This window comes from Bacillus rossius, chromosome 7, assembly GCF_032445375.1.
Source record: "Bacillus rossius redtenbacheri isolate Brsri chromosome 7, Brsri_v3, whole genome shotgun sequence".
Taxonomy (NCBI): Eukaryota; Metazoa; Arthropoda; class Insecta; order Phasmatodea; family Bacillidae; genus Bacillus; species Bacillus rossius.
In genome coordinates, this window is record NC_086335.1 from 36446159 (window position 1) to 36518247 (window position 72089).

The window sequence follows — 72089 nt, forward strand, 5'->3', positions numbered from 1 at the left end:
TTGCTCAAGAGACATATTCACCAATTGCACGAGAGCTCCAATGACGATAGTGTGTATACCCATATAATAACTAATTTAACTTCAATCTGTCGACGTTAGTCCGTTCCTGTGGTTCGGAGTCGCTGCCCAGCTGCTCCGGCAGAGAAGGTTCATGCCAGGTGGCAAGGGAACTAGCCTAACTCGGGTGAAATAAAAGAGTTTATGACGTTAGTTGTGTTTACTGAACATGTAACACACTGTACATGGGCTGTCACGGCCCCCATCTGTGACATTCCATCAGGGCGAGGCCCGGCTCCACGCACTTTGAGCGGACACAACACTAGCAGTGACCTGACTGGCGGTGACACGACAGTGATGCGACTGACAGTGGCATGAATGACGGGGACATGACAACGGTGACACGACTGACAGTGTCCGTTCGACTCTCACTCACAACTTCGCGACCGCACTCTATCATCCCACTCAGGCGACTAACTCGACCCACGCTCCGCGACATCTCAGCGGCCTCCCCCCTTGTCGCGCGCACATTAATCCTCCCTCTTCCCTTAGTGTACGAGTGCATGGAGCCCACATGGTCGCAGGCGGGGAGACGCGACTCAGTCGCCCGGAAAACACATCTACAGGTACACAACACAAATAGATATTTACACTCTCACATAATTACATAAACAAAACCCTTATGAAAGGCACATCACTGTTATGGTGGTGCCTCTGCAGGGCATTCTCCTCTCGGCCAAGCCCATTTGTTACACTTTTGCGCACGGGCGCCGGCGCACACGCAAGCATGAAGCAGCAACAGGCAATAATGGTCTCAGCAAGCCGGAGGAACACTTGGGTCAACGTCAAATCAATAACTTTAAATATGTTATTGAACTCTTACCACACAATAATATATTCGACCATTAAACTAATTGTATGATTAATTTGTCAATAATTGATCAGTGTTACAAATCAGGAACTCGACATTCTGATGTTTTTATTGAAAAGAGGCACTCTTATAGGCGATTCTCAGTGGATGGCCTGGTCACTTCGGAGTTGGAGCTCGACACAGCATGCTTAACTGGTCACACTGATGTGACCTCATAAAGTTATGTATGATATTAAGGCTACTAGCTCTCTAGCCTTCGTACAAAAACTATTTGGACAGGTGCGTTCAGCGCCCTGTGTCAAACAGAAAGTGAGCTTACACACGCATTATGCATCAACCCTAATCCTAAAACAGATGTAACAATTATTATGAACAATTATTATGAAGTACATTACAAGTTACACATAGCGACCACCCCCAATGGTCACGCTAACAACAAATACAACAACTCTAATACAACCACTGAAAACACTACAAGCCATCTGGCAGAGGGGGAAAGATTACATATTAAACTTGGCTACTTGGCATGCAGCCACGTGGGTGGGACTAGTTGCGGACCCTGAAAGTCCTCGGGCTCTATTAACTAAAAAAAAATAGTTCTTTGTTGTATTTCGACTAACCGGCAGCCCTGGGCGAAGTTGTGAATGTCTCGGCGACGGAATACTAATTATTGAAGACTATGTCGCAACCCGCGCCCAGACAAAATACAAAACGAAGTAGAATGCAAGAACTCCCTCACGAAGGCACTTATGTTTAAGTCAAGCAGTTAGTGAATTCAGGCCGGCCATACAGGCCATCTATGGGGCCAGATGATGCAGGATTTAGAATTTATGCTATTGCTGTGATGAATGCAGTGAAACAAAGTTTTATGAGCCCCGCGGAGCGATACGCGACTGCTCTGCTTCTCAAGGGTGATGACAAACTGCCGAAGCTGTGGACTCGGCGTGCTTCCCCAGGTCGGTTCCCGCGGAAATGTGCTGTGTAAAAGAGTAATGCAGACCATGCTCTTAGCCTAGTCGCGATGACAGATAGTCATAATTTATTAAATTACTGGTCTATTAATATTGTCTACTAGTCGCTTTACGAACAGTATTAAGGAAACGACAATAACAATAAATGCACTAATTGACTGTCACATGGGCGGCAATCGATATTTCGGGGCATCAGCAGCGCTGCACTTGCCCGCCCTACACTGCGCTGGGGCGCTTTCGGGCCGCACACGCTCTGGTGGGGCGGATTAAATACACTCAGTGAGCACTACATATTAAATGTCCTGGAGCCACGAAATACATTAAGGCGTTCGTCAAACCAGATGTTCTTTGGTCACACACATACTTAACGATGTACTTCCTTTTGTGTGATATTATGACTTTAAATACATAAATTCTTACGAGAATTAAGTACACTGGTACTCATACAGGTGCCCAACACATTGCACTTACTTAGTTGCGGACACAATCACTAACTTAACTCGTGCAGACGTGATGCGTGCTTTCCACAAGCGAGGACTGGTACTGGCAGGGTGAGAACCGGGCTTAACTATCATAGGAGGTAAAAGTCAATTATTAATAACTTTGGTATTTACATTCTCAACAATCCCTCCAGTAAGTTGTGATTAAGTGAAAGCCAAGAGTTTCATTTAAAGTATATTCTGTACAAGTTTAATTAGTTATTCAAATGGGAAAACTGCCTCTAACATTTGACGCCGCTGTCGGTGCTCCCTCTGAGAGCACAGGCCGTTATGTCCTCAACACCTGAAATAGGGCAAGTATAACGAACACGCCCGCGCGTGTGAAGTAGCGTAGGAAGTGTAGTGCATAGAACGGCTTGACGCTAGTCACGTCTGACAAAAAAAAATATATTGTATTATGCAAAGCGTCCGGCTAGATGTGGCAATGCGCAACTGAGACATAGGGTACATGAATTTCTAATTAAAAGAATTAACTAAAACTTCTCATGTATCTCGGGAAATCGCCCCCTCCTTGTCAGGGAGATTCGTTAGTAGCCTTCCAGCAGCTCCGCGCACGTGGAGCCCTCACCTCTCGCGCCAAAATCAGCATGTAGCTTCAATAGGTAATATTTTCAAATCCGTGTTCTTCCGCTCCACGGCCGGCCCTAAATCGACCGTATGACGTGTCGTACTGTTTTTACTAAATGTGTGAGACTCGTCCACGAGTTGTTTAGTGTAATACGTATATCTATTGTTTTTGGCAGCCCGCCGAGGTGCCAGGGCTTCAGCGAACATTGACTCTTAACGCATCAGTTCCTGGGACATTCCACGCCAGGTATCACCGCGCCCGTACCCAGCTTAAGTGGCCCCACGCCACCACGAGGCCGAACCCTCGATGTTAGTATTAGTTTCCGCCATCAGCCTGGCGTAGTGTATAAGTTCAGTGTTTTGTTTAAGCCATTTATTAAGTGACTAGTAAGCTATCCTTATATCTCACCGTCCGGACTACCATTCTCCTTAACAGCTAAATTCACCACGTGCCTTCGTCATCACTATCAATCTCGGGGTACCCCTCAGGAATTCCGCTAGACGTGAATCAGTACTGCCAATCGAGGGCCGTGTGTGTGGAGATGAGAAGGTAGACGGTGATACGGTCAGTTACGTGAAGATATACTGTACTAGGTAAAGTACTGTATCGTGTGACGTATCAATAAAACCAGTTACACTTACGTTTGCTTTTAATAATTACGGCATCCTGGGTGGCCTAAACAGCCCGGGGAGTCCTCGGTCGACGCGTCCCTGCCTACAGCCACGAGGCAAAGAACCGCGCCCTAGAGTCAAAATCCTTGTTCACGTAATTTAAATATAGTAATTTTAAGACAGGAAGCGGGCATGGCGTCACATTATCATAAGAATTCCTATTTACATTAGTTCCCCCCACCACCCCAACCCAAAAAATTAAAGTATTGTTAATTTAATGAGCATTCATTACATTTTCATTCGTATCACCACCCAAATATTTAATATTTTACCCAGTTTCAATGCAACATTTGTTCTTGAATTTCGTGCTGCCCTGAAAATAAAGGTAGGGAGGGGAGGACCCTCCGCAGCGCGCCACCGATGACGCACGAATCTACACAAAGCCTACAGCACACTCTCACAATACTCAATGCTACATAGTACAAATGCATTAATAAACAAACAAATACCCATATAAAATTACATACATTTAAATACTATAGTCTTTTGTCACCTTATCTTATTACAGACAACACATTTGGTGGTGATGCTACATGGAGGTCTCATGTGTCAGGGTGGCAACTACGTTGCACATCAATTTATACACGTGTAGTTTTTTTTTTATACCGTTATCTCAATTTGCTTGGAACATAAATTAAATGACCTGCACATATAAAGATCCAAAATCTCATGCAAGAAACACACATTACACACAAAAATTTTTGAGTCCCACACCCTTAGAAGAGGCTTTGATCGCCGATAGATGACAGTCTCTCGGGGTATAAAAATATTCAAAACTCCTCCGCCCCACCCTGGACGGGGGCAACCTCTACCTCTACCGATGTAACCTTTTTCCCATAAATAACACAAAAAAATTCAAAGTTCTAGACATAGGCATTAACACTTAACATGCAGATAAGTAAGGTGACTTAAAAAATAATTTTTAGGCAACACATTAAATATACATAGTCTATAATTTTGTTTGGAGTTACAATGAGAGCAGATGTGCCGAACTCATTGATGTGACTATCTGTTTAATCAAAAATGTGAGTCATGCAAACTCCAATGTGCTAAATTTCTCCCAGAAATTATTGAATACAGACATATCAGGAGTTCAAAAGCAGAAAGAAAATTACCAAAAAGAAAATACTAATGGTCAGACAAATTCTATTACTGGGTTTGCGTCAACTGTAGCAGATTAAAATAAAGAGGCAAATAATTTGCTCAAAATTACTCATTGATCTCACAATTCACAAGACCACCATTCCAAAATTTACTATACAGCCTCTAAAATTGCTCAACAAAGTTACGTCATTCAATATTGCTTATTTATTTCTGAATGTGTGTTGCATTGTGCATATTCTATATATTCCTTGTTTCTGTTTCTTAAGCAGATATCTTTCAATTTGCTTAGCAGAATAAAGAATTGCCCGAGATCAACAATGCATCAACAAATACTTACCTACAATGTACCTAGTGACATTATGCATTGAATCAAGACCACTGCAGATATTTTATTTTAACACCTCCGCAGATATTTAATTTTGAGTCTAATTTGAAAATATTCACCAATTTGAAAGCGTGAAAAACTAATTTTAAATGAATATTTATTTAACAGTTGCTCGGCATTCAGTTACATTTTAAGATGTTCAGTTATGTAAATTGTTAAGTTTTGAAATGAAATTTTTTTGTCATATCTCTTTGAAAATGTATAAAAGGATAAAAGTTATGTTCTATTGAGGGAAAAAATAAAGTTTCTTGAAGTGCTGTTAAAAATCAGTTGTCCTATTTACACAACATTATCTCACAAAGGTTTGCAGTTTTATTTAATTTTTATTTTTTAAGTGAAACTTCTTTTGGTGCAATGAGATTAAAATTTCAAGGCCAAATTTTAACGTTTTCATGAAACAGGATTGTGAAACGATTCTGACATGAAAAATACAGACACAGACAATAGGCACTTGGCCAAAGAGATATAGAGAGCAGTATTCTATATATGTTGCTGGGCTGGTTTTCGTTCTATTTGTGCGATGATTTGTTCACTGCCAAAAAAGAAAAGAACAGAGATATAGATAAACAAAAGAATAAGATTTTGTGTGTGTGTGTGTGTGGGGGGGGGGGGGGCACACACACGCCCATGTGCTTGTTTCATGAAATAGATATATGTATCCTATATCAGCTGTGCCTTGAATTTTATATTTGCTACCAGCACACCAACAGCATAGAGAGCGCTGTTGAGACAGTCACTGCATTTCCCACATAGTGCTACCTGCTATTAAGTTTCATATTCCATTCAGAGAATTGGCAAGTTCCAAATGGAAAAAATGTTTGAAAAAACAGTAACAGGCACAGTTTTCATTTATGGTGTATTTACATAGCGAGTAATATTTACTTAGAAAACTGTCTTCTCTTTAAGCTGTTTTACCCCTTATAGTATTCTTAGTTAAGGTTTCAATTGCCAATGTAGTGTCATTTCTACGACATGTAGGGGAGAGGGGGGCACATTTCAACAAATTTTATTGTATAATTTTTTAAATTTAAACATTTTATTTTTTATCTTGGTAATTAGCATCATTATTTTTAATAGTATGTTGAGCAGTTTGTTAATTTTTACTGCAGTCTCTAATCTCAACTATGAGGTTATATTTTATATTTTATGAACCGCTTACCTTTGTTGAATTGTACCCCTACCATGGGGCACATTTCAACAGGTGGTGGGGTACCTTTCAACAAATAAATAATATTTGTTTTTACTTTCAAATCAATAAAACATTTATTGGAATAAGTCAAATAAGCTAATATATGTATAACAATATACAAATGCAACAAAATAAAAAATATAAATAAAATTAATAGATATGGTTAAATCATCTTATTTACTTAAAGCATAACATTTTATGTTTTACATTATTTTCTTCTTAACTGAAGGTAAGTTTACAGCAAATGCCATAGAAGAAATTGTTCCAGATGTTCCTACACTCATGGTTGGCTGCGGGAGTTTCATCATAATTTCACTTCTGTCAACAATGTAATATCGTCTTTTTTGGGGAAATAGAATTTCTACGAGTTTTCATTCTTTTGCATGAGTCTAACTTTGTACTTGTTTTCTTCTTGGTCTTCTACTTGCCCTACAAATAGGACTTTGTACTTCTTTCCTGCAAAAGAAACTAGCACAAAATCATTTATTTGAATTACTGTATCATTATTTTCCAAATATACATTTTCTTCAAACTCTGATGTGGAAATCAAAATCTATATATCTTTACAATCAGACTCGTCTTGCAAAAGAATTTCATTAACTTCACTATCATAAGATTCATCATTGAAACATTTTCTTGCAGGCTTGTGTTTTCCAGTTTTGATTATTTTCTCTAATTACATTTTCTTCGTGCCTAATTTTACTTCTTTTCTATTCTTTTCATTGTTTCCTCTTAAACTCTGTTTTTTTCCAGTAAGTATTGATTACTTCTTTTTTTTTCTTCCTCCAATTTTTCTTCTTGGTTTTGGAAAAGGCCAAACATCTTCAAGTGTCAGAATTCCTTCAGGTCTACTTGTGTTTCTTTCACAGTGTTTTAATTTTTCTGGTGTGAAGTTTGAAACGGCAGAATCGTCATAAAACGAGACACTTGCCAAGTACATGTTGCTTTAAAAGCTGCTGTGATGTTTTAGGAGTAAATGAAGCATTATATGCTGTGTTCGTCAAAGCAGCTAGGTTATAAATGGTTACCGTTTTGCCAGGATTTGATAACCGCCAATTATTTTCTGCAATTTTCAGTTTTGATTTAGATGGTCAATTTAGTTATAATGTAAATACACAGTTAATCTATTATTGTTTAACCTTAATTTTGATATTTTATTATAATTTTGAGTTGAATACTGAGAAAACAAAAGGTATAAGTATTAACATTACATACACATGCCTAATATTTTAATGATAGTTAGCTTATTTTAGGCATAGCATTTGACTCAGCCATTTTATTATGGGCATAATCATATTGAACTCTACAAAAAGGCTGTAATAGTCCTATGTTATTGCTTAAATGAACCATATACATGTAAAGGGGTACATTTCAACAATGTTGAAATCTACCCACAGCAGTTTGTTGATATCTGCCCCATGAGCAATCATTGAAGTTATAGTAATGTTACTACTTTTAGAAACTGTTTTTAAAGATGTTCATAATATTTTTAGATGCAGAATTTCTTATTTAATTGGGTAAATAAATCCTACTTACATCCATCAAAGTAGTGACTGTAAAATGCAGTGCTGAAAACAATAATCACTTTTTACTTTGCAACACATAAAACAGTGTTTACTGAATCACAAAGCACTTATGAAAAGAAATGGAGGGAAATCCATTGCTAGCTGTTGTTCTGTAGTGGAACTTGATTAGTTTTCCATTAACCAATCAAAACAAGGCTCCATTGGTATAAATTTCAAGCTGTTGAAAGGTGCCCCATGTTGAAATGTGCCCCCCTCTCCCCTACAGAGTTACATGCAATTTTTTTTTTTTTAATTGAAGACTGTGTATTAAGTGAAAGGGAGTGGGCCGACAAAATTATATGCCCCTGGACACTTTACGATTCTCTAGATGGCCCAGCTTGAATGTTCTGAACGAGCAGCATACAGCTCTCCCCGAGGCTACAACATAAAACTGTAAATTTAAATAGTATTCTCATTACAATTAAACTGATTTATTGTGAACACAGCACCAAGAAAACACTGTCATTCCATTAGCATAATACCACATGCATACTTGTCTGTGCTAATCAGCAAAACAATTGTCCATTTACTGTTGACATGTAGGTACCGTACTTACCTGTAGCAAATTCTTCACCGTCTGAAACCACAATACACAAAATACTTTTTACAGTCTCAAATTTATCAATTGAGTTTTTATTCATAACTGAGAAAATAAAATAAATGTTACACAAGTTTCAGTTGTGACAGTTCTTATCCTAGCAATGATATTACTTCCCTTAAAAGTCAATATCATTAACAACAATGATAAGGACAATATCACAGCCATTTTTTTTTTGCGTTTGTATACAATGATTTGTGTTATGGTGGTATGACTGCCAGAAAAAACATGCAAGTTCTACATTATGACTCTCAATAAATGTTAAAACTAAGATTCAAATATTGTTTCTATAGCAAATAACAAACATTTCTTCATAAGTTATTGTTTTTTCACTTCAATTTTTACTTTGCACAGAAAGTCTTGAAAGTACAGATTACTTCATGAACTCTGATGATGAACAGCAAAATTATGAAGAATAAAGCTTCCTCTAACATGCCATTAACAAAATGATGAGTTACATAATAGTCCTGATGTTTAACAATATGCTCAAATATGTGGCCAGAATAATTTGAACAGATCAGCGAACTTGCATTACGAATTACAAATTAAACACTCTGTAGCTGAAAGCATAGATGCATTACAATACCATTTCATAGGCACAGCAAGCAGATTAGTGTTGGAACGTAAATAAATTGAAGAGGTTTCGTAACTACATATTACACAGAATTGACGTGGTTCCCTCGACCACAAATGTGCAACTACACCTAGATGCTAACCAGACCACCAATGTAAAAAATCACAAATTTTAAACGCATACCTAAAAACTAAAAGGAAGTTATATCATTTTGAATCAATATTCAACTGCTTGTGCAGAGCATTCACCACATCAGTGTTTCTCCATCTTTATTCTTGTAATTGCCTTCTGAAAATGAAGAAATTCAGGAAATATTTGAAGACAGTTTTGATAAGGCAGCATTAATAAAAAAAATTAAATTTCCACCCCCTCCTCTTTTTATTATAGTGTAACAACAGGATTTAGTTACCTACTACTGAAAAAAAAAAAAATTCATTAAGGCTTGCTACTTTCATTACAAAAAGGAACTAGCTTTGATATCAAACCATTTAACACAGTATTTTTTTTATAAAGTTAGCTGATTGATTCATCAAAAATTTCACATTTTTACCACAATTTTATTAGCTTCATCTATTATGTGCGAATGGACTATGTAATAAAATCTTTCCATGCAAATTTTACCCGTGTTTAGATGTCCAAATGTGTTAAAATTTTGTGTACATAATAAAGTACCTCTGACAATACACTATGTTGATAACTTAAGACCTTAGTGTTAAGGGGGAAAGTGGAGGTTCAGAGAGTTAAAAAAAACACTATTTGAGCTATGGGTAATAACCAGGCTTTTTGTATATCCACGAGGTCGGGCATGGTGGAAATTTGCCCCAGGGTTGACAGTTACCTTGAGGGGAGGAGAAAGGGGGGGGGAAAGACCCAAAATTTTAAAACTCAATGCTTTTTCGATTTGGAGTGTTTATGATCCAAAAGGTTGGATTATGGTGGAAAATGTGCCCAGGGTTCGTTAATGGCAACATGGGTACTAAATCTGAAATCATGGCCACTCTTCCGGCCTGATAAAGTGTATGATAAGGACATTCGATCAGTCCGTGTTGTTTCAGCACAGATAGTTTACATACAATTAAACCAATAGCCATTCGGTTTCCAGCGAAATACAGCTATGGTAATGCTAAAAGGCGAATGTTGCCATTAATACTGAGTTGGGGATCTACTGTGCATAAAATGCAAGGCTGCACTGTAAATTATGCAGTTATTTGGGATCACGTCTTTGCTGCCAGACAGGCTTATGTAGCACTTGCGTGAAGTCACTGGTTGGTCTTCAAGGAGAACTTGATTGCTCTATGATAACAAGAAAATTTCTATGTCATATTGACACATTAGCTGAAATGACTATATTAAGTGAACATTAATGACTAATTTTAAGTTAATTGTAACATATAAATACTTTCATTAATCATATTTAGTATTTTTAATTTGTTTCAATTACTCATATTCAGTATTTTTATTTTGAGACTAAAAAAATTAAATTAACTTATAGTTTAAAAAAAAAACTCAGCTGTTATCTTTGAATGAACTGAAAATTAAAAAATGAAATTTAAATTTAAAGTTTTTCATCCAACAGACAAATAATGCACCACAACTCTGTATTACTAAAAGTGTAGGGTGCTCTCTTCTATTTTCGTAATGACAACAGCCTAAAATTAGTAATATAAAATATATTAGATATTACAAATCATAGTGTTATTACTGATAGAAAATTCAAGACAAATATCAATCACTACATATTTTTAGTTAAAAAGAGTTGTGGTGCATTATTTGGCTGTTAGTCAAATAATGTTATTTTTTTTTAATTTTTAGTTCATTCAATCATAAAAACTTTTTTTTAAAAAAACTATAAGTTTATTAAATATTTGCACTTTATGCAAATGTCAGACAACATATGAGGGGCATTTATTATCCAAATGTCATTCAAATAAAAGCAAAAAAAAAAGAAGTATAAATCAGTAAGAATCCATATGTCCAGCCAATGTAAAGAATAACTTGGTATGAATTAACATAAAATAGAAATTACTGTCTTCAAATATTTAAATTATTTCTATCACAAAAATCAGTGAATTTTGCATATTTGTGCATACTCTATCATGAGAACTTCTGTATATAATTTTATTTGTAGAAAATTTTAAAAATTCTCACTATAACATTACTTAATAAATATGTAAACAATATTTTATCTTTAAATACAAACAAAAAAGAACTAGGTTTTCTAATGCAGAATATTTTTCCCAGATGCAGAATTTAATTAAAAAATAAATTTTTATTAAGCTCTGTCACACGAAAAAGCATCATTATTGGTGGGCAACAGTGTTATCAATAGAAAATGATTTGATTTACCCTACAATTACAATGTATGAGATGTTTAAACCTGTCAGTTGTCATTATATAATTTTTTTTTTCAAAACTATTCTTTTTAAATTTGAATTCTTATTTCTTCACTCCTAATTCTAGTTTCTCCCTCTAGCCGAGCTCAGAACTTTTAGCACAATCTAGTATTTATTTTAAGGGCATCACGTGTTAACCAAGCCCGTAAACAAGTTATTGTCAAGCGGCTGCTTTACCTGTGAGGGATTTTCTCATGAGAACACTAAAGGCGCTAGGGTATTTCTATTTTATTTTTTACAATGTACAGATGTGTTCTGGCTTATTTCAATGTTTTGTCTTTTTATTTAATTACTATGGATACTTTAACATCCTATCCTACTAATATTCAGTGTTCATAAATTGTGCAGCATAAATTTAACAGGTGGCAGAGAAGGCAAAAACGAAAAATTGTTACAGAACATACTTCCGAAAACACAACCCTGCAACAGGACCACACAAATTTCAATTTCGCACGAAACAATGCAACGGTCCACTGGCTAAGGATGCACAAGTGCAGATCAGTGATGTTTAAAAGCTCCGCGGTAAGCAGGCAACGAGCTAAGCGCAGTTGTTTAGAGTTAGCCATACGCAGTAGCGCCCGGCAGCCTGTGGGTCGAGCATGGTTCTTTTCCTCGCCACCGTCATAGCGACGACGCGTCGCCGGTATGACGGCGGAGTTATGACGGCCGCGTGAAAATGCGAGCACGGATCCCATCGTCATATCTCTTCCGTCATCGCTAAGGCGCCTTACCTACGACGGCTTGGCAATCGATAATATGCAGAGGTTGGCAGTGAATTCACAGAAAGGATGTGTTTTATTTGGCAGTTGGCGTATCTGCTAGCAATTTACAGCCAATAGAAAACTACCTACACGAAAACAAGATTGTGGACATTCGTAAAACTTAGGCATGATGTGTCTATCGAATTATATATTTTCCACAACTATATTCAATATTTATATCATTTTTCATTGTACGCCTGTTGGTTTTCCGTAAATATAAGTTTTACAGACTATTTTTTTCTCAGTAAAACACCCGTCACGTCTGTCTCAAAATATAATAAAATCATTTTACATAGCAAAGTCGTTTATGATTATTAAAAAGTATATAAGAAGGTTAAGGAGTGCATTATAAACTGTGAAAGTTTGTAGTTTTTAATATGAAATTATTATTTAGGGATCTTGTGAAACGTGTTGCCCGTTATTATTAATATTGTTTTCAATTGTCAGTTGTTATTACTTTAAATCATATGATGAAAAAATTTAAAAACACTTTTGTGACTCGACGTGAAACATTACAATACTAGACCTGATTTAATCATTATTTGGTAATTTTCGTCACCGTTAAAGTTAATTTGCCGATTTGAAGGTACCGAAACAACTCAATATGCTATACGTCCCACTGTTCAAAAAATACTACTGTTATATTTATTTATATTATCCTTAGACTTGTTTATAGCATATTTTCTAGTGCACTGCAAGTTTTATTCACACTATTTTGTACCGTAGCATATGTATTGGGTGAATACGCTGATATTATTTATTTAGCATCGTGCAAGCTTGAAACAATATAACACGAAGTCGGTGTTGTTAATTAAATGCCTGAATATAATTTATTAAGTAAACTGTAGTTGACAGAATTGTTTCTGCATTTTATAACTACCAGAAGAGTAGAGGAACTAAACATACCCTATAATGGAATTACTTTCTTTTCACATAAGCCGCTCCTCTCACAAATTACAATTTTCGTATGAACTATAAACACGAAACCTCTCAACTCTACGTGAAACACTATTATTCCTACATTGTTACAATTTTATCATACTGAAAGTATTTGAGCGAATCTTAGGTGAATAAAATACGTTTCAATATGCGATACAGCAGGAGCAAACCTAGCCACCAACGAGGGTGGGGAGTAGGCCTAACCTAAAAGTCACTAAATGTTTGGAGGAAATGCTTTGTGTTTAAAATGCGATAAAACGAAGGTTTAAAATAACCATCAGACTACTATGTATTTATCAGCAGCATTCTTGTGTATTTTCAACCTTAACAATGCATGTATTTTATTTTTAGAAGTGATTTTTTTTATTACACGTATGGAAGCTGAAGGGGAAATGAGTTGTTTTTAGAAGTTTAATAAGCCACACGCTTATAGGTGTTTTACACTTAACTTTTATACAGAATAATTAAATAATGTGATGTTATCTTCTATCTAGTTGAAATATTACGTTATTTTGTCCTGACCTTTATTTTTTTATTAAGTGAAATGACAAAAGTAGGCAGATCGGCAGTTTTCTTAGTATGATATATTTTGGTTAACTGAGTATTGTGCAGTTAAAAATAACGAGAAAAAAGAATCAATGTGTCTTATTCACACGAAACATAGAAACTAAGTATTTATTTATGCGGCGTGATTATTATCGGAAACAAGTTGTTTCGAAGTTTGTTCAGAGAAAAACATAACTTTTTTTTTTTTAGATACATCGTATATCTCACATATGTAATTTCTGAGTAAATAGAATTGAGGCAAAACTTTAAATATCACGAAAATATATTATTTAACTCATTTGAAAGAATTATTTCCCAGTATTAAATGAAAGTTACACACGTAGTCTGCTGTATGACAGGGTTATGACGGCTATGACGGGTCTACGACTGACCAGCCATTGCGCCTTACGTATGACGGGCATGTCGTAACTAAGGCGTCTTCCAGAAGGCAAAAAAGATCCATGCTCGCTTTTAGTAGCGAAGCGTCATACCGATGACGTGTCATCCCTATGACGGGCGAAAAAGAGAACCATGCTCGCCCGGCTGGTGTAAACCGCCAAGGATGATTGGCTGTGGTGCATTTAGATGTTTGCTTTTGGGCGATTAGCGCTGAGTTTACTGTTAGCGAGAACGGTGCTGCAATTACCAATTCAACAAACAGCAATAGCAAAGCAGCCTTTACATTCACGGACATGGCAAATGATGATAATGGTGTATGGCAAGGTGAAAGGAAAATTTATCAAGCGCCCTTTCACAACAGACGTATCTGCTGGTAATGTCTGCCACATTTTTCAATTGCAAAATATTTGGCAAGTGGTAAACGTGTCAGTAAATTGGTGTATTTTCTCCAAATACTCCAATTTTTTCAACCAATTAATTCCACCAATACTACAATCCCATCTAATCATCCTTCATTGTCTCTAATGACCCAATGTCAACGAGACATTCGGACCAAATTCAGTCACCTATCACAATAAATTAAAAATTTTAAAAAAAATTCTAAATATTACTGTTTCTTCAACCTAAAATAGATGTAGAGTAAACTCCCTATTATCCGCGCATGCTACGAAAAAATACAGCACATATATAAATATGTATTTTATTACAAGTGAGCAAATTTGAACTCTACTGACGAGTGTATTGTGTGCAGTATACAGTAAAACGCCACAGGCCTTCTCGGAACTCACACAGTAGGCTGGCATGCATTGCTATTTTTGTCTCTGCAGCGCTTTGTTTTTAGTCGTATGGTTGCTTTGACGAGCAGACAGTCAGCCAAGGTCACTCCCCTCCCCTTCCCCCTCCATCACCCTCTTGGCCTCTTCCTTTCTTTCTCTCTGGTCTATTGACACAGCCACCTTTTTCTCTCCGATCACCCTTTTCAGTTGACACTGAGCGTGATTGCTGACCAGTCGAAGTTTAGTTTTGCTTAGTTACGTCATGTTTTAGTGTTTAGTGTTTGTGTTTGCCTGGTTTGGTGTTTTTCGTTACGGATTTAAAATGGCAGAAAAGAGAAAAAAGGTCATGTTGACGATTACGCTAAGACTGGAAATGATCTCTAAAGTAGAAAATGGCACTTCAAGGAAGCAGATGTGTTTAGATTATAGAGTCGAGGAAACAAAAGTGCGTGACATTTTAAAGAAAAAAGACAAACTGGTGAACTTTGCATCAATGTAGGACAATGCTTCTGCGATGAAAAAACGAAAAACTATGAAGAGTTCTACCTTTGAAAATCTAGACTCGGCATTGGTGGAGTGGTTAGCTCAGGTGCGAAATGAGGGTACCCCTGTAAACAGTCCTATCATCGTGGCTAAGGCAAAAACATTTTTTGATCTGTTAGGGCTGCAAGGAAATTTTGATGCATCATCTGGCTGGTTAACTCGTTTTAAGCAGCGTCATGGAATTCGTGGACTTGACGGACAAAAACTTTGTGGCGACCAACAAGCAGATGTCGATTTTCAACATGAATTTGAAAAATTTGTTTTAAAAGAGAAGTTATCCTTTGAACAAATTTACAACGCAGATGAATCGGGACTCTTTTGGAAATGTCTTCCCACTCGCACTTTGGTATTTGAAAGTGAACGTCAAGCGGCGGGGCATAAAAGCAGCAAAGAAAGGATAACCATCATGTCGTGCAGTAACGCTATGGGTGGTCATAAGCTTAGACTTCTTGTCATTGGAAAGTCCAAAAAACCGAGATCATTCAAGGGTACAAGAGCAGAAAATTTGCCAGTTGATTATTATAACCAAAAGAAAGGATGGATGAACCAAAAAATATTTCAATAATGGTTCAAAATGATTTTTGTTCCTCAAGTGCGTAAACACCTTAAAGCAAAAAATTTGCCTAAAAAGGCTGTGCTGTTGATCGACAACACACCTTCTCATCCAGCTACAAGTGTATTGAAATCTTCTGAGGGGCAAATTTTTGCAAAGTTTCTCCCCCCCAAACATTACCTCGCTAGTGCAACCCATGGACCAAGGGGTTATTGCAAAAATGAAAAGAACGTACAGAGCCAAGCTGCTAATGTCCAAAATTGAAGAAGGTTGTGATCTAAAAGAGTTTTGGAAGCACTACATAATCCTTGACAGCATCTACGACATTGCATCTGCATGGGACTTAGTGAAACCATCAACTCTGTATAAGTCATGGAGAAAACTCTTGCCTAATGTCGAATCAAATGATAATCTAAACCCTTTGAGTTATGAAGAAGAGAATGAAGATTTTGTCATGCCAACAGCAACGCTGGCCGACTTGGTAAAATAAGTTCCGGGTGGTGAGAATGTCGACGTTGGGAACATAGCAGAGTTGTTGGAGTGTGACGCTAACGAGCCGGGGTTCGAGTGCTTGACAGATGAAAAAATCGCTAACAAAGCAAGGGGAGAGCGCGCAAAGGAAAAAGAGCAAAGTGAAAGTGAAGAAGACGAGCCCAGTGCGAAGGCGCGAATGACTCACGAAGCGGCTTTGCAACACATCGTCGGACTGCTTCACTATTTAGAGGAACATTCAATCAAGAATTAAGAAAAGCAAGAAACAAAAGCAAGTGACTGATTTTTTTTTCAAAAAGTTGTAAATTTAAAGAGTTGTGCTGTTTTAGTGTCTAATGAAGTCTCTGAGTACGTACAGTATGTACTGTATCCTTGTTACTAAGTACCGAGCACTTTTATGTTTACATTACTGAAATGTATTGTATGTTAATTATTCAGTAAAATACTAAAATTTTAGCATCTTTTAAAAATTTTTACTGTTAATTGTAACTTTTACTGTACATATATTTTTAGATTTCTAAGTTAAAATTAATGTTTCCTTTTTTTTTGTTTCCCATTTTCAGCTCTTTTGCGGATTTTCCGCAATTTTCACTATCCGCGGTGGCCCTGCCACTTAATTTCGTGGATTATCGGGAGTGTACTGTATTGCACTTATTTTCATTAGTTTAGTGAAAAATGCAGCAAATTATAGGGTTGTTTTAAAAGGAAAATTTAACCAAATGTGATTTTAAAATTGTATATTTGAAATATTTCAGAGATTGTTTATAAAATATGAGGGCCTCCTTATGAAAATAATTTTAAAATCAAAACTATATTATGGACAGCTAAAAATAAATTGTTCTGTAGACTAGTGAGATGCAACCTTTCGTGCCATCATATCCTGCTCTAAACTTTTATCTCTCCATCTGTTGCCTTTAGTTATTCGGTTTCCCCTAGATATTTATTGATTTACTATGGAAACTTGGTGTTTCATTAATAACCTAAAGTTTTACATAAACGATTCTGATTTAAGTCGTACAGCGACTGCCTGCAACTGGGAGTTTCTACCACGAAGGGTCACTGCGCTGTGGTCACGCATCCTCTCAACCAGAGAACTGCCGCAGGCAAAATTTAAACTTGCGTGCTCATGTTCGCGCCTTTAACTTCACAGAGTTGAGTTTCAGGAAATATCTTCCTTAACAAAAATTACTTATTTTGGCATTCCCTGCCACCCTATAAATGATGCCCAGCAATTTCTGAATATCTTGTAAATGTGTAATAAATAGTCTGGATGTTGGTTAGTCACTTCTATACAACTGAATAAATTTGGATAAAATTTATAACAGATAAAGCCTGTATACTGGATTGATTAAAAAAACTAGATTTTATTATGAAATTTCACCCCTAAAGGGGTAGTTTTGGTACCATCAAGAAAAATGTATAAAACAATCTAATAAAAAGAAATGAATGAAACTGAAAATGTATTAAATGCATTAAAAGTTGCACAGTGCATTGTAAATTTTTTTTTTTAAATTTGACAAGTGAAGAAATAAAATTAGGGTAGTTTTGGTTTTATGGTAAAATATATACGTCTGAATCTAATAAACTTTTGGATATATGTTACATAAAAAAAACACTGTGAGACAGAAAATTCAAGCACATCATTCTTTCCCATGGCCAACTATGGCTTGCTCGAGATTATCCAGTGCTCAAAGTTTACATGTGATCATTTAGCCTAACATGCATAGAGATTTGTTACTTTTAAGTCATCAACTCTGGGCAAAGCAGCGGCACTAAAGCTATCAGCTGTAATAATTTATATTATGCAAATAAAGTTACGAGCTAATGCAAGTAAACAATAATTGTAAAATTTGAACATTTCTTATTTATTACAACTCTTTTAGTGAGCTTCTTTGTTGTAACACTGAATCAACCTTATTGGGTCATATCTTGTAAAATATAAATATATAAATATAACATTCAGTGCACAAATAATCATTTTTACCATAATTTTGAATTTAAAAAAAAAGGAATCACAATAACCAGCTTTGAGAGAATTGTTTGCGAGTGACTGATCATGTTACTTCTACATTAGCGACCCCAGACTAATTAAAGAATTTACATGGACACAGAATACACTTTAAACACAGATATTGTCAAAATATGGGCTACTTTAATTGCTTATATTAGCCAAACTCTTCAAAAACATTTCCAGAATTTCTTTATTTTCTCCCGATCTGATGCCTTCCCTACACTAATTGAATGTCATATAGTTGCATCATATTACAATATCTTAAATGCTGCAAAAAATGGTTTACAATTGACATACTTCACCATTATCCAATGATTCCACACTAAAAATTAAATGGGATCGGTTGTTCACTGCACAATTCACACCATGTGAATAATGTGTGCATATAATTACATCTGACTGGTTCCCCTATCAGTTGGAGGATAGTTAGGGCCTTGTGGTGATTATGGTTTGATGAACGTGACTCCGGATGTCAAAATTCTATGCTGCCATCTCGGGTAAAAACAATACTGGAGTCAAATGCAAGGACATTTGTTCAATTATCAAATAATTAAAAACTTGCTACATAGGCCACTTCTGCATCGACAGCTATGGTAAATGTCTGTTAGCTGCTAACTACAAAAGTTTTATAAAAATACGTATTTCAGTAGACCAAGGAACAACTTTTAGGTGTACAATATGCACACAACAGACTATAACTTTCCAGAATATATAGTATTCTATATAATAATTTCAAATCCACCTCTATATTCCAGCAAAGCTAGGCGTAGCTGTCTTTTCAGTCTTGGCATACAAAATACTATATTTGCATGAGACGACTCACGAACAATGCTCTGACGTGGGTACAGTCCTTGAACATTTACATAACTGAATACGAAACAAACGGCAAATGAACTGCTTGTATGTACACTCCAGCACCCCTGGCACCAACACATCACAATACAAAGAATTGCAACACTACACCTTTACTTCAAACAACATGATGACAACCATCACTAAATATTAAAACATCTCAAATTATACACAAACCAATAAATTTTTTAAATGTACACTTCTCCAAATTAGTTTCAAATTAATAAAATATATTTCCATTTAGTTTCTCAATAAAACAAACATTGAATAATGTAAATATTTACAAACCAATATATAAATATAAAAAATATCATTCAAAAAGGCAGTCCTTAACTTGTTTCATAGCATAATTACTGAGCATATCAAACCACAGCTGGTTGTAACCTAAAAATATCCAACAAGAATAGCAGGGCCTATGTGGTACAGTCCTGTGGACTATATTTGTAATGTACTCCACTTTATTTCAATACTCATAGTAACAATATTTTGAGTAAATGTGCTGAAAACCAAAGCTGAAATATATGATTCAATGCGACAGTAACAGCATGCTTACCATGTCGTATATAAAACAGCAACTTGAGAAATAAACTCTACGCAGACTTATAACACAGAGACATGTTGAACAGATGAACAGCAAAGAATTGTTGACCAAATGTGCCCATTTAAACCATCAACCATTTTTCGCATAAAAAAAGGAGTACTATGTCACTGATTAACTCTTTAAATTTTCCCAAAAACTTTGTCTTTCAACAAACATAATCTCAACAACAATTTTAAAATGCTATATAAATATGGAATTTTTAACAGTCTACAAACAGTTAAAAAGTTTACGGGAATATGGATCACAAATCTTCACAAATAAGCAAGCTGCAGATATTCCACAAACCTTAGTTTTAAATAAACACTAATGTTAACATCTGGTTGCACTGCACAAACATAATATAATTACAGATAACATTTGTCTGCAGTCACAGAAACCGTTTCTATTATCACAAACATTGTAACTCAAGATCTCTGCTTACGTGAACAATACAAAAATTTTAAATGTATGAATACTGTAATTTTAGAAACTTATGTGGCCATTTTTAAAGTGAATAAAGACTACGCAATACTGCTAAAACAAGTAACTGCACAGTGCCATGACAGCATGGACTGTATTATTGCAATGTTTGTAACTGAGGATGAATGCCTTCAATCAAAGTTCTACGAAATTCAAAATAAAATTACCACCATAGGCAATTCCTCTTAAAATAATTTACATTAACATCCTTCACCTACATCATCAATTTTCATCATGATGTTTATTGTGAAATAAAGACAAGAGCTAATCAGTCATGGGAATGGCTCACAAAGGTCTATACTCATGTGCCGTGGTGGTCACACACTGAGAATACTGGTGATCTACAAGACATTAAACTATATAACACGTTCATATGCAGCATAATATATCCATAATACATTTTCAAATTAAGTTGCATTGTTTTTCAGACACCATTACCAATACAAGGCAGCTTGTACTCAGGGACAGGTAAACACCATGCATTTTGTATGCAAACTAAATAGTTAGTTTGGTACCAAAAATAGCAATGAAAAGTGGAAGCAATTAACAGAAGAAGTATTAGTAAGAGAGAATATGAAAGAACTTAACAAAAAAAAAATAAAGATATTTATTGCAAGCTACAAGAACTAAATCAACTTCACCTAAGAGAATATCTGTACCTACTACAAGCTACAGATCTTTCATAACTGGTATTTCTTACGCTGGTGTCTACCAACTGTACAAGCGATATTCTCGGATCGAGTCGGCGGATCGACAAGTAGACCCTCTCGTTCTGAAGTGTCGAGCGTCCGGGACGGGCACGCAGGGGCGGAGCTCAGCTGTGCCTCATGTCCAAGAGACCAGGTCCCGCGTGCTCTGCACCGTGCACGGTGTTAAAGGACAGGGCACCGACCAGTCCCGCGCCCGACACGGACGGCAGCTCCATCGTCTTGATGGGGCCCGGGGGCCCGCCCGGACCCGCCCTCTCCGCGGGCTCCCCCCCCTCCGCGCCCGTCCGGCCCAGCAGGTACTTGAACAGCTCGTACATGGACCAGCAGATGGCCGTGGACGGCATCTGGTACAGCACGCGCGCCTGCATGCCGCGGAAGTAGCCGGCGGGCCCGCCCAGCTTGTAAACCGTCCTTATGGCGTTGATGAGGCCGGTCTGGCCCACCTGGTGGGGCTGGGTGTTCAGCAGGGTCTTGCACACGTCCAGGGGCGTGGTGATGGCCGCCGCCGCTCCTCCGGCTATGGCCCCGGACACCATGTGCGCGGGGGGGTTGTACCTGTGCTCCGGGTTCGTCAGCCCCTGCACGAACTCGTACATCATGAAGTGGATGCTCTGGAACGGCACGTTCATGGTCAACTGGGTGGTGTAGGAGCGGTAGAATGCGCGTAGCCCTTCAGTCCGATAGATTTTGGCCACGCACTCCAAGCAAGACTTGTACGGGGAGTTGTACATCTGCAGCCGTTGCTTCACCACTACACCGAGAACAGGGACGCAAGGTTGTGTTTTACCGACGGTGGCGACAAAAAGGGAACGCTATTATAGCTGTACACGATACTTACCTTCAGCGGGGTTCATGACACCATCATGCAGCAGTGTTGCCACACATCCTGCAGCTCCTGTAACAGAACCACACTCAGAGATAACAACCTCTAACAGTAATAACTGTGTCACTACGACGCAGCAGGGGTCGTAGTGACTTTACAATAAGCCACAATATACACAAAAAATAATGCTTACACTTGTGTAGGTACTAACTGTAAACATTTACCAACAAAATGTTCTTTCAAGAATAACCATCTTGCGGTTTGGTTTTGGTTGTACAGAGAGTAATTGGGGAGGGGGGAACCTTGAAAGGCAAGTCAAATGGGAGTGAAATCACCTCTGTATCCCAGCCCGGAACTGCATGCAGATGGGCAACGACTGTAGCATCCACTGAGGAAATGTGAGGATTCTTCTCCAATACCTTTGTAATCCAACACCTGGGATTTATAGGCAAAGAAAAATATGTTCAGGCATATTAGGTGGGAACGTCATGTGTCGGGCCTCTTAAGTCCGGGCTTCATCCGAATCCAGGCCAACCCTGGGATAGACATCTACACATGATTTCCACAATTTTTGTAATGGTATGGTTTCAAAAAGAACTATATCATGGATTTTGAAGATCCTAGTCCAGCTACAGCTCTAGATTTTTTTATTTATTTATAATTAGATATAAGGAGATAACAATATTCAAAGTAGAATAGATTTCAGGTTATTCTGTAAATCACCTTAACAATCAAGTAGCTGTCTTGGCTGAGTTGAATTCTTTACTAGAATAGATTTCAGGTTATTCTGTAAATCACCTTAACAATCAAGTAGCTGTCTTGGCTGAGTTGAATTCTTTACTAAAGTCAATATGGCTGATACTCTATCTCGATAAACAAGGACACAGTAAGCGCATTTGTAATAGAAACATTTAAACGCCTGAGGCTCCGCGCGTAGCTTGGAGCGGGGGTAGCAGGGGGCAGAGAATGATGCGCAGGGTGGTGAAAGTAGGCTGCCACGTTGCCAGCGCCTTCCTGGAAGGTCATCCACCCCCTCGCGACCATTAGTGAGGGCAATGAACACAAGCTTGTGTCGACCTCTCAAGACCCTGCCACATTCACGCAGTTGCGTCTGTCTGATCTGTCTGACCATAATGGTCAGATCATGCTGTCTAATGTATATGGTTCACATGATAATACATAGAGGGCAGCATGGTAGATGTTATAGCCATTTATTTAGACAACTCAAGAACTTTATACAAAATAAAGATTAATGGGAATGTGTATTGAAGGAATTTTATTTGTAAAAATTCTATTAAGAGGATAATATATATATACATTCTTGGGCCAAACATAATTTAATGCCTACACAAATTTTTTCATTTTATTTACATTTTAGGGTACTTCGTTTACCATTTAAACGCAAAGTAATGTAAAAAAAATACAATAAAATTAAGCCTGAAACAAAATGGTAAAAACCTACAGTTAGAATGTTTGTTTGTAAATACATATTTTTGCACAATTTAAAAGTTTGTTTGTACTCATTATGTTTCTCAATGGTGTAAATTGTCCATTACGTCAGATGCAGATGGTATGAGTGACATGACTCACCTTGGAAGTTCAAGTTTACCAGCTCTGGTCAGACAGATCCACTCCACATGACTGAGAAAACCTTTCTGCTGGCAATGTCCACTACCATTTCCACATGCAAAATGTTTGGCAAGTAATAAAACATGTCCGTAAACTGACATATTTTCTTGAAATACTTAAATTTCTTCAACCTATTTATTTCACCAATGCAACATTCCCATTGGATCTTCCTTCACTATCTCTATAAGACCCAAATGTTTATGAGACATTGGGACCTAATTTGTTCACTGATTACACTAAATTAAGTATTACAAAAAAAACTCAAAATATTACTGCTCCTTCAACCTTATTTTCATTACAGTAGAATCTCGCTAATCCGAACTAAATGGGACCGAACCCTGTTCGGATTAGCGAAAATTCGGATTAGGCTGAATTTTGTCATATAATGACATATGTTGTCTTTTTGAAGCGTATTTAGTGTCTGATATGTCAAATATGTATGAAAGGTCAGACAAAAAATACACCTTTATTATTTAGCGTACATATTTAGTATTATATAATATTTTTAATTACTCAGATAGCTTAAACTGCAATTTCAAATATTCCGAGTTTAACAAATCCAACAGCCTACATTACATGACAACATTAGGTCGAAATGAAGGGCGGTTCGTGAGTGTATTAGCGGAAGGGCAGTGACCTTCAACAAGAGTAAACAAAGCCCCCATTCTCCTTCCCGCATAGGCTAACGCATTCCTCTCCTCTTCTGTTCCCAACTATGATGAGTCAGACAGTCAGTGTGTCACATGTCACTGCTGTGTCACCTGTTACTGCGCACTTGCCCTGTGTTTTGTGAGGTTTTTTTTTTACATTCTGTGCTTGTCCCTGCTGTTGGTCATCATGACAAGCAAGCGTAAACATAACTCGTGTACATTAAAAGAAAAACTGGAAGTGCTGAAAAGACTTGACAAAGGTGAAAGTGCCACTCTTCTATTGAAAGAATTCGGTGTCGGCAAAGCAACCATTTACGATTGGAAAAATAACAGAGGTAAAATTGAGCAGTTTTGTACTACCACAAATGAAAAAATTATTGAAAAACGTAGCAAAATGATAGTGTCTTACGAAAAATTGGACAAATCACTTTTTTTATGGTTTACCCACGAAAGACAAAAAGGAATCCCTATCACTGGCCCTCTAATTCAAGAAAAAGCGCTTCAATTGAACAAGCTTATGGATGGTGACGCATCATTTACAGCAAGTTGCGGTTTCTTAGACCGATGGAAGAAACGACATGAAATCAGGAAGCTAACAATAACTGGGGAGAAACTGTCAGCGAACAACGAAGCAGCTATTGAATACCTTGAGGAGTTCAAAGATATCATTTCTTCCTACTCGCCACAGCAAGTTTATAACGCGGATGAGACGGGACTTAACTTTAAAGCATTGCCTACCAAAAGTAATGCATCACAAGAGGAACAATCTGCACCAGGGTTTAAAATGGATAAACAACGCCTAAATGTGTTAGCCTGCTACAACGCTTCTGCCACAAATAAGCTTCCACTGATGGTTATCGGCAAATCGGCAAAACCACGCTGTTTTAAAAACATGAACATGAACACTCTCCCTGTATTTTACAGAAAACAAAAGAAAGCTTGGATGGATCGTGTCTTGTTCCAAGACTGGTTTGAAAAACAATTTGTGCCAAAAGTAAAGGCTTTTAACAAAGAAAATGGATTGCCTCCTAGTGCTTTGTTGCTCGTAGACAATGTTCCGTCACATCCTGAAGAAATGCAACTTGTTTGCGGTGATATCAAAGCCATTTTTCTCCCACCAAACGTCACTTCAATTTTGCAGCTAATGGAACAAGGAGTTTTGCAGGCTTTGAAACAGAATTACAGAAAAAAGTTTGTAGCCTGCTTGAAGAGAATGAAGAACTGACAATCTTGTATAAACTCAAGAAAATCACCATCAAAGATGTCATTTACTGGGTAGCAGAAGCTTGGGAGAAAACACAAAAGGAATCTTTACAGAAATCATGGAAATTTCTTTGGCCTGATTTAGAGTTTGTCCAAACGGTCTTCCCCCCGGCAAAAGAAAAGTTTGAACTTCTTCAACTTTCTAGTGAAAAAAAATTGTACCAGGTTGCGAAAATGCAGAAGAGTGCATTGAAAAGTGGACGGCCATTGACGACTGTGGCCACAAGGAATACATAGATGAAGATATCGTAGCAGCTGCGCAGGCAATGTCAAGTGATCTCGATGCAGACGACAGTGAGGAGGAAGGGAACGCGCCGACTGATGTTTCTCACACTGCCGCAGCCAGTGCCCTTGATCTGGCTTTACGCTACGTCGAGAAACATGCCGATGCAACCCCAACAAATGTTATGTTTATGCGGCGTTGGCGAAACATTGCATCTTCAAGCCGATTTAGTGCATTGTGTCAATCCTGTACAGAACATGAATTCTACAAATAGTATGTAAGTAAATTCAACAATTTTTAATACGTTTTTAGTACGGAGTACTATGTACGTAATCCTATTATTTTTTTTCTCTTTTCAGTTAGACAGTGAAATAGATAAATTATAAGTTTCTTATGTACATATTAATAAACGTACAACATTACTTGAAAAACTTGTTTTTCTTTACTTTTCCTAGTTCTTAAATGTAATAAAAATTAATTTTTTTTATCCTAGCCCTGTTTGGATTAGGCGGATTTTCGGAAGGCCGGGTTCGGATTAGCGGGACTCTACTGTACTTTAGTGAAAAATGCAGCAAACCATGCAGTTTTTCATGAGGATTATTTAACCAAATAAACTTTTAATTTTAAATATTTGTGAGGTTGTTTATAAAATATGAAAGCCAGCTTATGGAAAAAGTGGAATATTTTTATAATCAAAAACATTTTATGGACACCTAAAAACATATTGTTCTGTCGACTGGTGTTATGCAAATTTTCATGCCATTATATTACACTCTACACTTTTACCTCTCCATCTGTCACTATCAATTATTCAGTTTCCCCCAGGTATTTATTGATTTACTGAGGGAACTTGAGTTTCATTAATATCCAAAAGTTTACACAGATAATTCTGATTAAGTTGTATGAGTTATGACATTTTTTTGTAGTCGGCCACCCAAATCTTGTACAAGCTTAGTCACTCTCATTAGACTTGTGATATATTCCTAAATGCTTTCAGCTTATAATAAAACACCTATCAAAATATGGTTTATACTAAGATTTGGATTTTCAAGATTATCATAGAAAATGTGTTGCATTGTAAGTCAAGGAAACTATTTCACAAATAATTTAGTCTAAGTGTGAAGGAAGGTCTATATGTATGGGTTTATTTGTAAGTATGTGGATGTATACATATATACCTATATATGTAATTATAGATAAATATGTAAATCCCAAAAAATAGTAATTTATTCTTTGTAATTCTTGACACTATTAAACAAATTTTAACACTATCTATGCCTTCATATCACTAAAACAACAAACAAGTGCCCTCATATATCATTAGAAACATTTCCCTACTGAAGTCATGGATATATGATGCCGTTTTAATCAGATTAATACCACCATAAATGATAAAGTCCCTTCGGTTGAACTGTCTAGGACAAACTATTTCAGTATACAATGCACGATAACCATATCAGCAACAGAATGATTTGTCCACGGATCATTATAAACTATTATTTAAAACAGTAGCATGAATTGAGGGAACAATTGGACTGTCTGGCGGTAAAATGTAGCACTTTGGATTTAAACAATTTTTGTTTTATGTTGTTCAAAATGTGATAGCTCAAATAACAACAAAGTAATAATTCAAAATTTTGTATCATTGAACTGCGTACAATGAAAGCAGTGCACTAAAAATCTTTGAATTTTACATAACTAAATAACTTGACTAACAATTTTTTTCCGTTTCTACTGAAACGAAAAATATATTGACTTGTTCCATTTTCACGCCAGACCATCCAAATGTATGGTACTTCCAGCATATATTATTTAATTTTTATAAATAGTCTGGGAGAGTTATGTGTGTATAATTTTACAACCTACGACCAAATATTTCTCTAGTATGGGCCTTGCATACAGTGTATAGTGAGGTGATTATAGATGGTAATACACATTGACACAAGTCACATATCATGGATAGAGAAGAAACGAAGGAACCAGTCTGCAGTGAGATAAAGAACCATCCCAGAGTGTTGAAAAACTGAAATTAGGATGATCAGATTGGTATTTGCACCCACTTCCTACGGAATAAAAGCTCTTAGTCTGAATACTGCATCATAATATTAACTACCAATAAATCTTGCAGTTCATCCACACATTTATATTTCATATCATATTACAAATACAAATCATGCACAAAAAATGTGTACTGTCGATACTAATTAAAAACTTAATTTAATGGTGTTTGCACTGAAAAAAGGTTCTTGAGTGTAAAGTTTGCAACAAAAATTATAAAATATAAAAAGCTAAAGAGGTATTTCGCTTTTCAGACATGATGCCAAAGCAAACAAGTTTTTCGCATTTATCACTGCTTGAAATAATTTATTGTGCCAAACTCAAATTACAAGCTATGAGGCATATCTGGAAAATAAGTTTGGAAACTTAAAAAAATAAACTCAAAAGGGTTTTATTGAAGTTTTAGTTCACTACATACCTACATCATATTTTCACATAATCACCACTCTGTTCCAAGCACTTTTCGCAAGTGCAAAACACTGCCAGTTTATTTAACCCCTTTGCACAGACGTTCGCCGCCTGTTAATTAAACCGGTTGACAATCATAACTTTGTACATTTTGCTGTAATTGTTGACTCAAGTTTCACTAAATCAACCAAAATGAAGCCCTTTTCGTCCCAAAAAACGGTAGCCATAATTTTTCGACTCTAGAACGGAGATAGCTTAAACTTTTTCTGGAGTTGTTTACCAAGCGCCTGTACTTAGGCTACAAGGACTGCGTCAAATCCATGATGCCTATGGCCAAGGCGTCCGTTCCATTCCCAGGCAGCGAACTTCTATGAAGAGGTGTTAAATAAACTGGTAGAGCATTTCAAAAAGTGCTTGGAACTGAATGGCGACTATGTGAACATGTGATGTAGATATGTAATAAACTAAAACTTTCAATAAAACTTTTTTTCACAAGCTTTTTTAATTGAACAAACTGTACTTACTTCCCGGACACGCCTCGTATTACAGAGCCGAGGAAATTCTCAGAAGAAATTACAATCAAATCTAAAATACAATAAAATGTTAAATATGTAAATATTAATTAATATTTTAGCCATTATTATTATTTTGACTAAATTTTGTTCCACGTTGCACAACTTGTTCCATGTTAAATGTGGGAAAATTGTGTTAGCATGAAACAAAATCTGATTTAGTAAAGCCAATGCATGTTTTCTGTCAGTGTCTATTCCTGTTGTAATATTAATGTTTCCTCATTTACATAAATATATAAGTAAAAAAAAAAGATAGAGAGAGGATTAAGTACATGGGTGTTTGTACCCCTACATATTTGTGCTATGATGTTATACAGAATGAGTCAGAATTTGAATGACAAAAGGTTCATCACGAAAAAATAAACTGATAACGTATCACAAAGTATCGCCTAAAGTGTTTCCCCAAAGCGGATACACACCTTTGAAGTTGGAGCTGAACAACTAATTCATAACAAATACACAAGTTCTTAAGACGGAACACTGTGTGTCTCGATAACGTGCAATTGTAAAAGAGCTATACAACTATAGCAAAACTCGTTACTATCGTAAAGTGATTTCATTGACATAATTGGTGATAAAAACCCTTATTTTCCATAATGTTGTCATTACATCACAAAAATATATGGGACCTTCATTACGAAATTGAAGCATAAATGATGTTACAACTATCCACCAATCTTTGTCTCATTTTAAATTAGACTAAAATCCTGCCTGCTTCACAGATAATCAAATCCAATCCCTCCAGTGGCGGATCCGGGTTGTTGGTTTGGGAGGGGCTTGACCCAGCTGAGGCTAGGCTTTACCAAGGCAAACACTAAAACAATAGTGGACCCAGATGCTTTTGGAGGGGGCTTGAGCCCCTTAGCCCCCCCCCTCTGGATCCGCTACTGAATCCCTCCAAGGCACTGGGGATGGGAATAAACTTGCTTAGCCATCAGATGTAGGATAGGTGCGTACTCTCGTGAGATCAGGGCCTGCTACATCCTGCGGAGCAAATCAAATGAACATCGAAGGGCCCGTGTCGCCCAGTCGCTATTCCTAGTGGCTGTGGACTCGGCCGGCCGCACAGTGGGTGGGCTGCACACCCAGGCAGGCGGGCACGTGCCCCTGTTTGACAATGGGAGGAGAACTGGCAACATGGGGGTCATTCCACCTTCATTCCGCTTCTTTTTCCCACAAACAGTTCCCAGAACTCTGCAAAACTCAGCTTTATCTCTTGCACTCCACCACACCCCCAGCGCTGACGATGATACAAAACCGTTGGATTGGATTGGGGTTGGATTAACTTTCTTAATTTTGACGTGACGTCTAATAAATCTATGAATGCCGGCTGCACGCACAAAAAAGTGTCCCGTAACACACATTGTCCCACTACGATGTGTCCCGTTACACTCATTTTACCCTTGCACCGCATCTCTCTTCCACTCGATTGGAACAACCATCGATTTGACTTTTCAATCATGTTTTCGTTGTTTGAATTATTAAGATTATGTAATTTAACGATCGTCCACTGATTTTCAGCACAATCGGTACGGTTATTAAAAAGTAATGTTGAATTTTCAAATACGTTTTTGTAAGAACAATGGCGTTTTACAGTTACACATAATAATTAAAATTACACCCGGGATCTTTTGCACAATGTTTTAAAAAATATTGTAACACATTATAAATAAGTTTGGTGTATTTGGGATGCGTATTTGTTATAAAATCGTATTATAAAAACGAAATAATATTATTCCCCTACGCTTCTGTCATCTACGGTGACGGACGCGAACCGAACGAATCGCGCTATCTATCCGCTTCCGCGGCAACCAGGCACTCGTTAATACATATTTTCCTTTGTTTATCGCGAGGGGCGTTATATTAATAAATTATAAATAAAATTTCGTGCCCGGGGCCACAATGGCATATCATTTTGAGCACTGGAAGACACAAACACGTAAAATATTCTCGACAAATTTTAATCTCGGCCCCAGCGCACCACGAGCGTCTGGGTTGGAGATTAAAGCCGAAATTATTTCTTAAACTTACTAATACTTATTTTATTAACTGCAAGAGCATTTTTATTAAATTCTACATTTAATTTCACGACGAACAAACTTCGTCGTTAAATGTGTAATTGCGAAAAAGCGTAAAACATTCTCGACGATCTTTAAGTTAAATAGCAAACATGTATAAAAGTTATAGTTAAATAATCTCTTCGTTAAAGTCAAAAACATATTTGAATTAATGAGTGCAAATAAAAGTAAATTTATCAATTAAATTGTAGATTTCATTTCACTCCTTCTTTGTTTACATACAAAATAGTGATAATACAATAAAAATGATTAAATTTTATTCATAAAAGTATGCAATCATTTCATCAATGTTTTATTATAAGATTATAACATTGTCACGTTAAACTATCGTCCGTAAACCATGCGTTGTTCATTTCTTTTTAGGCATGACATACTAGCACTAAAATTGTAGACAGTTTTTATTTATTTATAATATGCCTACCAACAGTTTAAAAACTTTAGGGGTAGGCACAACATAAAGACAAAAACATGACATAAAATAAAAAACACATAAAGGACAAAAACAAAAATGACATACAAACACAAATATAGATTAATCTAAAAGATTCAAGCAGTAACACAATTTGTCAATACAACATACAGAGTGATTTATTACAAAAAAAGAGATAACTACTAGCATATGTATATGTATTTGTGTGTGTGTGTGTGTGTGTGTATGTATGTGTATGTATGTGTGTATATGTATATATATATATATATATATATATATATATCTGTGTGTGTGTGTGTGTGTGAATAAAGTAATATTTAGAACTAATAAGAGTTCAAAGTTATTAGAAAAATAAAGAATACTATATTATTAGAATAATGTACAGTATGACTTATATGGATTGAGAGTACATTCTAATATTAAAGTGTGAACTAAATTGCAAATTCATTTTGTTAAAGATTGAAATTAATCTATAAATAAGATCGTTGATCTTGTGTAGAGTATAAAGAGAAGATAACAGACAACTGTTAAATTGGGGGATTCTAAAACCAGTATTCATAAGTACATAATCACATTTACTTTTATAGTTATAACATTTTTGAACAAACCAAGCATCTAGTTTAATCTTTAATCCTATGATCTGAGAGAAGAGTAAGAAATGGTTGTGGAAGCTTCTTTATTTTAATTAGTTGAATTAATTTGTTTTCAATACTTTCTATTTTATTACAATCTGTTGTATTATATTATTCAAAATAATAGAGCAATATTCTAATTTAGTTCTAATTAAAGAAAAATAAAGTGATAAGATTGAATAAGAATTATTAGCATAGAAAGTAATGTATTTTATTAGGGTCAAGATTCTATGGAAGGAAAAATATAGTCAGTGTGTTTATGAAAATATAATTTAGAGTCTAAAATGATTCCAAGATCTTTAGTCCAATGGGTTTCAGAGATTATTACGTTATTTACTTTATAGTTAAAATTGACTAATCTAGTAAAGATAAATTATCTTAGTTTTGTTTGTATTAAGAGTAACCACATTTCTGTAACACCAATTTCAACTTGAATAATGTCATTCTGGAGTAGAAAGCAATCATTTGGTGAAGTAACTTTCATGTAGATTTCAATATCAGCACAAAAAAAACTCCTGATGAGTGATTGAGGATAAAGATGTTAAAAAGAAGAGGTGAACGTGTACCACCCAGTGGAATACCAGAACTCGCAAGAAATAGAGAGGAATTATTATTATTTAACTATAAATATTGATTTATATTCTCAAGAAAGCCGGAGAACCAATTAACATAATTAAGACTTAAACTTAAGTTACTCAGCTTTTGGAGTAGCAATGAATGATTTACTGTATCAAAAGAATTGGTAGGCTAGATCAAAATAGCAGGCATCGGCCTGACTTCTGTTTGCAACTTTACTATAAATGGGATTTAGAACTGTAGTAAGATTAGAAGAGGTTGACATTTCAGGTATAAAACCATGTTGAGTACTAGATATTTTATTACCGAGTTCAAATTTTAAGAATTTAATTTTTTTTCAAAAAATTTTTGAAAGACCATTAAGCAAAGAAATTGGTCTACAATTTCAAATAAGATACTTATGAACAATTTTGATGAATAGGAATTATTTTTGCAATTTTCATTTACAAGGAAATTTAGACTAGAATTGTATATATGTTAAAAGAGGAGCAAGTAAATGAGAAAAATTTTTAGAATGAAATTAGGGATCCCGACCGGACCAGTTGTCCTACAAGATTTCAAAGCATTAATACCCCGATAGTACAAGACTTTCGGCAATATTAGGAACAAATATAGTATCAAGACATGTGTCCATTATAGGAACATGGTGATTGCAACTATAAGGTTACACTAGAGAATTATTGATCAAACATATTGGATAACACTGCAGGATCATTAATAGTAGCACCATTAGATTTAAGTGATATCTGTTCATAATAACCATCATACTAAGTTTATATAATGCTAATTTTCTTTTTTTTGGATTATGCTTCATGTTATTGTTGATCGTTCGATACCACTGGATTTTGTATCAATTATAAATGTAGTTTTTTTACGAAAATGAGAAAAACAAGACTAACAGTAAATATTGTAAAATTTGTTTATCGAGTTTATGGAAATGTTTCTTTGATTTCAAAGCTTGGATTAAATCGTTACAGAACCATGCAAGATGTTTAGATTTTTTTTAATATAGAGATGGAAGTAGCTGTTTTATAACCATTAATACAGGTGTATAGTTGATCAACAAGTTCATTGACATCATTATACTTATAAAAATTCGACCAATCGTAGTTCTTAATTGAATTTCCCGGGAAATAAAAAATGTCAATAAGTTTAACAGATAAAAATTTATGTTTTTTAACAGAAATTAAAGCACTGCCACCTCTATTCTTCAAAGTAAGATAGTTCCTGTAATTTCTAAAATTCAGGTATTGGTCTGTGAAATAATGTGAATTAATACGGTTTTCATTGAACCAGGTTCCTGCAAGACCAATGATTTAATTACTAGCGGAGTTAAAATGGTTTTCAAAAATTTCAAGATATTTTATTCAAAGTCCCCTCATGTTTTGGTAAGCAATTACCCAATTTTTTTATATGTCTGCACTGACAGACACTAAAATGCTCCTCCTGACACCGGGGATGTGTAGAGGCCGTAACGGAAGAATTGGAGGTCACGCTGCTAGTATTAGAGATTAAGACATTGCTGGCTACTTGATCTGGATAAAGTTTCTCATAAAAAGGGTTTATATAAAACATCCAATCGGCCAGACAACAATATTGTTTAATCTATTAAAGTCCTGTTTCAAGACAGATACATGGAAAGATGCTTATGTGTTAAATTATGTACGAAGTTTTGTCATTTTAACTTGAGCCATGTTGATTTCTTGTGAAATGTAATCAGTAATAGTAATTTATTTTTCCTGTACTTTGGTTCAAAATTCATGACAAAGAGGGCTTTTGTCTTTTTGTGAATTGGTTTAGAGATGGTTTTTAAGGTAGGTACAACTATTTCTAATTCAAAATTTAATTTGCTTTAATTTCTGTCTTGACCACATTGAGTGGCAATGTTCCCGTTGGTAAAAGGTTTACTCGCATGTTGCACAGCAGTAAATGCGTCTCTGTCGACATGCTGGTTGTTGTTCAGTAAGCTCGTGACTATGCTGGATTCTTGCTGAGTCGTAATCAGGTCACTGGTCGGTGTGCGGATGCCAGACGTTCCCGATGTTACGACATGGTCAGCTTTCATGTATTGGGGAGGTTTTTTTTAACCATTTGAAGTTTTTTGAACCATTTTTAACCATTATAAGTGTTGTCGTAATCTTCCGAGAAATTAGATTTTGATTGTTCAATAGTAATTTTGGTATAATTTTGGTTGTTTCAGATCTTGAATCCATCAGGATTGTCTTTAATATTGAATTTTTATTTTTTTGATCTTCAACTTTATCAAATAAAGATTTAACAGATTTTATGAGTTCATCTATGTTAGACAGTTCAAGTTTAAAAATTTCACTTGTTTGTTGTTTCTCTTTAACTAAAAGATTAGAATCTGATTTCTTAGGCGAGATTGAAACAAGTTTTGCTGGACGTCTTGTTCTAATATAATAGTTCTTCTAATATAATAGCTGTCACATCTTGTAGGGGTAATGAAAATCCCCAAAAATCATGATCAATCAGCAATGAATTAATGGTAATGAATCACAGCACGCACAAAGTAAAAAGAATACTTATACATAGATAACCTAGAGCACTCGCGCAAGCATGTTCGTCCAGTTTGAACACACAGCAGCTACTGACAAACGGCTGGATAAGACATCCAAAAATAGTTTAATTGCATGTGATACAAATGTCATTTTCCTACAAAAAAAAAAGAATTGTTACGTATTCATAGCTGTAGTACATGGCATTGTCCAGGATGAACACAGGGTGATAGTGCTATATGACAGTATGGTGGACACAATTACTATTTGTATATCTATGACCTATGGTTTTCTGTTTACCCATGGTTATCGGTTGAATCCATCTAGTGAACAGTTATAACAAAATGGATATCGTGAAAATATTCTCAGTTTTCAAATATTTATGTATACCAATTTCTATGACAGTTTAGAAGTTGATGTGCTGCAGCGCCATCTAGCAGCGAGTTACAAAAAATGGATAGAATAAAAACCTTCTCCATGAAAAAACACTTTGAAGTGCCAACTTTTATGGCAATGGGTCAAACGGTGTTGGAGTTAATCAACGTCATACATACATACCAACACCCAATTTTATATATGTAGATTTATTTAATCAGCTAGTTCTACGTTAATACAAATTAGCTGTCATTGGCCTCGAGAGACTTTATTTTCATCATGAATCATTTAGAGCAACATTATCACAAAATTTGAAAAGTATTTTCGAAACAAACAAATTCCTCAAGTGTTTTTTTTTATGTGCAATTCAAACCAATTATAGCTTGCTGGGAGGTTTGGGTTGTAACAAACTTAGTTAAGCAATTAATTTTTGCTGCTACAAAACATTTTTCCATACAAAGGTAATGGAGAGTTGAGAAAATATGTAAGACAAAAAAGAATTTACTCTGGAAGCAGAGCGAAGTCTTTCTAAGCCTTTTCCTACAAATGCACATAAAGCCATGGCTCTTTAATCCTGCATTATTCAGTTCAGCACATTCTAAAATTGAGCACTGACTGAACCAATCACATTCAGTTTTCTCAGGTGGATTCGGGCTTCTAATAGTTCCCCTGTGAAATAATAATAACTGGTGTTTAGAATTGATATTTTTTTCTTTCAGAATGTACGAAACTAATAATACTGCCAAAAGACCCTATTTTACGGTCACAGGAAAATCGACAACTAGTATGATTGGAAAAAATTTATAATTTATATTTATTAATCACACACAAAATAAAAATGATTATGTTAAGCCAGGTATTATCAATTTGGCAACAGAGGGTGCATTTGCTCTGTACTGCAATCTAAGTATCTATAGTTTAAATCATTAAGAAATCTTAACTGAAAGTTAACAGCAAATGAGTTTGAAAAATAATTATTTGATAATGTTACAAAATTAAAGTTCTAGTTTTCATCCTAATCCCCCACAAAATAACAATAATGTAAGTCAGGTAAAATATCAATAAATGACAGTATAAATCTTGTATGAAAGAACAAAAATTTTTAAATATTTCAGTTAGATTTTTTGAAGATAAACTTAAATCAGTTCTCTTAGTATCCCTGAGTCGGTTGGGTACTTTTATTTTGAAAATTAAAAAAAAAAAAAACCTGCTTTCACTGACATTATGTAGCAAAATTAAAACTTTGTAATAAGATAAATACATATATGTTATTGTAAAGCACTGTATCATTGCTAAAACTTTAGTTAAAAGAAACCTTTCTCAAGAGTAGACCTAATACAAGTGATTGCCCGATATCGGAGATCGGTAATATCGGCACATTTTTCAATATCGGAAATCGGTAAATACTTGCGATATTTTGATAACCGATGTTTGCTCTCACCAATAATACTTCTCACATAACCTTAACCGTAATTCCAAGCTTATTTTCCGCGGGCGTAATTTATCTTTCTTCACGTCACCATATTACCTAGTAATTCCAAGCATATTTTCCACTGAAACAATTTCAAGCCTATTTCTTTCTGATACTGCAATGCATCCCGACGGTACAATTCTTCCATGTGTACATAAATCCCCAGCATTAGTGCATATTTATTGATTTCAGATATTCGCAAAATGTTTTCGCTTGATGAATTTTCGAAGTTCACTAAGTGTACATAAATTGAAAACATAAACGAAAATAATTACGATATTTAATTTAATAAGTGGTGTAGCCGTAAGTAAACGAAGAATAAAGTTGCTGCTTGATATAACAGGCATTTTCTTTCCGTGTCGTTTCATGGTCGCCAACTGCTGTTCTATACAAAGACGTTATGTAAGTTTTACAAAAGCTAAAATATGAAACGTGTTAAGTAGGGCAAGTTGCAGCAAAGGTATTATGTTGGCTACATTGAGTGCATTGCCAATAACATAAATAAAGATGTGTGGTTTTATAAACTCTGCAGTACGTTTCAAAGTTGTATTGAAATTACTTTTCACGTATTTTTAACGTGTTTTCGCACCAATAAATGGAGTGATACACTTTAACAATGGTCACAAAATTTGCTAATTGAAGAGCTTCCTTTCTAGCGTGTCGTTTACCGTGATGAAATTTTACAAAGGGTACAAAAGTTTGATGTTTTTCGGACGGTATTTTTCGTAGATTACAGTTGAGACACTGGACTAAGTACATGCAGTGACTCGTGAATTTGAATTTAGAGAGCTTATTTGTAGGCCATTGTGATAATTTCATTATTAGCTTTCATTTAATGTGAATTTACAGTATTTTACAATTAATAAAAATAATATACATTCACATAAATATGTTTTATTAATATTTAACATTTTTCATTATTGTCTCTAACAAAACTCCAGAACCACAATTTTATAGAACCAGTATTAGAAATAAGATAGGCCTATTATCGGAATATCGGGTATCGGATATCGGATCGGTAAATTTGGAAATATCGGAATCAGTATCGGGTTTTTGGATATTGGGCCATCACTACCTAATACATAGCAGGACTAACTACAAACTTTTTTTTTGAAATTAGTGTGAATGCTTTCTTCTTCACACATACCGTATTACTTACTGTCTGCCCTTCAGCCATGCTAAACACTAGTGTGCAACTCATCTGCGGACGCGACAACGCAGATCTCACCATAGGCCAAGTGGTTGAACCCGGTGGCGCGAGTGAATGTCTCTTTCAGGTACTCGTAGCAGGAGAAGTAGAGCGCGTGGGCGGGACCAGCCCCCACCACCACGGCACTCATCCCTCGCACGGGCCGCAGGACGCCCTCATTCTTCACCATGCGCACCAGCGTCTCGCCCACTCCTCGGTACGCAGCATTGGACGATGGAGACAGGTTCTGCATCCGCGTCTGAGCACACCAAGGAAAACCACGGCTGCATTACAAACTGCAGTAGGCCTACCTAACAAAATTACCCAGCAATCACTTCCAAATCACGTAATGCAAAAATCAAGGGGCATTATGTACTTATTTTTATTTATTTATTGCGGGTCTTAAGTGACAGCTAAACAGCCGGTGGGACTACACAGGCACTAACTACAATTACATTACAAAAAACTGACAAATGCATACAAACACATGTAATGATTTAGATGAAAACAAATTCACATATAAAGTCACACCTACACATATCTTATAAAACAAATTTCAAATAATTTTGGTAATAAATTTTATGTAACTTTTGTATAAAGTATTATGAATTTAAAAACAAAAAACTACATCTGCAAATGTTCTATGTGAAATACATATTTCTGTACAAGTGCGGGAATAGTACATTATTGATGAAGAAGATTCACATGCTTGTTATTGAGGAAATTACATTAGAGTATATAATATAATATTAATATTGTGTTCTATACTGCAATAGTTAGGGCTGAAGTATATAATATGATACCTGAAAGTTAAATTCATAAAGAAATGTGCTGACAGAAATGTCAAAATTAGTAAAAAACGCTCTGAATTGTACATACTGCCTAGCGAAAACTTACAATCTAAAATTTATGCTATTTATTTAAGTATATAGTTAGAACATAAACATACAATATTGCCAAATTAGATTTGAACATAAAATTGCTACCCGGAGAGTGTATCTATAAACCCCATATAGCTATCCTGAAATGAGTACCTTCCAATACCACTTTCCAGAGTCTTCAATATCCTTGTGTGGCCATTCTCATCTTTGTAAATGGGTACACAGCTATTAATAAATTCTTGCCTTAATTAATTATTTCCACATTGCATCTCAAGAGATGATAAGATATTGCACAAAATAACACAACAAAGTCTGATGCAAACCAACTGTTTCTTTTGACCATCATGTCACATAACGTGCAATCCAATTAATGTGAACAGTATTAAACTTTTTGTGTTATCTTTAAATCACAAAGGCTTTAAAACATAAATATTCCTGTCCTAATATGCTTTCACAAAAGGAGCAGGTCAGGCAATTTTTTAGTGGAATTCTATGACGTAGCTAAAAGAAATAAATGCTAGAAATGGATACCAAAATTGTTGGATTAACTGGGATGCATTAAATAAGGCAGAGTCAAAAAAATCAAATGAATTGATCACATACATCTTGTCTTATTGCAGAATAAGACCAGTGTGTTTCAGCAAATAATTTTAAGAAAACACAAATGGTTATCACTGCCAAGTATGTGACTACAAATTTTACAAGTTCTCAGTGTGATGGCTGTGGAGTCAGTCGCAGATTTAAGTACTAGTGGTGGGAGGATGTATAAATGAAAACTAGAAAGCTGTAGTTTGAGTACCATTCACAGCAATTATATATAATCAGGTAAATGCTGTTGGCGATATCCCAAGTATTAAAGAGTTTTCAATCATGCTTGCATACAGCACTTAGGAAGCTAGAGATAACACACACTTGTTATGCACAATATTCAGTTATATATTCATTATTTACCAGTTTTGTATCTAAGGAAAGTAATTTTCTGAAATATTATACGCAAGCTAAAAGCAGCATAGTCATGTATATCAAACAGGAGTAAGAATTTAAATCGGAAAAAGTTTCGTATCGCCAAGTCTATCCCTTGATCCTAATGGCATGATCCTGAATACATTGGTCCTGTGGTAAATAAATTATTATTGTAATTTAAAAATCAAGTAATATCTAATACATAAAATATTATTAAATGAAATTAATTATATTAAAATTAATAATTATAAACAGTTAATTTATTAAATATTTTAACAATTTTTTTTTAAATTACCGCAAGAATCAAAACCTGACCATCTGTGCAGCCTGCAAGCACGTTACCACCTAGGCCACAGTGCCATTGGCAGAGTGAAACTTAACTAGTATATAAACTGTTTTCTAGGAATTGGATGACCAATGGGCTTTATTATTTTCGGGGAGAACACCCTCAAGGTATACTACTAATATACAGAGTCTAATCCCAAAGTGGATTTCCTAAGCTGTGCCCTCTCCTTGTAAATTGATAAAAACACAAATTTTGCTGCATACTGGAAACAGTGGACACATTTTGCATGTCTTGTATTGCTAGTTACTTGAGCTGTCGAAAATTGACAGTTCCAAAAAGCTATGTCTACGGAGTTCCGTCAAACTGCCACTAGGAAGCAGAGGGCTCAAGGAAACGTACTGGTAAGGCATACCTACACACGACCTACACTGCAAGGTTGCAACTGCAAAGGATAATTTGAAGTTCCAACTGAACCAATTCAAGAACTGAACCCAAACTCTAGCAACCTGACTGCATCTACAAAACGTGCACAGCAAACGGTGCCAGATTGTCAGCCTCTGCACACTAAAACTCTAGGCAAGTCACCTCAACACTTTAACGCAACTCTCTGGCCAAACTTACACTGGAGAAATGGTCGGCCATACACATGTGGTTAAGACTTTGACCGAACCCACTGTGGCAAACAAACACTGGTAACGTTATCAGTTACAGATTATACTATCACTAGGTGCATGTTACACTGTTTAGTATTTCGACATTGTATAGTAACAGTCAGATGGTTCGTTCACTGACTGTCAATGCATGGGTTTTTGGTTTGTCACTGATGTGTATGCTGGCAAACATAATGGTTCTAGTGTGTGTGAAAGCAGGCCTTGTGTGTGATTGGAGATATGAAACACTAGACTCTTGTGAACGTGACACTGTAGCGTTATTTGCTGAAAGACTTAAAAGGCAGCCTTGGGTATCAAAACATAGAAAAATTCCTGACTACTGTAAATGGTGGCTCCATAATCGTATTGCAAAAAAAAAAAGAAACAAGAATTTGTTCTACAAATCTACAACCGTGCAACAGGGATTTTCTTATAAATAACTACTTAAAATTATCCTTTTTATAACATTTCAACACTCATAATAAATACACTTTGACAAACATTACACTAACAACATATGTATTTATGTACATGTAACATGTCTTAAATGCTATTCGAAACCATGACCTGACAGCAGAATGTTGAATAGTTTTCAAGGACAAAACAGGATGGATGTCTGCACAGCCCATAGTGCTTACTGGTAAAAGTGGGCCAAACTAAAAGACGATACTATATTTGTTGGGTTAGGATTGCAGGATACGTAGGACACCGAAAAAATCTTAGCATTACAGCAAATGTTAAGCGTTCCCCATTCTCATATAGTGTAGTGGTCTACAACCTGCAGCCCCGCAGATGACTTTCGGCAGTTAGCGGACAGTGCTTCAAGGAGCATTATTTTTCTTACAACCTCCGCAAGTGTGAGGCAAACTATGCCTCAGAAACAACATTGGATGTCACTTTAGTAACTGCCCTGTAATCACTGCCAGGCACATTATGTTCCCTGATGCCAATAAAAACAATGAAACTAAATTTGTTGGAATGGTTTAAAGTGTACATGTGGGAGATAAACGATGAGCTAGGGATGTAGTCTCCTCAACCCATCAATATAACACCTATAAACAGGGTACAGAAAACTTTGCAGTTTAAATGACCTTCTAGCATAGACTCTGCAATCACTTACATACTTGGGCAAATGTCACCTGATTATTGGCTACTGACTTGTGAGACATGTCGACCGGGAAGCTTGAGATTCAACATTCTTTGGTAGAAGGTTTTTCACTGGCTCAAAACTTTCAGATTAACTGTGAGCCAATCACTGAAGCAATAGTAATGTATAAGTGTTTAGATTCTAACATAATGCGAAATGAATACTGTACACAAATTTTTGTTGTCCCCACCTATAAACGTAATAGTGGTATCTGCTCATTCTTTGTAATATAAGTAACTTAAGTTGAATATACAATGAATTTAAGTGTTAAATGTGCAGTACATGTTTGTTAACTATATTTGATCTCATTTAGCCTACATGTATATTTCCACAAAAGAGAAATTCTCTCCAAAGACATTCCAATCAATAACTAAAAACTGAAAGAAAAAAAAATAAGATTAAAAGTTATAGGTATATGATATTTTTAAGTTTTTTTAGAATATTTTTAACATTTTCATATATTGCGCATTGGTTTGAACACTAAAAAATTTATTTTACAGACAAACCATACACATGCAAATAAAAATTAACCCAAATGATAGTATGTATTTATCTTACTTACACTAACACACACTAGATTTGGAACAACAATACAAGAACTGTTTGCAGTGATTGTGTGAATATGAATATTGGACAGTTAGGAACACAATCAAATATCCTAACAACACCACACCCATGAAAATTGTGCTTGGCAAACAGAAGGGGAAAAAAATCTGATTTGTGGTTGAATGAACACTTTCATGCATCTGGTCTGTGCTTTCCTTTGGGCAATATCCACATTAAAATACAGAACTGATGGCCTCAACATGTTGTCAACTAAAGTGTATGAACCATAGTCTGTTTAAGTTTAATTTTGCGTGGTTTCAGAAAGAAATTAGTTTCAGAAATTGATTCCACGTGCTCAGGTTAAATGGCAGGGCTTTCAAGAGTGCAAATTAAAACACAAACCAACAAGCTGTACAGCAGACAACATTATGTAGGTCCTGTTGTACAGGTAACCTAGTAAGTCAAAAGGGCTTCATTAACATGACGTAACCATATTTAACCTAGTGCTCTTGGCTTGGTCACTGTTTGCGAGTGATGGTGTTTTTTTTTTTTCTCTTCTTAAGTTTCTTTCTACTCATTTTATGATGTAAGAGATGGCCAAAAATATTTAATTTGTTATACCTAAATGTGCTATAGTAATTTTGTATACATTGACTAATGAAATGTAATTTTTTTTATACATATAACAGTTGTACTCCTATGTTTGATTTGTATCATACCCCTGAAATGGGATCAAACAATATGTAAAATAAACAAACACTATTACTGACTAAAAAAACTTCTTAAGTTCATAAACCTAATTGTAACTAGCGATACATGTATCTTTTACATATAATTCACATAGGGCTAATTTCATTAAAACAATTTCTCATCTATTTTGTAAGTAGGCTATGTAAAACTTAGCTATGTTAGTTTGTTTTAGTATTTATTGTAATAGTTTAGCAGTTCTCAAATTATAACTAACAATTACAAGATTTTTCATATCTGGGCAGGCCTAATTTGGTAGGTAACTTAATGTAAAATTTTACAATGCTACACATTTAAATAAAAATATAAGCAGATGATCCAAAAGAGAATTAAGATGAAAAAACATTAAAAAAATACTTTCTTTCCTTCAATACACAGTGAAAATTCAAGCTACAGGTGATAGAAAAATGTCTAGCAGAGTTCTTCTTAAGGCTCTTCAATAAATTCAATATTAATATTTTTTAATTTGCAAAACAATATATAGGCCTAAAATAATATTAAAAGAATGACCAAACAAGAAACTCAAATCAAGAATAAATCAACAAATAACTACCCTTTTTGAAAACAGCCTGTGTTGCACCAGTATGTTTATTATTAAATACTAAAATTAATAGGCCTTAATTAAAGAAGACTATGTTCAAAAATTTTATGAAATCATTATTTAATGACACTTATTTAATGACCAATATTGATTATATCAATGACATAATTGAATTTTTGCACAATCATTTTGTGGCTTAAACTTATGTTCTTACTACTTACAGTATTTATAAACCTAGGCCAGGTGTCGGCAACCTTTTGAGTCGGAAGAGCCAAAAATTACAATTTACAAAATTTCAAAGTTTTTAAAAAGCCACAAAAAAATTTCTTGCCAACAGTAAATAGTACTTGCATGATAAAGTTTTTTGATAAAAAAAACTAATCTATTTATTCATAAGAAAAATTTATTCATATATAAGTAGTATTTTTTCACAACAAATTAGATAATATATATGGTCTTATTAGATAGTTACTTATTATATTAGTAAAAAATTAAAACAATTAAACACTTACTAACAGCACAGCCCGTAAGTATTAGTAAAACAAAAACCTCGGGCGGATGACAAATTGATAATTTAACTGCTTGATGACATATTGTTAAGTAAAATATAACAAGCGTGGAAAAAAAACCAGGCTTACTACTGGTTTGTAATAAAAAAGTATTTTCTGTATAAATGACCTGGTGATGCAGTATTTCTGGAACGGAACTAAATAGCCGCAGCTTCACATCCAAAGAGCCGCATGTGGCTCGCGAGCCGCAGGTTGCCGACCCCTGACCTAGGCTATTGAATGCAATAATGTACTTTATACTCTGTTAAGCCGGGATCCATTAATACATAGGCAGAATAGTTTTCAATATTTATTACAGAGGAATAATAATATCAGATGATATTGGCAAATATAAATCTACTGTTAAAAAGGTACATGGTATGTTGTCGTGAATCATACTTTCTACAATTTAAAAAGTTTTTTGAACATACAGAAGAAATGGGAAGAATTGTATGAAAAAAAAACTACTGAATGTAGATAAGTTGGTACTATACTATGCAATTAAGTAAAGTAAATATATGAAACTATATTTCTAAACTTATAAATAGGCCTATTTAAAAGTTTTCATATTATGTGATATCCCCGTAATAGCCATGGTTTTACATTTAAAAAACTAGTACTGCTTAAAAATGTATTTGTTGTGAGTAAACTATACTTAAAATATTCTTTGTACTAATGTGCAAAATTGGACAATCACTGTTTTACACATGCATTCATTTTTGTGCTTTGAATGTAGCAATTGAATATTGTATTACTGTATTTTATAATTCAACATGTCCTAAATATAATTATTATACACAAGCTTATGCTGTCAGTCCAAAAGATGCATACAAATAGATAAAGTTCCCATCAAAATTTACAATTTTTAAAATAGCCTATGTATCATATCCTAAGTGTGTAATCTGTTGACAAATTCTACTACCTATAATACAATATTTTTAATCAGGAGATGCAAATAATAAATAAGTAAATCATAAAGAATCTGGCAGGTCTGAAACTAAAATTTAATTTACAATACTATCAACATTTCTCACATTGTGTAATACTGTATTGTTTGTTTACATTTCTTGCATGGCCTTGAAAGCATATTTTATGCCCTTCAAACAAAAATGTTAATCCATTTAACTCTGCTAGTCTTAATCATGCATTTCTGGAATATTCACATGGGCTCACCCTAAAGGGACTGATTGTATCTCTGATTGGAGTGCTAATTCACTGGACATGTGTGTTACCTGAGGTACATAGACCTAGGCATAAACTGCATCCTTCATTAGAAAAAAATTCACTCTACAATGACAAGAATTTATGCTAAACTTATTTTAGAATAATGTATGTCGGTACACAGTGTATGTCGGTTACGTTACATTCCAAAAAAATATTTGCCAATGGGAAAGTTGTTAAAATGATATTACATACCTAACCTGTGACATATGGATAAATAGCAAGTAAAGGTATACAGCTGTGTGCTAACAAATGTGTTAACATCTTTCCTGCGAAAGAATATTAATTTGGATTTAAGTGATAAATATACAGGTTTATCATCTTTGCATATGCTTGTTTACCATCCTAACCTTATTTATAATATAATATAATTCACAGTTATTAGATATCATAAAACAGCCCTAATTCCTACAAAACTATGAAGTGACTTTTGGATGCAATAACTATTTCGACAATGTAGTTAACCAAAACGATATTGTTTAAAATAAGTACCTTATAAAGTGACCCGATTTTTTTTCCTTCGTTTACCAAAAACAGACACAGAATTCTAGCTTAAGTTTCCATTGGTCTACCAAATGCCTCTCACATTGAAATGAATCAATGCTTGATATCAGCTATAGGGTCTTTTAGTTAAAAATTTATAAAAATATAAAAACACTAAAAAAACTCAATTTGTAAACAATGTATGATCCAAAATAAATCGTTTCACCCAAGCACATAAAATGGTAGTTCTGCCTCTGCGATGCATTGTCAGACGCATGGGATATCAAATTCCAGAGTATTAACAATAATACAATCTAAATTTTCTACTAATCCGAAAATTATTTTCTTACCTTGACGGAATCAAGAGGGTACACTATGCAGTGTTCCATAACCCCGGCCACAGCACCAGCCGTCATGTGGGTAACCACATCATTCGTAGGAAGCGACTCATAGTCGGGTGATAAGTCCATAATAGTCTGTTAAATAAGATGAAATTTTACTTGCGATGCTCTGGCAGGTTGTCTGTCACTCCCACTGTCTTAAAACAAGAACCTTACCCACAACACCGTAATATCCACACACTTCCTCACACAACACGTTTCCACCAAGGTCTGAAACGCCAGAGGAACCAACTACTCGCGATCAAACTCACGGCCTCTGTGACGTCAACATGCCTGTTCAACCAATTGCGCGCGCTTTACTTTATCGCCGTGAAGTGTTTTATTAATCTAAATATGATCAATGAACTAAGTGATCATCTGATTTTATCGTTATATTTTATATTATTTAGAAAATAGAATATAAATTCATTTTTTAAGCAACTTAAATGAACTTTTTTTTTATTATCACTCGCTTGATTCGTCAAGCAGCCGTGAATTTCCAGTTCTTGTTTTAGCGTCACACGCAGTGGCGAAACGGGGGTGACCCAAACGATGAGTAGAGAAGTCAGTTTGATTCTGAAACAAATGTAATTAATTGAACTTTCTTTTTAACAGAGAGAATTGCATATAATTCCAATACAGCGGAAAATTCTCTATTTTAACTAATTCCAAATTAAATTAAAAATAACTTGCTATTTGACAGAATAGTTAAAATTCCTTAATATTATTTTTAATGAGTATTTTTCTATTTTTTTACTATCTTGCACTCGCTGAAGAGCCTCAAATTGTAAGTAACTGCAAACAAAGTTGAGACCTCATCCTGAAGCTTAGTAAATAAGCATTCTTGAGAATTTTCAAAATAAAATTTGAAGTTGAAATTGATTTTCATTAAACTACCTACTTTATTAATAATACAATATAAAAAATAATTTATTTTAAATTTATTAAAATAATTACTTAAGGCCGGTTGGGAATTAGGGGGTTAATGATCCTTCCCGAAATTTCAAGAAATAAAAATCATTTAAACTATTCTGCATAAAATAAACCTAGATAAATCACTATCTATGTAGGATATGAATACGAAGAAAAAAGAATACGCAACAAATATAAATCGTATATATATGTGTGTGTGGAAAAATCTTAATATTACAGTGAAATTCTATAAGGTGGCATTCTATGGTTCAGCACATTCTGTAATACGGCACCCATTATTTTAGATTTTTTTCGGGTGGATTCCGTCTGTTGATCTTGGCCACCTGGTCGCATTACTGCGCTGCAGTTGTTTTTATTTATGTTGGAGTTTATCGTTATTGCAGTTTTACATTTCAGTATAGTGGTTCCTGTTAGGCATCTAGGAGGTTACATTTCGCATTTTCACATCTGGTATTCCTGTTAAAACAACAGTGGTGTTCCATAATCCGGCGAAATCGTTAATCCGTCATGGTCGTGGTCTCGGACGTACCGGATTTATGACCATTCACTGTAGTTTATATTTTACTTCAAACCCGTCGCACTTTTGTATCTCTAACATAAGGAAAGGTATTTTTGATGTGTAAACATCTTAGCTCTTAGTATACGGCATTTGATAGGAATAATTTCGTGAATGGAACGAAGTCGTATGGAACGTAAATGTGTAACCTCGGTGCTGCCATCTGTGGCGGATGGCGCGATACAAAGTTCACAAGACCAAACGGAAACTTTATAGTATAACTGTTTAATGAATTTGATCCAGATGGGCAGTGTTTTCATATAATTCCTTGTCGAAAATCAGGTCCAAGACGGGATTTAGTATTTGTTCAGCCCTTTTTTTTTTTTTATCAGAACTGTTTTATTAAAGTGTTTAAATCTTCGGTCTGCTAATAAAATTATGCAATAGTCTACATGGCTTCTCCGGCAATGAATTCTACCGGTGGATGCGGAAACTAAGTGTGATTCACATCAAGAAAACACAATTTGCTTATATTTATCACGCTCGGCATTATTTTAAATAATTATGCATTAAATGTTGTGCCCGAGTTTTATATTATAGTGTATTTGCAACATGAGAACACATGTATTTGCTTGTTACCGAGGTTAGATGTTACACATCTCTGGAGAGTACTGAAAGACTCGCTCAAATTTTTGTTTCTATTTTACTATGTGTTGCTCTATTGCGGCAGATCCCATAACGGGCGTTTGGTGAACTATCAGGTGTGTGTGTGTGTGTGTGTGTGTGTGTGTGTGTGTGTGTGTGTGTATATATATATAAAATCTAAATAGGTGCTTATTCATGATGGAAGTGCAGCTGTTATATTATATTATTTTAATTTTGTAATGCTTTTAATACTGTTCTTGTACCTGTTTATGTGTTTGTATTTATGTTTATTTGTAATTATTTTTTTACATATTCTATACCATTATGTATGGTCTATTGAATGAAATAAAAAATCAAATCAAACAATTTAAGCTATAAATTTTAATCTATTTTATTTTATAAAAGTCTGCTACTTAACTTTAAAATCATTTCGTACTTAATTTTTTCTTTTGTAGTTTAAAATGATGATTGCAGTCTTCAATCTGTCTCATTAATTTTCTGCAATCTGTTGATCTGACTATTCATAATTTTTTCAGTTATATCTTAAAATAATTTTTTTATTTTGTAAATTGCAGTTTCTTAAAATTATAATAAAAGGCAGATCGGGGCGATAACGAAATTACCGCCAACCGATGCTTAAAAGAGTAGACACTACCACAGGCTGATTTAGAAGGGTAAAATATAAAATGGATAACACGACTTCTGAAGTAATAAACAGGTAATAAACTAGGTTCAGACTGCCGATGCCCCTCTCCCCTCCCCCAAGAAGTCAATCCTGGACCCGGCCTTGGACTCCACAACGCAAGGAAGGAAGACGATCGTGTCGATGTTGGCTGGCCCTACAGGCGTAAGGCAGCAAACTGTGATCACAATATGGCTTGAAATTGTTTGACATGAGAAGTTTAAAAACCTTACAACTGTTAGTTTCCATTAGAAAAAAATAACAATTTTGTGGGGCGCATATGGATGATTCCAATTAATCAAATTTCAAACTCAAACAAGTATAAAACTATAGCCTACATCAATGCTTAACTTGCTTCCACTCTCGACAGCAATAATAAGACAAACTATCAAAAGAAAAACTAAATTTAATCATGTTAATATATTTATTTCATGGACATACTCCGTCACCAGCGGAGCAGATGTCAGTTACCGAAACGTCGCAATTGTTTCTTAACAAAAGCCTACTGTGTTCTTACGTGTTGTGGACGTTGTGTAGATTATGCATTTAGTTTTGTCGATGGGTTTCGTCCAGAGATTAGCTAATCTCTAGGTTCGTCCGTGTGTCGGTGTGTTGTCCACGGTTTACAGTTTTCGGAACACTTCAATTCACGTAAAACGCAAGACGTTGAAAGTTACCCACGCTTGCGTTTATTGCGTATATTATAAACCTGGACTTACATCAACACGCACACTCTTCGCGTGCGTACCTAAGCGTAGGTACCTAATCTCAAGGTTAGGAGCGTGCATAAGGAAGCCGATTTTCTGTAAACTGAACGAAATCCAATGATTTGACTGTACCCGTTTTATGATATGTTTTTATTTTTTAAAAAATGGCCTTATCTGATATATTTATTCACAAATCTCACTTTCCAGTTAACTGAAAATCATATATATAGCTGGGTGGTTGCATTATTTTGTAAAACAAAAAATAATAATATTATTCTAATTTATACTGTATTAGTGCAGGCTTAGTTGCTTCTTAATAATAACAATATTGGTAGTTCACGTTTAGTAATATAAATTACTAATTTCCATACATGATATCTTATGAGTAGGTATATACATATTTCGAATGTGAATTTAATAGCGAATTCCTTTCGATTATTTTTTTCAAGTAGCAGTGTTTTTTTTTTTTTTTTTTTTTTCTGTATTCACTTTTAAACGTGTTGTGTATGGTTGCTAGGATATCCGCGGCTACAATTCACATTTGATATTTTTTCTCCTTATTTATGTTTTTTCTGTATTTATGTTGTTTGTATTTTTATTTGTTTATAATCTGTATAGTGTCAGCCTTTTTTAGACTATGTCTGTTGGTCGGCGCTTAAAAATGTACAAATAAAATAAATAAATAAAATATTTTGTCGATAGTTTAAATAATATACGTTTTTATTTGTGCCAAAATAAAAATATTGTCACCACATTTACTATGGTATTCACGTGATCTTGTGGAAAAGACCCTTGTGTTTCTCTCACTCGACCACTCGAGATGGGTTCTTAGGGAGCGAGAATATTTCTCTGCAGGTGGACTCTTGGGTTTTCTCGGGAAACTGCGCAATTGAAGAGAGCAACGAGAAAAACTGGGAGCGTGTTATTTGTGGCAGTCGAAGATCCTTATTGAACAGGAAAACGTGCCTCGCAGAACGCAGTGGCCCAGTTCGAAGGAAGCCTTACTGTCATGTCTGCAACTACAACCTTTCTTTGTATTATATCCCCTCCAAAAAAAAAATCCTCCTGTAGCCGCCCCTACCCGCACCAGTTATTTTATTATATTGTAAAGTAAAATGATCGTCATTAAATTGTAGAATCCCATTCATTACATCATTAATGTATCGTAATAAACCAAACCAACACATTATATTTACTTGTCAACATCTTAATGTTTTCTGAAGCACCTGTCGAAAATGCGCACAATTTATCTGGAACGGAGTGTACCTGATCAGCTAAATGATGCACAGCGCTTCAGAACAATACGCACGATTTAAAAGCCGTTCAATTTTTTTATTGTCAGAGGTGGCCATTTACTTTTGCATGAGGGGGGTGGGGGAGGGAAAGCAATATTTGTGAGTGTAGCTTCACCAAAGGCTTTTCTTCTCCCATTTGGTGGTGGTTATAAAAACCCTAAATTAAATTTTATTCTTATTGATTTTTTTTAATTTTTGACATATAAATAAATTAGCAAAACCATCGTTACATTTTAAGTTCGTGGTTGGCTTAAAAACGTAGATTTAAAGAGTTTAGTTTTCTAATGCCCCTTTTTTTCTGGGGGAGTTTATAACGACCAAATGGGGGCTGGGAGTTTTTGTTGAAGCCACTCTACCAAATATTGTTTCCCCCCCCCCCCCTCCCCTCCCCCGGAAAAGTAAGTGGCCACCTCTGGCACTCAAATGTCTTGAACGATTTTTAAATCGTGCGTGTTGTTCTGAAGCGCTGCACATCATTGCTCAGGTACACTCTGTTCCAGATAAGTTTTTCCCTTTTTCGTTAGATACTTCATTCAGCGAAAATCCTGATTTTGCCAACCAAATAGGCTATATATTATTTTAATATATACCAAATAATTATTGATACATTGTTGGCTAGTCTGGTGCTAGAAGAAACTGTGTTTGGTTTATTACGTTACATTATTCAGCCTGGATGTTCACTGAACTGTCGTGCGTAAAATAAATTTATGAAGACAGAGTAAGATATAAATGGACGGCAGATAATTAATAAGAAATCAAATCAAGTTGGTAGTAATAATTTTAAAATTATTGTGTTTTAAGTGTTGTAAATAGCCACTTGCAATTGGTGTGATTTAGTGGATTGATTAATAAGTTGTAATAAAATAAAACCAACTATATATGTTTGTAGCTCCATGTAGGTACACTATCAAATAAATACTTCATATTTAATAATATTCACATAAGCACAAGTTTATTTAGATACAGAATGTAAGAAAAAGCACATGTAATTGGCTACTTCAAATGAATTTGATGGGATATAAATTGGCAAACAATCGTAATTTCACCATGGGACATTGGATGATGGAGGAAATTAGTTTTTGATCATGAGTCTGTGGTTGGCTTTCTGGAGACGTGACGTAGGCAGACGTAAAAGTTGAAAATCCATTGGAGCAGATGCAGTGGTCGCTTATTTATAATGTGCTCTCCAATTTCGCTTGGTTTTGTGCTTGCCAGCAGCAGCACTGTTATGCAGCAAAAAAAAAATATATATATATATATATTACGCGTTATATAACTCACGGTGAATATGCGCAATTTCCAGCGAAGAAACCATCTCAAATAAACGCAGGGTTCTTTGCAGTTCCAGATAACTGGGTATTCGTAGAAATTACGCCGTATTACAACTTCCAAGTATACTTTGTTCGTATGTTCCGATGTACAAAGGAAATATTTATTAAAAAAATATATACTGGTGATACTGGACTCACTCATTTTCAAACCTGGTTACGGCCCTGGGTGAAAGTATTAAGCATGCAATAGCGATGTCCGGATATATTGATTTCTTAAGTAGTCACCAGAGTGCAGTAAATATAAAGCACCAAAATAAGTGTTTTTCGATTGTTTTTGTTTATTGTTTTCATACATTGTAGATGAGAACCTACGCAGACAGTTCTTGAATATTAATTTTACTTATGAAAATTTAGGGAGTTCAACAATACTTTGTCATTCTTTTCTGTTAGCACATTTTTGAAACGGGAACAGGAAAAACGCCAATATCATGATTGTTCTTCTTCTATGCTACCAATGGACATAAATTGGAACAAAAAGTCCAAGTTGGCCGATGCATTCGGACCAGGGAGATGCCAACCATTGTCCACAACCATCCATGGGGGTCAGAGGGTCACGTGGACCAATCAGTGAACAGTGTTCGTTGGACACAATTTTTAATAATTGTAGACGGGGCTTTGCCGTCGTAGAGACTGCACGCCAATTCGGTGCCTGGCACTTATAGAGGTGAAGTGACGTTGTGATGAGCGAGCTTCTGTCGACCTTCGTGTCCTTGCACCTTCAGAGCTCGTGCCTCGTGAGGAGTGTATCTCGTGTCGGTGAGGCGGGACGATAAGCGCGACGCACGCTGGTGCTTCTAGCGCGGTATCGCCTCTAAGCGCAAGGCTCTGAATTGGCGCGCACTTTCTTCGTCGTGCATAGGACAACTATGAAATTTGAGTGGTGACCGTAATACCTATATGGTGGAGAAATGAATATAAAGGTGTAATGGAAGTCCCTTAAGTACTTTCAAGAATCTGTAACGGTTGTTTTATGCCTAAGAATTACTCTGAAAACACGCCTTTTAACCATTTTAACACAGTTTAAAAACATAATTCCCGAACCAAACTACTTATATGTAGGCCCTCAGCTAATTCTTAAAAGCATGTTTGCAAACATAAATCACTAGAATATATCGAGTAGGCCTAACCTGGTACACTTACGGTATCCAGAGCTCCAGATTAAACCAAGCGATTTAAAAACTAATAAAGATATCCTAGTGATGTCTGTATACGAAGAGCATTTGAGAATATACCAAGGTCTGGATAGGCCTGTTTTCGTTTTTTTTTTTTTTTTTTTTTAATGTATCCTAAGGAAAGTTATAATGGCTCAAATGCGTGATTTCAAAATAATTTGCTGTACATGAAACTCCCGGTACAGATTCTTAAAAGCACTTTAGGTATGTGCGTTGCCCATTTATCTCCATTCAGTTGCCACACGATGTCATGGCTGCCACTCAAATCTAATAGTTAGGGCCATGCATATTTCGCGAAAAGATTCCCAGACTAGATGAAAGTTAAAACACTGTAGCATCGTCTGTGTTTCGTGATTGGGTGAGTTTCTTTCAGGTACGTGTCGACTGTTACAACACCAATCACAGTAATTAAGCGCGGAAGCAAACGCGTCCTGAGTCGCCCGGTCAAATAAGGGAATGAATGACCTCTCTCGCAGACGGCAGCCAATCACAAGGAATAAACAGGTGATGCGGGTATACCTTGTTGCAATCTAATAGGGGTTCAGGTTTTTTTCGCGAACAATGCCTGCCCCTGCTAATAGTTGTTCCGCGCAAGACGGGCAGACTGCGCGCCGGTTCAGAGGCAGAAGTGCCGGCGAGTCTCGCCTCGCTGACACAGATGCACCTTTGACTGGGCGTGGAAGGTAGACGACGAGCTCCGTGAACGACGCCAGTAGACTAGGGATGGGGAATATTTACTGTACCGGTGACTTTGTCACGGCGACTGCAATGTCACGTGTCACGGTGGTGACTTTAGCTATAAGTAACAGGGCCAATGTCACGTCTCTTCGCGCTTGTCGCTGCGATGCGTGTCACGGGTCACGTGTCGCTACGAGTGTGTCACCGCGGTGCGAGTCGCTGCGGCGTGGGTCACAGGTCGCTAAGAGTAACGGCGCGGTTGGCATGTCACGGGTCACGTGTCACTGCAGAGAGTGTCACTGGCGCAAGTCGCTGCGGGCGTGTCACTGCGGTGCGAGTCACAGGTCCCTGAGAGTAACGGCGCCGGGAAATTAATGGTGACTTGCCGCAACAGCAACACGTGACACACGAGTACTTTCTCGGCGAGGTATGCGACACTGGTGTGTCCAGTTACTCTGTCCAAAATCATTAAATGATTCACAAATTTTGTGAATCTGAACTAAATGTTATTGTCCAAATTAAAAAATAAAAAAAGCCAAACAAACACTGTTAATTTGGTGAAGTAGGATATTGCCAAGTTTTCGTGTTTTGCGTATTATTAAAAAATGTGATGATTAATGTTATATTTTAATAAAAAATATTTTATTTAAAAATATTTATAAATAATATAGAAGATATTTATTTCATGTGTGAAAATGCATAGTTAATAATTCCAATAAACTATGAACTAATTCGGTTTATCAATGATTACATGTTGTATGTCACATATATAAAAATATACAATTATTAGGAGATTATGTTACACTATATTTATTAATAAAAAAACTCTGGTTTTACATTTTAGCAACAAGGTCACTAACAGTGACAATGTCACGGTGACTTGACCCTGTGACTTTCATGTCACTGGTCACGGCGTGTCACAGGAACAAAATTTGTCACTGCTCCCATCACTACAGTAGACGGCCTGAGCACGTGATCCCGTGCATCGAGCCTCGGTCAACACCGCTAGCGGCGCGGCGGTCGTCTTTTCTCCCCCTCCCCCCTTCATCATCCTGCTCCCGCTCATGCTCGCGTACCAACTTCCAAGAATCGCTCGCTCGACGCGAGCCAAATGGAGCAGCCGCCAGGGCGTCGAAGAGGAGGGAGGGGCTAAACGGCTACTACTCTCTCGCTCGCTCTCTCACGTGCGCCGAGCCCAAGACATCGCCCCCCTCCCCTCCCCTACGTGACGACGCCAACTGCAAGTGCCCTAGAAAGAAATAAAACAACACAGATAAATCTTCTAAATACTCACTTGCGAACATATCACTTCCAAGCAGTCTTTCCATACAGGCAATGTTTTCGCATTCTGTTGTAGGTTAACACTCTGCCGTGTTTAACGTTTTTTTTCCCCCTTCCTCTCTGGACTTCAAGAGGATATGTTCCAAAAATAAGACCAGGTTCATGAACTTACCAAGAAACGCAAGGGCGCAAGCACGCAACCAATCCAAGAACGTCGTTTGTAAAAAAAAAAAAAAAAAAAAAAGACACGAAAGTCGCAAGACTTCACAAACACTACAAATTGAAATCGTTAAAACTGTAGAAAAAAAAGTGAGCTAGTCATTCAGTACTCGCCAGTGATGTGTAAAAAAAACATCTGACCTCGGTAACGAGCAAATTTGTTTGTTCTCATGTTGCAAATAAATAATAAGATACTCTGGCACGAAATTTAACGTAAAATTCTTAAAAATAATACCGAGCATGATAAATATACGAAAAGTATTCGTTTTAGGGGAAAACGATAAAGAAATTTCCTGGTGCTTGCCCATCGGTGTGATGGCTGGAGAGCGTCTTTGAAACTGAAACATTTTGTAAACTTGAATGGTCATGATAAGATATAACCGCAGCTTTAAAAATACATATAATTTATTAGCCAGAAAGTTGTGTTGGAACAAATATGGCATCAAAGTTATTACCTATCATTTTGTTGGTCTCTAAAGCATCACGAACGCAGCGCTATCTTTTGAGTAGTTTTCGAAATACGATATGCAGTTACATAGATACAGCAAAACATTATTAACCTGAAAAATTTTAAAACACATATTATTGTGTGTGTGTATTTCCTAAACATTAGAATCAGTCTGTAAATACTTCCTGCCAACAAACCTTAACCTTTTTGAGCTGATTAAACATGTTATGATTTAACAGTAAAAATTTAACTACGGAATTATTTTAGTAATATTTATAAATGTATGTCCGGCGCCTGGAGTCGGAGTGTGGTGTCAGTGTCGGTGACCGCCATCTTGGATTGTGATTTGGGAGGAGGGGGAGTTGCAAAATTCCCAAGGCCCGGGCACCAGGAGATTTATTTTATTCTTATTCTTATACTGTTAATGCAATCCACAGGAACTTTATAGGTACTGCGATACGCACATATCACGTTTACAGTCTTCAGGTATATATTTCTTAAAATTTTGTGGCTTGACAAGTTGTAGATTAAGTAACAGGTAGGGGGTCCGTCAAAGATATTTGCCCCGGACCCTAGGTTTCCCTCGGTGACCCTGGATCCACACTAAGCTATTAATAATCAAACATCCATCTTTGAAGGTACGCATTAAAAATATTAGGTTTGGCCAAAAATGTACTTCAGAAGTCATTTATCCCCGTGGCTTGTACACCTGGATCCACCTCTGCCCGCAAGCCTCAACAAATCATCTGTGGCGGGGCCGCGGTGAATGCGAGATGATCACTGCTCTATGGAGGACGCGAAATATGCGAAATTATCACTGCTCTATGGAGGCCGTGAAGAATGCGAGATGATCACTGCTCTATGGAAGCCGTGAAGAATGCGAGATGATCACTGCTCTATGGAGGCCGCGAAGAATGCGAGATGATCACTGCACTATGGAGGCCGCGAAGAATGCGAGATGATCACTGCTCTATGGTGGCCGCGAAGAATGCGAGATGATCACTGCTCTATGGAGGCCGCGAAGAATGCGAGATGATCACTGCTCTATGGAGGCCGCGAAGAATGCGAGATGATCACTGCTCTATGGAGGCCGCGAAGAATGCGAGATGATCACTGCTCTACGGATACCGCGAAGAATGCGAGAAGATCACTGCTCTATGGAGGCCGCGAAGAATGCGAGATGATCACTGCTCTATGGAGACCGCGAAGAATGCGAGATGATCACTGCTGTATGGAGGCCGCGAAGAATGCAAGATGGTCACTGCTCTACGGAGGCCGCGGAGAATGCGAGATGATCACTGCTCTACGGAGACCGCGGAGAATGCGAGATGATCACTGCTCTATGGAGACCGCGGAGAATGCGAGATGATCACTGCTCTATGGAGACCGCGGAGAATGCGAGATGATCACTGCTCTATGGAGACCGCGAAGAATGCGAGATGATCACTGCTGTATGGAGGCCGCGAAGAATGCAAGATGATCACTGCTCTACGGAGGCCGCGGAGAATGCGAGATGATCACTGCTCTACGGAGACCGCGGAGAATGCGTGATGATCACTGCTCTATGGAGACCGCGAAGAATGCGAGATGATCACTGCTGTATGGAGGCCGCGAAGAATGCAAGATGATCACTGCTCTACGGAGGCCGCGGAGAATGCGAGATGATCACTGCTCTACGGAGACCGCGGAGAATGCGAGATGATCACTGCTCTATGGAGGCCGCGAAGAATGCGAGATGATCACTGCACTATGGAGGCCGCGAAGAATGCGAGATGATCACTGCTCTATGGTGGCCGCGAAGAATGCGAGATGATCACTGCTCTATGGAGGCCGCGAAGAATGCGAGATGATCACTGCTCTATGGAGGCCGCGAAGAATGCGAGATGATCACTGCTCTATGGAGGCCGCGAAGAATGCGAGATGATCACTGCTCTACGGATACCGCGAAGAATGCGAGAAGATCACTGCTCTATGGAGGCCGCGAAGAATGCGAGATGATCACTGCTCTATGGAGACCGCGAAGAATGCGAGATGATCACTGCTGTATGGAGGCCGCGAAGAATGCAAGATGGTCACTGCTCTACGGAGGCCGCGGAGAATGCGAGATGATCACTGCTCTACGGAGACCGCGGAGAATGCGTGATGATCACTGCTCTATGGAGACCGCGAAGAATGCGAGATGATCACTGCTGTATGGAGGCCGCGAAGAATGCAAGATGATCACTGCTCTACGGAGGCCGCGGAGAATGCGAGATGATCACTGCTCTACGGAGACCGCGGAGAATGCGAGATGATCACTGCTCTACGGAGACCGCGGAGAATGCGTGATGATCACTGCTCTATGGAGGCCGCGAAGAATGCGAGATGATCACTGCTCTATGGAGGCCGCGAAGAATGCGAGATGATCACTGCTCTACGGATACCGCGAAGAATGCGAGATGATCACTGCTGTATGGAGGCCGCGAAGAATGCGAGATGATCACTGCTGTATGGAGGCCGCGAAGAATGCAAGATGATCACTGCTCTACGGAGGCCGCGGAGAATGCGAGATGATCACTGCTCTACGGAGACCGCGGAGAATGCGTGATGATCACTGCTCTATGGACGCGCGGCGTGTGACCAGGTCTCTGAGGTGGTCGTGCAGGGAAGGTGCCAGTTTTCCCGGCAGCTGGGGGTGAGGCAGGGAACAGACCTCGGGGAAAAAAACGGGGCAATTGTTCCGTCCCGGGAGGAGCGAGCTCTGTCGCACCAAGGGGCATGGGGAGGGGGGGGGGGAAGCCGACGGCAGACCCTGGCCGGCCGGCTTCTGGGTCGCGACCTCGTGTGAAGCGACCCTGCCCTTCCTTCTGCAGCCCTGATGTGCGCGGCCCCTGCGCTGCTACGGCGAGTCTCGTCCGCAGAGGCCGTCTACCCTCCCTTCACAATGCCACTAGCGCTGTCCTTGTTCCAGTGCGCTCTGTTGCCAGGTGTACGCAAAGAGCACAAAAAGTCTTACACACAAATTTATTATTTTTGGGAAAAAAAAATATTTCTTAATGATTTTAAATTTAGGTATGTATTATTTTTTGGAGGAAAAATTTTAAAGAGGATTTTGGAATTACATTTTCTTGTATTTCATCAAGAGCGAAATCTCATAATTTCACATTCTATATTCTTAGTAAACGTAAAGAAAGGTAAGTTTTTGTTGTCACATTAATTTACGTCTTATAATATTTGGGAAAAAAAATTGGCTCTGTTTGACCATAGGAAATAATTAATGGAATGTGTTGTTATTAACAGTAACCGACTGCTGCAAATAGTTTCTCCTTTTAAAATAATAATTGGTGTTTAGAATCTAGATTGTGCTATCTATGCAAAGGCATTAAAATCATCCAAATACACTATTTTATTCCAAGCAACACTTATAAACAAGGCTGCGCTTCATTTTCTACTGCTCGCAGATGTGGCGGGTACAGGATTTCTGTTAGCTTTTTTTGGGGGAGTAAAATGTACTTGAAAAAAAAAAAAGAATTAAAATTAAAACTCGAACAAACTTACCTTATTATTGACACCACCACGCTGAATTATGAGCCTACAAAAGTAGCCGTAGGCGACACGGCTTCTCACACAGTTGTAATTGGAAACGTTGTAACAACTCACCTTGCATCACCAAAATAATATACTGTCTTTACTGACACCTTGAAAAATTTTTCCCCAACTTCGGAAAAGGAAAAAATAAAGGGGGGGGGGGGTTATGTGCTTCCTTGCGGTTGCCATTGATCATCGGCCGAGTTCGCTGATGAGCGTTCATTTACAGACGAAAGCATCTAATGAGTAGGGCCATGCATATTTCGCGAAAAGATTCACAGACTAGATGAAAGTTAAAACACTGTAGCATCGTCTGTGTTTCGTGATTGGGAGAGTTTCTTTCAGGTACGTGTCGACTGTTACAACACCAATCACAGTAATTCAGTGCGGAAGCAAACGCGTCCTGAGTCGCCCGGTCAAATAAGGGAATGAATGACTTCTCTCGCAGACGGCAGCCAATCACAAGGAATAAACAGGTGATGCGCCTATACCTTATTGCAATCTAATAGACGTTCAGGTATTTTTTCGCAAACAATGCCTGCCCCTACTAATGAGTAGAGACCTGTAAAATTCGCGGATTCATTTCGCGATAGGATAGAGTCCAAATACTTTTGACATTATTTTGCTTCAGTGATTGTGCCACAGTTTATCTGAAGGACTCTGTGCCAATGAAAAATCTTTAACAGAAGAATTAGCGAATCACGATCAATCCAGTCAACAGGTGTTACGAGTCGGTAACCAATCAGCAGATGTAATTTGCACGAGTGCGTAGAGGATCAGGGAGTCTATCCTTTAAGGATTTGTAATCGCGAATTTTACAGGCCTCTACTAATGAGTGATGCTTCCTGCTTCTGTCTTGGAGGCTATATATACTACCAACTGATGCTATAATCACGATAGCGCAATTGGCGCGAAGCGACTAATGAAATAATTTCCTGACCTTCACTCACGTTCCGAAAAATTTTACCCGAGTGTTATTTACCCGTCATTGTAATTTTTACTGTTGCTGGACTTATTTATTAACATTCCTTAGCACTTCTCTCGTTACCTGCAAGTTGTGTGTTGAATCCAGTTGAATGAATTTTGGTTAAATTGGTTTCATATTTTTGATAACTTACTGAAAGAAGAAAAAACACTCCAAACAAGACTAATAAAATTGTTTATCAACAGGGAAACAACTGTGGAAATTCTCTCGTCGGGGCCAATAACGAACTGCAGTTTTTAAGTTGCGATAACTGAAGGCTGTGGTGTGGCAATATATCGATAGTTAACCTAGTCCTATCGCAGGGTGAAAGCGAAATAAAACGTGACATACGCTACTGAATGTAGGTACCATTATTGTAAATCCCTTCTTCCGCTGCGAATCGAATGCAGCACCTAACAAAGGAACCATATGATCTAGCGAGTCCTCCTGAACCTTGATGTGAGTTTTAATATTTTTTTTAGGGAAAGGTAACACAAAAAAAGGGCATTATGATCTCAAAGAAAAAGGGGCCCGCCTAGTTTTATGATGGTGGGATGATAAGTGCGACGCTCCCGGTATAGCCTCTAAACGCAAGGCTGTGGCCTAGCGCGCAGTCTTCTCGTTCCACATGGGTTAACTACGACATCTGAACGGTAATCATAACATTACATGGGTGATAAATGAAGATAAAAGTGCAATTCAAATCCCTTGAGTGCTTTCAAGAATCTGTACCGGGTGTTTAATGCCTAAAAATTGTTCTGATAACATAAAGTTTTCTTTCTCATTCACCCTCCGTAAGGACAAGATTAATCATCGATATATTGCCACACGATAGCCTTCAGCTATCGCAACTTAAAAATTGCAGTTCGTTTTTGGCTCCGACGAGATAATTCCCTGTTGATAAGCAATTTTATAAGTCTTGTTTGGTATGTTTATTATTCTTTATTGTGTCACGCTTTTTAGCCATTCTCACTCTTCTAAAATTAGTTTAAAAATGAAAAAGAAAAATAATCCATAAACAGAACCACCCATCCGCCCTCAGATTATTCTTTAATGCTTTTTGTGAACAGACCATACTCGGATATCTTGAGCAGTTTTCAAATTTTGTTTCCTGAAGCCCTGCACACTGTATTTGTGCCAGGGTAGGCGGGGCCATAAAGTGGACTCCAAACCACATGAGCCCTGACTCAGGGGTCATTAATCATTGCGAACTATCTTCAGCAAAGTTGGAGGAAAACGTCAAATAAGATTAACATGTTCTGAGTTTAGTTGGGACCGATTGCAGAAGTCGTCAACACTGAGATAGCAGAGATAAAACAACTATTAATTGTTGTGAGGTAGAGGCTTCGTCATCGAAAATGAAGCCAACTATTAAAATAAAATAAAACTTTGAGATAACGACCAATAAACGTGGAAGTTAACTGACAATGCGTAAAGGTGTCTACGTAAGCTGACTACGTCTATATAAAATTTTAAATCGTGGATAATATAACAGGAAAATGGATGGTTGAAAACACGCTTTACAAACAAACCCGGAAACAGCTGGAAGGGACACCAAAAAAATATTTAAAAAAAAAATAATTTAAAAAATAAAAGTTAGAATTGTGTGCGTGGTTTGCGCGATCTTTTCTTGAGCAGTATTGAGTGACCTTTCCCTCTTCGGCCGTTGTAAATGACCGTGAGATAGCAACGTACGTGAAGGCAGTCTTCTCGTGTCTGTCACGACAAGTTTCAATGACGCCAACAATATCGTTTTCTACTGCTTTTGATTTCCCCATGCTTGTAACTGCTACATTTCACGACGAACACTGCTCCCGCGGCTCTGCGAGATGCGCACGTATTTATTGCGTCCATCTTTGATTTATGGAAACTTTCCTGTGCTATAGGTCTGCGAAAAAAACGCCTCGGAGACTTAGTGTGTCATAGAGGTAGGCTACTTATATATCCCTACAGCCTGGCACAAGTTCTTATGCGTGCTAGTTTATGAAAGGACAATTGACTGAGAAGAAGGAATAACTTGCCGTGGAGAGGTATAAACAATACATACTATGGAAATATGGTTGGTTTGGGAAGGGGGGGGGGGGGAAGTGAGTAGTGGGTGACAGTCGTCTCTCCAGCAGATGGAGCAAGACTGCATGACGGCACAGTGCCGTATTTATTGTTTACGTTCCAATAAGCAGAGACACAGTTCACTAAGGCTTCCCTTGTGCTCAGAATTCTACTGACAAATATATGGTGCAACCCGAATTTGAGGGCGGCACTTACCAATTAATCTTAAAAAATATACCTACCCCTTTTTCAGCCTTTAGGTTTTGAATTAAACAAAATGAAATTTGTGGCTATTTGTATTCGTATGTTTATTAATGGTACCCAACATCACTTATTAGACTTAATTCAATTAAAAAATATTACTATCCATCTTTAAAACATATTTACCCCTTTTTCACCTCTTAAGGGTTGTTTTTCGCAAAATTTAAATGTTTCGATTGTATGGTTTTGTTTGTTATTGGTACCGAATAAGTTTTTTTTATCTTGATTAGTTTCAGATATACAATTAATTATTATAAAACCATATTTACACCTTATGCAACCCCATAGGGGTGGAATTCTGTAAATATATAGCCTAGTTTTTAAGTTATCCAATGACCTTTCTAATAAAAATAAGTTCATCAAAATCCGTCAAGTAGTTTTCGATCTATGCTCGAACAAACAGAGAAACAGACAAACAGACAACAATTTTAAAAATTATATTTTTAATTCTCAATAATGTAAGTAGGAATTTTCAATAGTTTTCATTTCAACCAATAAACAGACTTTTGGCCTCGAACAGTTTTATAATTAGTATAGATATATAAGGCTTAGCGCATAAACTTAGTATGTCTAATTTCAGACGAGCATCCAAAAAAAATTCCTGGTCACAACTTACATTGAGTGAAATTATGGAGTTTTTTTTTACACAAGCCCCTCAACGACCTTCTATTCCTTTCGCGAACATCTGGATCAGTCACTGCCAATCTTTCAGTTCCATGATATTGCGACGTTAGCTCAGGGTCGTGACCTATAGGGTCATCGGGCTAGTCCTGGATATCTTGCTCTGTTCCGGGGTGACAAGATGACGATATTGGAATGCACAACACTAAATTTCGGAGAGTCACCATTGGAGAAGTGCCAATTATGAAAAGAGGTTTACTTGTCGACTTTTTTTTTCCGAAAGCGAGGTCATTAGAAAGATAGCTTCCGGCAAGACATAACAGGGGAATATTGTTGCAAGCATTTGCCGGGAAGCCTACAGTTCAAAGGGATAGCCATACCCGATCAATTCCGACGTTCTCCGAAGTTTGCCGATCGCTCGTTGCAAGGATGTACATATTTTAAGGTCATATATTATTTTTAATAACGCTAACCTAATTTAACAAACCTTTTATTTTAGTTGCGATTATCAAAGTAACCTAACATAAACTACCTTCCCGGAAAAACAATCAAGAACTATTATTTATTACACTGACCTAACATAACCTAACATTTTACTTTGGTAAACTTCGAGAATGTTCGGGCTGTAGTTACAGCTTCCATCCCTGTGAACTGTAGGTTATCCGCATTTGCCTGGAGAGATTTCGAGAATACGTGGACGATCGAGATCTGGACGGCTGAAGTGGTGTTCGAACCCGGGTCCTCTAGAACGCGAGTCCAGTATCCTCTTACCACTGCGCCCCCCACCATCCAACTAAAAGTGAGTGTATTTTGTACAAGTGGTCCGGGTTAGGGATGGACTTGGGCATAGGCGTTCGCAGGACTTCAGTATTGGTGGTGCCAGATTACACAACAGCCCTGTCATTCACAGATTCCGAACCTAAAGCGGGGGGCCGGAGGTCCTCCCCCGGAAAAATTTTTGATTTGAAAGCGCAAAATGGTGTTATTTAAGGTTTTTCCGAACAAAAACATTAAATACACAGATGTAAAAATTTTAACATTTTTTATGACAAATTATGGCTTTGAACGTTATAATCACCAGGAAAACTACTAAACTATTTACAGTTTTAAGCTTTGTTGAGCCATAAAGTAAATTGCACAAATTGTTTGCAGGAATTAATGCTCGTGGCTTTGAAAAATTATACTTATATGTTTTCTGAAGACGCCAAATAAATGCTAGATAAAACATTCTCAAATGTTAAGTTTTAAAATCAACAAATGAAGGGAGTTTTTATAACATACCCAAAATATGTAAAATATTAAAATAATAAAAATACACAAATAAGAGTGGGCAAAAGTTTTAACTTTTGGAATACAACAAAAATGTTTTATCGGCGACTGCATATAAGTCATCGAGTAAGCCTATCCTTTTAACTATCTAAACTCTCTTTTTTTTTAAATAATCCCTGTCGGACGGCGGCTATTATTCCGTGCGCCTGCCGAGTGGAGTGAACAGTGGACACCGAGCGCGCATTCTATGTAATTCGAGGAGAACTATGAGAAGTATTTACATTTCAGAAGTTTCGTAGCCGCGGCCCGCGTGTACAACACAAGTATTATGTAATTGCACCTGGCAGTTGGTTCGATTGATAATTGATATAGGCTACTGATAGTGTTATGAGCACATATCTGTAACTCGACACGATTGGAAAACATATTTGTTTTGGAAATAATACGGATTTTTGTAAGTATGTATTATTTCTGCTTGTAAAAAACAAAATAACGTTAACCCTAATGGTGGTGCCAAGGCACCTGTGGCACCTACCGTGCGCACGCCTATGGACTTGGGTGGGTCTCAAGCCGAAGCTATATCCTAGTCGTGCTGGGGATTAGCCATGCAGGGCGAGGGATGCATTGCTCTGCGATTGAAGCCACGACAAACTCCATATTCTTAGATCTAGCTTCAAACTATGTCAAACCTGTGTAGACACGGGGAAAACCCTGGGCACAGACACGCCGGGTGCGAAGAGCATGCGTGAATAGTGTGTAGAAGAATACCGGAGACAGAGGATGGTCTGGATGAAGAGTTAGTTGGTCGGGGCAGATAAAAGAGTCGACCATGCGGGGGTTGTGGGCACTTGGACCCCAGGTCCGCTTTCGAATTTCAATTAAAAATACGGTTTTTGCAACTAGGGACGCAAGCACCTTCTCTGGTTGTGGGTGGCTGCACTCACCAGAGTCCGTCGTGCCTTTAAAGACTGTACCGTGTGCGCTCCGCCCAGGCACGAAGACTGTGCGTCCGGGACGTATCCAACCGTTCACTGAAGAGTCGATTGCATTTAGCGAGTACACTAACAACTCGTCGGCGAGTGCATTCTTCGTGAACAAACTCTGACTCGTTAGCTCGCAGCCCGACTGGTCTAAGTCTCTATAACCGTGGCCGCTACGCGCCTTAGAAGTGAAACTTCATAGATATAGGTACAATAATGTATAATAACGTGTGCAAATCTTCGAGTGATCAATAATGCAAACTTGTCATCGACTTCCTTTCTTCTGATCGTTGAAAATTTCGTTTGCGCTCCAGAGTGTTACACTTTTTTTTTACGCTCTGATAACATGATCGCCTCGGCATACCCTACCGACTGTTAAAGGAGTTTCGTTTAATAAATTTTTATTTACACGTCGCAGTATGTGGCCAAATACACTTTAGACTAATACCTGGCATTTCCAAGATTTTTGTGTGAATACCAGGCGTTGCTGTCACGCCAGTAAGAGAGACGGTAGGTGGTATGCTCATTATGAACAACTTACCTGTTTAATACATATAGTAACAACTTTATGTCGACAAAAATAACTTATTTTTCTCTAAGATTTTTTTTAAAAAAATCGTTATACTGATTATTGGAGGAAGATAAACCTCTGGAGCTTCAAATTTCTTTAAATATAAGTTTATCATGTTTGACACGAAATGATTTGTCTATAAAATATTTCCGTAGTCAGACATATTGTCCTAGGTTATTTTTCACACTTTTGCCTGTGTTGTTAGGTTAGAGCTGTGTGGTATTAGTGTCTAGTGTATTTGGTATGGCTTTTATAAGTTTGGCAACGACCACTGTCTTAAACTAAAAGCTGCCAATATTTTTTTTCAGCTTCTTCACTCGACCTTGGCATGACTGCTTTCCGCGCAGTGAATATAAAAAACTGTTTTGTGACTCTTTTTTTTTTTGTTGACAGACCGGTTTTTTTTAAATCTCTCGCACGTGTAGCAGGAACGGGACAGGAAAACGTTTGGTAATGTTATTGACTTTGCAGGCGGGAAGGTAGAAATTATCGGGTATACTGTAATTATTTTTGTAAATAGGACAGAAATATTCTTGTAAAATTACAGATATTTGTACAGTTCTACATTTACATAAAATAACAACTGTATCACTACAAATAGTGTCCGCAGCAATACTGGGTTAGAATTATTACTCAGGCATTTATGCTTTGTGTTGTCCCAGTACCTCCAATAAATAAATTTATTTGTAGGTAAACCGTTCTCTGAATAACTTTTCATTATTAACTGCGCACATTAATAAACATAATTAAACAAAATGAAGTCAAATTATTGAATATTTGGCTCTCTTTTCCATGGTTTTAAAATATATGCTTGATTGAATAATCAATTAAAATAAATATATACATGCCAATTTTCGTAAGAAATTTCTGTATTATCTCGAAAAATGTATTTCATACATGCAAAAATAACCATACCCATGATCAGGTTAGATATTATACATCACTGGCGACTACTGAAACACTCGCACACATTTCCCCTCTCCCTTCATTAACAAAGTTGTGCTCAAAAGTGCACTTATTACTAAGTTTGAAAAGCGTTTGATAAGACTTTCTGAAAAAAAAATATAATTTTAGTATGTTTTTAAAAGGGAATATCAAAATAAAAGGGGATTAAATCCATCTACAAATTAAAACTACGATTTCCAAAGTGTCGCATGACAGGGGCCTTGGCATAGAAGCAAACAAAACAACATATGTAATTTTTTACGTCTTCTCATGAACGAAGTCATTAGTAGAGGCATGTATTTTCCACGAAAAGATTTCGAGGTAGCATCGTCTGTGTTTCGTGTATGGTTTAAGAGTCTTTCCGGTACATGTTTACTGTTGGTACTCGATTCACACCCATCTTGGAATGGGTGTCTTTAATGGCCTGGTCAAATAAGGCAGACGGTCGCCAGTTACAAGGAAGAAACAGCTGACGCGGGCATACTTTACTGCTGTCTAATGAGAGTCCAGATTTCTTCGCGAAAAAAAAAAAAAACACATGGCAAAGTAATAGAGACGTAAGTCAGGGCAATTTTGGAGTCAGTCTGGGTTGGTTTTGGAAAAGCAGTATCAACATCGATATCAGAATGGATGGATCGAGATTCGAGCCTGGTGTCTTCTCGAATGCAAGTCTATTGTTTTAATTTTGCGCCATCTCACTCGGTGAAGCTAATTATGACACGTAGGCTACATATGCGGTGACGGGAACGATGTTCTTTATTTTCAGAATATCTTTAGCCTGTGCTTTTTTTTTTCCTTTCGTTATTCTCGTTTTGCAGTTATTTTTGTTTTGTTTCGAACATGACTTGCCATCAATGATGTACAGTAAGTTCTGCTACAACGTTGATCAACATGTCTACACCTGGGCTCTCGCCTTGAACTGCGCAGTTCTCCTTCCCGGCCAGTCATCGTTACATAGACACAAGGAAAATAAAAGGTAGCGGTGTTATCGGTGCTGATAACACACAGCGTTTTAAAAATAACAAACTGTTGTTTCATCTCGTGTTCCCCGCCTTGCATGTTCGTTCTCCTTCAAAGGTTCACACCAGGATGCGCTCGCTAGAGTGTTAGGTTCGTGCGGCTTGAGTTGTGGATACGATCACAAAAATCTTGGCGTGGTTAAATTTTATGTGCGTCTAGTAGACATTGGAACGCACATTTAACATCCAGGACGCACTTTTGGACGCACGACCATCAAACAGGACGCACATTAGAATGTATACTCGTAATCTAGGACGCACATTCATCATCCAGGATGCACATTCGTCATCTAGGCCGCACACTAGGCGGCACATTCATTTGAAAAAGACGCACATTTGGAAGCATAGTAATAGGAAAGGATGCACATTGGGATGCATATTCATCAAAAAGGACGCATATTGGGACGCGCATTCATCGAAAAGGACGCAAAGTTACTGGATGAATCAGGATGGATCAGAAGATTTCAGCTGCAGAAATAAACTATATGAATTCACCGATTAGTTTATTAAAGCGAGCTGTTAACAGAACATAGATTAAACTTTACCGAGATAAACAAGTTCCCACTATTTTGAATTCATAGCACAGTATGACCATAAAGAAATCCCAAGTTATAAAATTTAATAGTATCGACTGTAAGCGTTGTAAAGTGTTGTTTCAAGGTCACAATTAAAGAGTAACTCAATCAGTCTTAAATAAGTGCCTGCACGAGTACTGCTTTGTTGTTTTCTCGCACGCAGCGTGGAAGAATGACTCTTTCCTCAATTAGTAGAGGGTGAACCTGTAAACTAAATTTGGCAACAGGATGGAGCCCCTCCCCATTGAAATCTCTTTGTACGAGAGTGGTTGGACGTACAAGTCCCTGACATTTGGATTGGACGTACAAGTCCCTGACATTTGGATTGGTCGTAATGGTCGAGACGACAGAGCTCTTTTTCTCTGGTTTCCAAGTTCACCTGACATAACGCCATGCCATTTTCTGTGGGGCTTTATAAAAGATCGTGTCTACGTTCCACCGCTACCTAACGATTTGCCAAAGTTGAAACAGAATTGAAGAGGCTATTGCTTTACTCCGGACTTGTTAACCAAAAATGGGAAGAATTGTACTTTAGATTGGATGCATGCCGTATAACTAAAAGTGTACATTTTGAACATTTGTAAAAATAAAGGTTATTTTATCTTCCAATTGATGTAAAATTTGTTGTAAATAGTCTAAATTAAACTGTTATAATATAGCCTACCATTCAAACTGGAACTTTCATTTATGGACACCCTACATTATTATACTTCAATGGCGTTAGTTGCTACTCTGTAGGCATTGACTTTGGTAGGGTAGTGCCAGAAATGAAATGTGTGTGCTTCAGTGTTTGGAACTTTCCACATCCCCAACCAACTTCTGGAGTTATGAAGAACCCGTTTTCGGAGGATAATCGGGTTCTCCAAAGCCAACTATTGCCGTATGTCACTCATGTTGGTGGACAAAGGACCTGTCTAGATCGTGCAGTCGCGTCTGACTGACGCGTGCGGGAGTTGATGGTACATATGTCGATATGGCATTTTAATTGGTTAACGTGACCCATGACGTCAGAAGCTGATGGTACAATCGCGTGGAGCGGATGTGTCTGACAAGAGATGGCGTACTTAAACTTCCGAGTACAGACAGGTCAGTCAGCATCGTCGTCGTCATCTGACGTCGTGAAGAATGTTCGCCAGTGAGAAGCTTGATGGGTATTAACAAACTGTGAAATAGCGCGAAATAATTGATGCCGTACAAAAACGTTTTAATTGTATATGTATATACTTTTTGTCTTGTTTAATTGATTTTCCATTAAGTTGCTTTGAAACTGGAAACGAAATACCCGAGAAATAAATAAAATGGTAAATGTGTGTAGACATGAAAATAACAGGTTGGGTCCAAATATATATACATTTAACTATTACTTTAATTTTTTAAAAAGTATCTCAATTCCGTTGATACATTAATCTCTGTTTTGTATCAAGCCCTCAAGTAAAACCAAAATAAATACATACAGTCACCTACCATGCTGCTCTCTATATATGATCACGTGAACCAGATGCATCGGACAAGTGAACGTGGCACGTTGCTACAGAACATCCACTAGACATCATGGTTGGACTACACGGTCGGACAGACGCGACTTACGTGCTTTTTGACGACCTGCTACGTCCACACCCTAGCGGCTGTTCTATCTGAACTGTTTTAGTGCACGATTTGGCTGACATCACACTCCACCTTACTTATCGGCAAGTTTGAGTTTTTTTTTTCTAAGAATGGGTCCGCTACTGCGTCGCGGATAAACTAATAATACGGGACCGTCGAAGATGAACGGATATCGGTAGGTAACGAAACATTTTTTGCTAGTGATTTGTCGGATCCCAATCTTCTCGAATCCGAATCTCGAATTCGAATCCCAGAGAGTATACCTCGAATATAACCCTTGAATCCGAATTCAGGTATCAAGGGTTAAAAAAAAATTACAATAAATGAAAAAAAAAAATATTAGCAATGTCTGGTGTTGAAACATTCTACCCTTTAAATGTTTTTTTTCCCCACAAAGTTTCCAGAATCAAAACGTAGTGTAATTTAATTATATGGTTACATGTTAACCGTACACTATCTTCGGGAATGGTAACGGAATAGATATGAAGGGAAAAACTGACCTAGTAAACTTCAGAGTTTGTCAGTGTTGAATTTTTAAAGGGGATTAGGTCTTGTCATCTTGCAAATAAAAAAAATGGAATAATCCAAAATGACGGGCCTTTTACTTTTTTTCCTGTAATATTTTTCTTCGAATCATTTTTCCTCAAATATCGAATCCCTCTAATACTAATTACCGATGGTACTTGAGGATTTGATTGGCCCGTTCCTAACTTGGAATAAACTGCCAAATCATCCTTTTTACCAACCCACTAGCTGCACGTTTCAACACTGGAGGTTGAGGGGGAGACCTAAGATGCACATAAAGTTCTGCCATTCCCGATTACACCCGAACAATTCACCTTCGGCCAACTTCGGGATTTGTTTTATTTTTGCGCAGGATAAAATGAATTCAAGTATTAAAAGTGGTCCGTTAGGTTAGCTACATTTAAAACCCTTTAAAACTCTATGGACGGTTAGTCAGGTTAGTAGAGCTAGGTACATTAAAATAAACAGAGAAATATAAATATATATAAATAAACCCGAGGTTGGCCGAAGGTGAATTGTTCGGGTGTAATCGGGAATGGCAGAACTTTATGTGCATCTTAGGCTTCGCAGGTTGAGGTTAGGGGCGGCGACGGCGGACTGGGCGGTTGGGCGCCTTGGGGGGTCCCCGACGGCTGTGGGGTCGCCGGGACCGCTTCGTCGGGCAAATGTTCCGAGCTCCTGCACACGTTCGGGTCGTCCAGTCACGCGCGCCGCGGCGACGGAGTGACGGTTGACGGTGCGAACCCGGCGGGCGTGACGACCTCGCTCGAGGGGAGGGGGGGAAGTGCAAGTCATCCTCCCCCAACCACAAAGACGCGACGACAGCTGACGAGCGGCCTCGACGCGCGCGCCGCCTCATCTGCGAGCGTATGTATCGATCCATCGATCCCGCCGAGAGACGCGCACCGCTGCGGAACGAGACAACTTCCCGTTTCGA

General features: G+C 37.1%; 1 protein-coding gene across 1 annotated transcript; it reads right to left on the reverse strand.

Annotated features, from left to right (window-relative positions):
• Positions 1-8236: 8236 nt before the first annotated feature.
• Positions 8237-46582, reverse strand: LOC134533817 (mitoferrin-1). The gene is made up of 4 exons (XM_063371498.1): positions 46285-46582; positions 37961-38180; positions 21867-21923; positions 8237-21779 (listed from the first exon to the last, which is right to left on the reverse strand). The coding sequence occupies exons 1-4, from the start codon at positions 46402-46404 to the stop codon at positions 21133-21135; spliced, it is 1044 nt and encodes a 347-aa protein (XP_063227568.1). The 5' UTR covers positions 46405-46582; the 3' UTR covers positions 8237-21132.
• Between the last annotated feature and the right edge of the window lie 25507 nt (positions 46583-72089).

Excerpts from the sequence above, each read along its gene's own strand:
- LOC134533817 (XM_063371498.1), bottom strand. The coding sequence starts at position 46,404 with ATGGACTTATCACCCGACTATGAGTCGCTTCCTACGAATGATGTGGTT. Across the intron at positions 21,924-37,960 it reads GTTCAACCACTTGGCCTATG|GAGCTGCAGGATGTGTGGCA; the intron begins GTGAGATCTGCG and ends GTTCTGTTACAG. Across the intron at positions 21,780-21,866 it reads TGTCATGAACCCCGCTGAAG|TGGTGAAGCAACGGCTGCAG; the intron begins GTAAGTATCGTG and ends TTCTCGGTGTAG.